At 29.3% G+C, this 72,089-nt stretch overlaps 1 protein-coding gene across 3 annotated transcripts; it reads left to right on the top strand.

Annotated features, from left to right (window-relative positions):
- The first annotated feature begins 24,673 nt into the window (after nt 1–24,673).
- Nucleotides 24,674–68,811, top strand: LOC129606998 (glutathione hydrolase 1 proenzyme-like). 3 transcript variants are annotated; one of them, XM_055517680.1, is made up of 7 exons: nt 24,674–24,947; nt 64,574–64,713; nt 64,805–64,946; nt 66,926–67,796; nt 67,862–68,052; nt 68,114–68,464; nt 68,523–68,664. In XM_055517680.1, exons 1-7 carry the CDS (start codon nt 24,760–24,762, stop codon nt 68,527–68,529), a joined length of 1,890 nt encoding a protein of 629 aa, XP_055373655.1. In that variant the 5' UTR covers nt 24,674–24,759; the 3' UTR covers nt 68,530–68,664. The 3 variants fall into 3 exon arrangements, with proteins under 3 accessions (XP_055373655.1, XP_055373653.1, XP_055373654.1); XM_055517678.1 differs by having other exon boundaries at nt 24,677–24,947; nt 68,114–68,468; nt 68,523–68,811; XM_055517679.1 differs by lacking the exon at nt 24,674–24,947 and adding an exon at nt 62,962–63,208 and having other exon boundaries at nt 68,114–68,468; nt 68,523–68,811.
- Nucleotides 68,812–72,089: the final 3,278 nt, after the last annotated feature.

Here is a 72,089-nt window from a genome sequence, read left to right as displayed (position 1 = left end):
CCAAGTACCGTGAACATACCGGCAATTTCTTAATATTTCAGCAGTAGTGGAAAGCAGCAAAACCATTCCTCAATAAAAGAGGTGCCAGAGATTTGGACATACACAAAAGTTTTGCCATAGAGGGGCTAGATGTGTAAAATGTGCTGATAATCATATGACAGCAGGGTGCAACAAGTAGGATAATTTTCAGCCCAAATGTTGGAACTGCTAGCTATCGAGGTTGTTTGGTTGCAAAGGAATTACAAAAAAATAGATTAAAAAAGAATAAAACCAAAGAAAATCTAGTTATATTTAATGAGCAAAGACCTCCAAAAATAGCCAGACTAAAGACACCTAGCAAGTTTGTTAAAGGGAGTATCGTACTCACAAGCGCCTCAAAGCAAAATCCCACAAAACAAGAAAAATAAGGAACCTGAGAACAAAACCCCACAAAAATAAAAAAAATGACACAGACATTACGCAAATAATGCATAGTATGTTGATTAGAATTGACGAGATGTCTAAAAGATTATCAAAACTATAATATGAATACACTGAGGTGTTTATGGGGACACCAAAGAAATTAAGAAAAGATGTACGTAAATAAGGTATGTATAGTAGCTTGGAATGCTAATGGTGTTCTTAATAAGAAACAAGAATTGGAGATTTTTCTCAAAACCAAAAATATAGATATTTGTTGGCTGTCGGAGGCTCATTTGACATATTATACGGGCCTTAAAATAAAAAGCTATGATTGCTATAAAGCGGTATATGCCAGAAATTAGTCACGGGGAGGTAGTGCAATACTAATAAAAGAAAGTATAGAACATAATGAAGAATTCAAGATAGAAACAGCTGAAATTCAGCTTATTTGAATAAAAATTAAATCGACTAAACAGGACTTTAGTGTTTGTGCTGTATACTGTCCGCCAAATTGCAGCATTAAGAAAAATACTTTTAAAGATCTCCTGTACAAACATGGATACAATAATATAATAGGAGGTGATTATAATGCCAAACATACAAATTGGGGTTCTAGAATCACCTCAACTAGAGGAAGAGAGCTAAGAAAAGCTATTCAGGAATTAGGTTGTTGCTATCACTCCACTGGCATTACTACTTATTGGCATACTGACACTAACAAGATTCCTGATGTTATTGACCTCTTCATAACCAAAAAAATATCAGAAAGCTTTCTAACCCTATAATTATAATTTTAATCTATAATTATGATTTTAATTCAGATCATATTAAAACTAAGAACAGCTAAAGAACTAAAAAACAAAACTAATTCTGCTGTTAAATTGTGTTCTGCTGTGCTATTAAAATTAAGTGAAAAAATAACTAAAACGTTACTTTAGCCTAGTTTGACAAATAGCACTATAGATTGGGCGAGCTTTACATACGAAATAATAAACAATATTGACGTAAATATTAATATACAATCAAGAGAACAATTAAATCTATAGTTAAAAGGATTTATTAAAATCATACAAAAAGCTGCATGGAACAATACAAAATGTCAAAGTACAAACCGACAGCAAATAGCTATCTTGGAGAAATGGCTGATTTAGTAGGTGAAAAGAGAAGAGCCAGACGTAGATAGCAACGTTCGTGTCACCCTGATGATAGAACTGTTTTAAATAGACTTTCCCAGGTGCTTAAAATAATCCAAGAATTTAAATTGGCAAAAATACGAAAATTATATAAGATGTAAGTTTGGTAGAATCTATCGCAAATGCAGTAGGCAGCATAGCTCCATTTACTCAATTAGAAATTGCGGAAGAGATAAGATCCTTGAATTTGAAAAAAATCGCCAGGTTTTGATCGTATTACTGTGGAACTACTAAGGGAGCTACCGGACGAGGCATTGGAGCATTTGACGAAAATCATGAATGCAGCTATTGATTTTGGGTATGTTCCTTGTGTTTGGAAAGTCGCGGATGTAATTATTGTGCCCAAACCCGGGAAATCCTTGAGGAAAATAAAGTCTTACAGGCCCTCTTCACTATTACCAATGACGTCTAAGCTTTTTGAGAAGCTGCTATTAAGGAGATAGAAGCAATAATAGAAAATAGGGGCCTAATACCGAACTATCAATTTGGTTTTAGAAGAAACTATTCTACAATAGACCAGGTCCATAGAATATCTGCTCTTCTATATTTCTAGACGAAGCACAGGCATTCGACAAGGTATGGCACAAACACCTTATATTTAAGTTGGAGCAAATGTAACCATCGCCATTTAAAGAAATTTTGAAATCTCACATAGCTGATAGATTATTTAGAATTAAACAAGACGCTGAATACTCCACGCTAAGAGAAATAAAGGCAGGTGTGCTTCAAGGCAATACATTGGGCTCAGCGTTGTATCTGCTTTACACGAGTGATTTGCTACAAATAGAAAATGCTACGGTGGCCATTTCGCTGACGATACTGCAATATTGGCAGTAGGAGCGAACATTGACGATTCGACAAAAAAATTACAGGAGACAAGCAACAAAATAAACTAGTGGACTAGGGATTGGAAAATGAAGTTGAATGAAGCAAAATTGGTTAACATTATCTTCACCAATCGGAAAATAGTGAATCCACCACAAATTAACTTAAATGGAACAAATGTAGCGATCCATAACTCAGCAAAATACCTAGGAATGACTTAAGATGTCAAGCTAAGGTAGAAAAAGCATACAAAGAAGAAACACATAGAATTAGAAAATAAATATAGAGAAAATTATTGGCTCCTAGGTCGTAAGTCCAATTTGGTAATTGATAATAAGATATTAATTTATAACCAAATCATTAAACTAATATGGCGATATGGCATTCAACTGTAGGGTTGTGCCAGGAAGACCCACATTAACAAAATCCAAACCTTCCAGAATAAAGTTTTACGGGGCATGGTAAATGCGCCAGGTTATATACTTAACAGTGACATCCACAGGGACTTAATAATTCCTTTGATTGTGGATGAAATAAGGACCTGTGCTACAAAGTATAGGACTCGTCTAGAATCGCTAGACAAAGGCGTTATGACAGAAAGACTTAAACGAACAAGAACTTCGATTTAACACGTAATACCAATTTCCTTATGGAAGCATTTAATTCCTGTACGGAAAAAGCAAGTTAGTGCGGAGGTAATAGTTGGTCTGTAGGACCAGTTTTATCCGTTCAGAGTTTAGGTGTATTTTAAGGGTAGGAGTCACGCTCTCCCACTGTCGGAAGGAAATGGCAGATAGCGCCGTTCTTCTTCGTCTTTCGAAATTTTTTCACCTAGTAGAAAAAAAAACATACTCTGTCACTCACTTTAAAAATAATCCAGGAGTGTACTTTGATAGCAAAGGAGAAGTACATTTCATTGACACAGAGTGGTAGTTCATCGTCTATTATGACTTGATCTCTTATTATCAAAATTTAAGAGATCTACAAAGAATATCTGATATTCTTTTAACGAATTGCTCATCTTTGTTTAAACTTAGTGAATGCCAGGTACTAAACCAACTTATTTCTAAGCGGGTTCCATCGTTAGAACAAAACAACGAGCAATATAAAGCTGGTGATGGATCGCTATCCGAACGAGTACGTCGATCACCATTCGATATTGTTGGAAAGCAGCCCTATATTCTTTTTGGTGTCCTAGACCAAAGAACTAGAAAACAAAGATTATTAAAAATATAAAATGAATACACTGAGGTGTTTATGGGGACACCAAAGAAAACAAAATTAATGATGCAAAATTAAGTAGTACGCAGGAGTTATTAAAAAATTATACTTCTATACTGGAGACCACATTCAATTTAGTGAAACTATCTGATGCCAGATTTAGAGAATTAAGTGTTAGTATTCAGAATGCTACAGAACCTGAACACTCTCTTTTCGCTGCCACTATTTCAGTTATCCTAATCATTGACGAACTAGAACAAGAACAAAACTCAACCAAAGATGTTGTGACATCAATACAACAAGAAATTACCCACCACATTATAATCTCTCTAAAAGTTTTAAGAAAACAATTGTCCATCTTAATTGATCATATTCGGCCTGGTAGCTCCATTACCAGTGGATAATATTATCTCACTTTATATTTGATATCATTAAATTTGATATCTCACTTTATATTTGATAATTTATCTCACTTTATTTCTGCTTCTACAAGCAGAATTGTTTCAAACTTTTCACGTTATCCCGATATCAACACTTCATGAAAATGATTTTTATCATTCGAAGATTTAGTTATCAACCTATCACCGGAATACATCATAGTTAATTTAGCTCGTGACTTATATTATTCAATTAAGGAAACTGAGTTTAAAAACTGCCTATCCTTTAACGTCAACAAATTTTATTGCCGGAAGTTACATTCTATATGCAACGAAAATTCTGAAATTGCTCAATGTGAAGTTCAACTACTCGATCACCAGACAAAAGTTGTATGATTTCAAAAATGAATCGGCAACAAATATGGATTCGTATGAAAACCATCAATAACTGGATTTACGTTATGGACAAAAGAAGAACGTTCAACTTAATTCGTAACAATCAGTTTAACATGAGAGCAAGCAGAAATCTTACAACTTCACAGCTGCCAATTGAAATGGTACTTTCATGTAATTATCTATTCGCAATTTACCACAACATCAAAATAAATACGAGTATGTATTTAAAATCTTCTTTTGGAATTGTCTGGCAGTTACCCGAATGTTGTGTGAAAAGTGTGCGAATGCGCCTAATTACAATAGCAACCGTCCTTGGCACAAAAGGAACAACTTGTGGAAGTTTTATGTGTTATTGTGTTATCGTGCAATCGGACGGACGGCCTAAAACAACGCAGAATTTTCCGCTGGACCAGAATATACATGCCCTTACGAGAGACGACTACTTTAAGTAATTACACACTCCATACCAAAGTGAATATACCCCTCACGAAGGTGCAAGGATAACGAGAAAAAACATAATTGAATTTTGTACGAAGCTTGAAATAAACTGTATTACTAGATCAACACTCGCATTATTGTAATAAACAATTACAAAATATCTTGTATTTTTAATGTCTTCGATTTTAGGTAAATCTTTCTTAAATATAGTTCTACGAAAGATTTTAGTAAGTATTGCTGGAATAATAGGCTCAGCAATCTTTAAGCGTCTTTGAAATTCTATGTTTTATTCTTACTGATTTATAAACAAGACTTCATATTATATACTTAATGACTTCATATATACTCAACTCACACATATATGTATAAGTACTTAATATTAATTTGCAATTTTAAGTTAAATCTTTCTTTCTTACTTGTATAGTTTAAACTAATAATGTTGTGAATGCACTTATTTCAATTTAGTATATCGGTTTCTATAAGATGCGTGCGGATATTCAAACAATTTTCATCAGCAGACAGGAAGTGTGGGAAAAGAGCACGCAATTATGTATGTGTGCAATCTTTAAAATAAAACAAAAAATAATTTAAAGAGGCGTTAACATAATGCTCAACTTTAAACATTAGTCGCGCGGGTTAAGAAAAATAATTATATTTTTTAATTGCATGGATATTACCATTAAAATTTCGGGAAGTGATAACTTGAAAGGGGGTGTAGGTGAAAAAGATTTTCTTCTAACACAATGAACTATTTGATAGTGTTTAAAAGTTGCTAAAATTTCAAACTACTATAACATAAATTCTAGAAGAAAAACTATATCAGAAATTTAATAAAAAAAAATGTATTTTGGATAACGGTAAGTTTTAATCACCATTTTGTTCTTTTAAAGTTCAAATATGATATGCCACGGTAGAAAACGCCAGTCACTATTTTTCAAATTTTGAAAAATGCTTATGGTTTTGCTGCAATAAATGGCATCTTTGGGGTTTTGAGGGTGCAAAATATTCTTCTACGGAAATAAGTTTCCAATAAAGATCTATCCACATAAAAAATTTCAGCTTTTTCTTCAGGTTTTTCGTTTATATTTGAGTAAATAACATAATCCTGATGTGTGGTAGGCAATTAAATCACATTTGCATAATATATCAAGATGAAAGAATTTGGATGATTCTTTTCAACCATGTGCAACTTAAAACATTTTTAGAACCATTTTAATTATTAAAAAAAAAATAAGTGCTTCTGAACTGTGTCAAACATTTTTATGGAACGATAGAAATATAGATATATTTTTTCTTATTTTACCCCGATTTTGTTATACATATGTACATACGCATGTACGTATGCCAAATAAGGATTTCATATATAAAAAAATCTAGCCATATCTTATATTCGTAGAATATACAATTAAATATTCATTAGAAGTGCCTCAAGTTTCCCTATATACTGTAACTTTTACTATTTAAAAACTTATTAAAAACGTGAAATTATCCCTTGATAAAAAATTTTAAAAGAGTCATTCAATGTTATATTAAGTGGGTCAATGATTATTGTTATAATTTGGATTCAAAGTTTGTCTATTCAAAACGCAAAACTAAAAACAATCATTGTTTACCATATTTGCAAATTTTCTTTTTTTTTGTATGAAACGTTGATAGGTATGTACATATATTTTTTATTCATATTCAAAAATATATTATTTTCACCATAAACATATTTCTTTCGTTATAAAAATTTCCAAATGAAGTGAATATGATTTTTTGCACCATGTTCATATGTAAGTACTTTCACGTTTATTAAAAGTATGAAAACATTATAATTATATTATGTAGATTTGTAGATTTTTAAAACGGGAGCAAGAGGGTACCGTAACCACGTACAAGGATCTATTGTGCGCCCTCCCCCCCCACTCTGAGTGGGGTGCAAATAATATTATGTAAGTATAATCTTTTAATTGAGTTCAATTTCAGAAACGAAATTTGTGGGAAAAAAATGTTTAATTTTTGTGAATTACATTTTAAACCCAAAAGAAAAAAAGATTTTTTTTAAATCCAAAAAAAAAGAGTTTGAAAATGGAGTAAATATTTTTTGAAATTTCCAAAACGAATAAAGGCCAACAATTTAGATCCATCTGAATGGTATTTACCAACCAATTCTTCTCTGCAGAATATTCGTTTTCGAGCTACAGCCTGTTGAAAAAAATGGTACCGGGTTTTTGCTGCATATAAATAAATGCTTAAAACTTCGGAACCATACATAGAGTTACCATTAGAAGCCTGTTTTAAACGCCATTGATTGTTCTTTATTTTTGATTGTTAATTTCTTAAAACTTTTCTTATTTTTTTTTGTTTTTTTCGATGCGCGATCTAAAAATTAACCCATATAAAATTTTCCTCTATCTCTCATAGTTGTTGCAGTAAAACGCGTTAAATTTATTTAAAAATATGCGAAAAATGCATGTTACCAAAGACAACTATTGTAATCGGACCAATTCGAACAATGGGTTCGGGGAGCTACCATACGATTCAAAGAGATTATTTTAAATATTTCAAAACTAACAAAGATGTTAATATCAAATTTCGTGAGAGTGTGGCAAACTATATTGTACTTATATTTTGAAAATTCGGGTAGCCGCATACAACTCTAAAAGCTAAATTTAAATATTTGGAAAAATAATAAAGTCAGGTTTTTGAAACTTGGCAGTTGTGTGTACAGATATAGTTCACATATATCCTTCAAGTTTTAGTAGAATAGCTTGACAGTAAATACCATACAACTCCAAAAGCTAACTTTAAATATTTGGAAAAATTAAACATATTCTTAAAGGTTCGGTGGAATGGCTTGACAGGTTCGGGTAGCTGCCACACAACTCCAACAGCTAATTTTAAATATTTGGAAAAATAATTTGTTAATCAATGACCAACCTTAATCACTAAGATAAAGTTTTACCAATTGATTTTCATTTTTATCAAAATGATGTGATATGATAGTGATATCATATATATGATAGTGATATCAAAATAGATATCACAATATCGATTTTGATTTTTAAATATGATTTCACCTAAAAAACTTCCTTTTCAGTTTTCCCAAAAAAATTTTTAAAAAAAGTGCTTATGAGTTTCAATCTGTCCATCTGTCCGTCCGCCCCTCCGCCTCTCCGTCTGTTTACAAAACTTCCACACCCTTGAAGTTAAAAAGCTGAAATTTTATATATGAATTGGTCTTTACCAGAAAGTTGTTTCCATAGAAAAAAATTTTTACCTATCTCCCTCTTGTAATAGTTATAGCTCCTCAAAGTTTTAAAAATTCCATTTTTTCACTATTTATCGTACCGAAACCACAAAGATTTGTTATTCATGCAAAAACGTAAAGTGAAAATTTTCTACCGCGGTGTAGCTTTGTTGACCTCCAAGAAAACAAATAGCCCTTAAAATAAAACTTTATCTAGAATCGTATCTTTTTTTTAAATTTTTGAAACCGTTTTTATTCTATACGATAAGTTACAGGGGTTGAAAATTTTAACATCTTTTAGATACTTATAAGTAGTTAATTTTGTTAGAAGAAAGTGTTTTTCAAACTCGGTTCGCTCTCGAGTTATCACCAAACGAAATTTCTAAATTTTCAAATTTCGGAGCTAAATATAAAATTTTCAGTTGGTTTTTAAAGCTTTCCTTCGGATATTACCTCAGTAAAAAAAAAAATTCTTCTAAATTCAGAACTCTATTATTTTGAGTGAACAAATTATTTTATACTCCAATATGTTCGCGATCATCATATTCTCAAAATTTTAGTTCAAAATTCCGTCCTAATACTGCTCTGCAAAGTCTTATAATTCTTTACATTTTGAAAATTTTCTGTGTGACCGTATGTAGTATCTTTATTATTATTGCTCAAAATTGAAACTTCCTCATCAATTCTACGTTGACAAACAAAGGTATGACAGATTCTTTAGTTCAGAAAATAGACTTTATTTTTATAGTGAATTTTAACCCATATATAGGTTGATTACTTTCGAAATGTATTTTTAAGCGATGTTTTTTTCTCCAAAGAAAATTTGTAATAAACTAAAAGTGTTTTTCCATTTCTTTGTTAGTTAATATGTATATATGTATATTTATAAATTTAAATAGTTGCTTCGGAAACTGAAAAAACATTCTTAATTGCTTGAAATTTCTCTAGACACTGTGTTCAACTGTTATTTCACTTCGTCAGTATTTCCATATTATCAATTAGTTTTATTGTGCTCTTAATATATACATATACTTGTTTATATTGTACAAATTTTGAATACTTTAGGTAGATCGTTAAACACAAAAATTAAATTGTCTGAAGATACTTTTTTGTTAGTTTTTATGTTTGAATATTATTAAGATAAAGAATTCTATTAAATCACAATTTTAGCAATTTCCTAAATTCGAAATCTCTTTTTTAATGAGATTTATTATACATTTTATGCAAAATACTCGACATTCTTCATTAACAACTTTTTCGTTTTTTTTAACTTGTAACATTTTAATATTTTTTAAAAACTTCAAAATATTGATTAAAATTGTTACTTTCCAAACAAAGTAACAATTCTAAGAGAACTTCATTTATTCTGCATGTGATCATAAGCTTTAAGCGTCATAGGTAATGCAACATTATTTCTTAATTTTGCTCTTCGAAATGATAATACAGTGGAACTCGCTTATAACGACGCCCAAGGGACCGACCAAATTCGGACTTTATAACCGGCAGTCGGTATAACCAATACAACAAAAAAAAAAATACTGACTGATACACTGAACGTGTAGACAGCACCCATAGCTAACAAAAAAAATTTATGTGCAAAACTATAACTACATAATGTACATTACATTGCTTGCTAATTTTTGCAGCATTGTTTTGTCGCTTTAACTGACAACTAAAGCAAAATACACAAAACAAACGAAAAATTGTGCATAAATGTATGTACATATACATAGGTGTATTGTAAAAATTTTTTATTTTTTTGTGTTTTTTTTCTTATTTTTTCCACTGTAATTTTGTTTTGTTTCCAAATTTTATATTTTAAGTTAAGTTATAGTTAAATGTACGTTAATATCTTATGAGTTTCTTCTTCAATTGAACCATAAACAGTCATTATTGGAGAATGGTAAATTTTAGGTACCTTCAAGTTGAGTAAATACAACCAATCATTAAATATTAAAATTAATTACTTTCTTGTTTTATGAGAAATGGTGCTTTAATAGTAAATTCTAAGGTGTATACTTTACAATTTGGTGCACCTTAGTATGATAGAACAGCTACAACAAATTTAATTTTGCATAAGTTTGTGCAATATATTTCAGTTTATCGGCTGATCGAAATAAAAATTATGGTTGCTTCCAAATTTCAAAAAGGCGTTAGTCACAAAAATTGTATATTTTTTGTTCGATAACTCAATAAAAAAGAAATAATAATATATGTATAATTAAATATAAAAGGAAATAATATTATATTAAATTTTCATTAAAAATCATAATCATTTTCATAAGAACATGCAGTTTCTTGCGTTTCAACAACTTAGCTCTATCCGGTAGGGCGAAAAATAAACTTAAATATTCCAAACTTATAACACTTTCTGATACTCGTTTTTTAGAGATCTGTAAGTACAAAGTAACCTCTAACTACGTAATTTCGATATACTTAAATTTTACTTTTCCCGCCTATTTTCGTTTAATGTAAGTTTTAAATGACGTTTAACGTCATTTTTTCCACAAAAAAAAAAAAAACTTTACGTAAAAACTTTGCACTAAAATTTATCTCCATTTTAAGAAAACTGTTATTAACTACATTATTTTCCTTGATCGACAACAACACTGTCGATTATAAATCAGGTGTAATTTTCCTTGGGTCAATTTTATTTGGCATACAAGTTTTGCATATTATTAAAAATAACTTCGTTTTTAACTAAACTTTTGCGATTCAACTTAGAAATTACAATTTAAAAAGAATTTAGTAATAAGAAGTTTTAGTATAGTTTATAGCTTTGAAATTTTTCTAATTGTTTTTTTAATTTTTCTTTTTTCTTTCCCTCCTGTTGAAGAGCATATGGCTTCGATTACACCTCTCCATCATTCTCTATTTTAGGTGATAGATCTTATTTGCGCCCAAGTCTTCCATTCTAATGCCCGCTTGGCTATGGAGTGACCTACCCATCTATAGTTTTTTTTCTTATTTGATTTTTTATAGGGTCCTGTTTGCATAAGTATCATAGGTCGCTGTTTCTAATTCTGTTGGGTATTATAGAGAATATTCGACGCAGGCACTCATTTGTGAATACCTGAATCCTGTTAATGTCTGTTTTACTCCAGGTTGTTTTATGAGCCAGGTTTAACCAGGCTCATAACTTTTAACTTTCCAGGTTATTCTGGAAAGTTAGGTGGACTTCCACATTTTCAATAATCTAGCGAATAATCTATATTCGCACTTGCCCCGCTATCCGAACTTATAATGCTCTCCAAATGCGTTAAGGTATTTACATCTCCTATGGTTTTGCCACTAATCTTAAATGCTTGGTTGTTTCTTGTATTGGTTCTGATGGTGTGCGTGAGGAGGCACACATCAGCCGCATACTCAAGATTACATTTCCAACTTCATTTATTTTCCTCATAATTTCATCTTTATTGTTTGAAAGTAACCTGGTTTTCTTGTATGGTTGTTTTGTGTTGTGTTGTTCAGCTGCAACCTGTGCCTCTGCAGCGATGTTATTGTAGTATCTTCTTTTGTCGTTTCTTACTTCTCTATTAACTTCTTTGCAAACTCATCCATGCCTTCTTGCACCGCACTGTTGTTCGTGTCTGCCAGAAGTTTTCTTCTCAAAGTTCCCATGTATCGTCGGATATCGACACCTTCCTTCCAAGACTTATAGTCTCAATAACTTCTTCATCCAATCTTTTATTTATATTTTGCATTCTCTCTTTTATTATAGTTTTTGGAGTCTCCATTATTGCTTTAAGTTCTGTAATATTTAAGAGTTTTTCGCCTTTTTGTTGAATTTCTCGATAGGGTCGATAATTTGAGTCTCATAAAAAATTGACCAAAAATCTCATAAAACTCTCATACCACACTCGAATACTCTTACAAATTTTTTTTTTTTTTTTTTTTGTTTTTATGCAACTCTCGTAAGGTTCTTACAATAAAGACTTAGCACTTGTAGTGTTACAGATTCTGCAACTCTCATAGCAGAATTACTTTCAGCAACCATAAAAAATTTTAATTTTCATAAAGTATTTTTTATAAGATGTCAACTGTTATAGAATTTTGTTCTTAAAAGAATTCCTTTACAAGTCTAGTTGTTAGGCACGGCCATTTTAGTATTGTTATTTTTCCTTATCTAAATTTTAACCCTAATGAGGCTGAGAATTCTTTTTTTGGAAAGAAGTCCGAAAAATATTTATTGTACAGAAATTATTAAATTAAAATTAAAGTTTAATTTGAATATAATAAAGCTTTAGTTGAAATTTATGCACATTAGTATATTTATTTTTTGCTTAACAATTCTTAAATTTTAAAATTTATGTAAAAAAAAAAGAAATAAGATATTATAGTAGAGTTAAAAGAAATGTAAAAAAAATTTTTGAAATTTAATTATTTTTAGTTGGCATTGCTTTTTTTCGAAGTACAATGTCTACTTTTATCAATAAAATTTTAATGCCAGCAACTTTTTGATTTATTTAATCATGGCAAGAAAATTATTTTAATTTCCCATATTTATAATTTTATAATATTAAATTTTTGAATACAAATATTTAGTGATTACATATTATAAACGTCGTAAGACTCAAAATCGATCTTAAGACTTAAGATCGTAATCAAAAAGACTTAAGCGAACAAGACCTTTCGATTTAACACGACAAACCAATTTCCTTATGGAAGGTATTTAATTCCTGTACGGAAAAGCCAAGTTAGCGCGTAGATAATAGTTGGTCTGTAGGACAAGTTTTATGCGTTCAGAGTTTAGGTGATTTTTTAGAGTTGGAGTCACGCTTACCCACTGTCGGAGGAAAAAGTCAAATAGCGCCGTCCTTCTTCGTCTTTCGAGATTTAAAAAAAAAAACAAATATCGTAAACGTAAACAGATGTACATTTTATTTCATTTTTGTTAAAAAAATAATTATTAAAAGCGGAATAGATATAATTTTTTATAAAGTTCGAAGTAAGACCGATATATTCATTCTACAATGTATTGCTTTCTCCTCCTTCTAGCTTGTGAGAGTTTTCGTAACTCTCATACTAGTTTTGGTATGAGAGTTTTATGGTTTAAAAACTCTTTTAATGAAAGCTTAACTATCATTACAAGAATTAATAATTCTAGTAATTGCGCTCTTTTGTTCTTATGAAGATCTTCCTAGGGTTTTTTAGTGTTCTACAAGACTGAAATTATAAGAGTAATATTCTTTAAGAATTCTCAATGTAGCCCTACAAGAGTCTTATGAGATAAAAATTTTTACTTGGGGTATGTGACCCGTTTGAACATCTATTGGTTTCATTGTTCTGACATCTAATAGTGAGGAGCCCCGTGTTTTGCTAATGCATATGTGATCTATCTGGTTTCTTGTTATACCATCTGGAGATGCAGTGTATTTGTGAACATCTTTGTGTGGGAAAAGTGTGCCGCCTATTGCTAGGTTATGTTCACTACATAAGTCTGTTTATCTTTCATCATTGTTCCTCAGCACACCAAGCTTATGCGTTCCTGTGGCTGAATATTTTTCTTCGATACTCCTTTGTCTAATTTTTGCTTTAAAATCACCCATATGTTTTAGAATATCTGCCCAAAATATCTTACATAGTGCTGCCGTTAATTGCTTATTCAACTTATTTTTCTTATTTTTGTTGACAATTTTTGTAGATGCGTACCTCTCAATGATTGAGATTTTCTTAAATTTTGAGTTTAGTCTAAGGGTGATCATTCTGTTGGATATGGATTCCCAGCTTATTACGTTTTTAACATTTCTTTGCTTATCATAAAGCGCACACAATGTCCACTTCTAGTGTTTCTTGAGTATATGAATTGTTTGCCTTTGTTCGTTACAATTTCTCTATTATCTTTCCAATTAATTTAACAACACCCGAGAACGCTGATTCTGTACCTCCTCATTTCATGTTCTACTTGCGCTAGTTTTGAGGTTCTCTTAGAGTACTTACATTCTATTGTCTTAATCTTATCTTCAAACGCATACCACAGTTCGTTACCGAGTTTCAATTTGTACGAGGCTAAATCTCAGTTTCTTGAATCGTATATTTCCACTGAGCAGAAGATTAGTCTGTTGTAGTATATTCTACTCGCTCACATGAAGCTCCCTCTCGTCTAGTAAAATAGATGCGCTATGTACATCCCTACCGAGTTTTTGATGTAAGTGTTTAACTACTCAAGTTGAGTTATGTACTCGTATCAATATTCTTTTTTTATTAGTTTAGTTATATTTTATATTGTATAATAAGGTAAAGTATTTATAATTTATTTTGTTATTAATCATTATTGATTATTTTTATGCTATACTAATATTGAATATTATTATATCCATCCGCTGGCTTTGTACCTGCTCCCCTCGATGCACGTGTTGATTGTGGGTTTTAATTTTTCCCATTGTTCTAAGATTTAAAAGGCTAAATATGTATTTAAAAGACGCTAGGGAACAACACACCCGTACTCGTTCCTACACTGGTTTTCGAACCATCAGCATACAACTTGATGGCATGCGATCCCACTGGGCAACATACAAATTTACGCCTCCAGGCTCTTCTGTTGTTCCTCGACAAGGCGATCTAGATTCCTTACCCCGATCATTTCAACTTTATTTTTTCCCTACCTCAAATAACATTTCGATAACAAAGTGCGAGGAGGTTTTTCTTTTCGATAACAAAGTGCGAGGTGATGCAGACACATGAAAATCTCTTCAACAATATCGGGTTCCTCCTAGCCACACCAAAAACAACCTTCCTTGCGCAAGCCAGAACTAAGCTGCTCCTAAATATTCTTATTAAGAATGGCATAATTTGCTCTAATTGCCTCCGCCGACGTCTTCGCTATGTTCTTGTCGAATGATATTACGCTTCGGCACTTAGCCCTGTGAATTTCTCTGCTGTAGGCTGTCAAGGCGCTTGCCTAGAATCCCTTGGTGCACTAATAAGGCAGTTCGATTCAAAGCCTTGACCTTTACCCCCAAGCTCTTCAATAGCCAATCCCATCGCTCCCAATTTATTCGCCTAAGGTTTCTGACGGAAAACTTCTCCATCAACCTACTCAGACTGAACCGGACGATCCGACGAAAGACACCCAAAATTCGGAACATAATATTCAATATCTCCTCTCTAACCCTAGTTGTAAAAGTTCGGCAATCCCATACATTATACAGGGTGATGCAGTAATCAGTGACATAACTCGTACCGTAATTTAGGATATCAAAAATGTGTATTTTTGGTCCGGAACTAAGTGTCAAATTTTGCAACAACGAATTTTTACAAAATTTTTACATTCTCAGGTTTTTAAGCTTATAACTTCTCGTCTGAAAAAGATAGAAGCTTCAAATAAACAGTTTTTGAAAGGGTTAGTATGAGGCTTGAAAAAATCTATTTTTTCCCTTCTTTAATTTTTTATTTGCTCGGAAACCGTTAAGATTTGGTACCTAGTTCTGAACAAAAATTTTACTAAATTTTGAAAAATTATCTCTAAATTATGGTTTACGTTATGTTACTGATTACTGAATCACCCTGTATATATCTAGGTTTTCTTTAATTAAAAATTTTAACGGATTCACGTCTAGGGTTAGTATTGCTACTTCCCATGCCTCACGGGGGCCATCCCCGAGAATGTACGGAACGCTGATGCGATCACGATCTCCATTACTTTGCTCCCAACATTAATACGGGCCCTAGCAGGTTAAAAAAAATTTATATTTTTTCTTATTACAATGCAGGCCCTGAGTAGATGTTCCTCATTACACCATACTACATGTGCATCTCTAATTGACAATTTCATACAAAATATTTTAAAACTAAGCGCAGATATTTAAATACTCGCTATTTTAATGAGAAGAATTACGATATATTTAATAAGAAGTAGTGTTACGTACCACTTTCTAATATACATATGTAATACTTAAAAAGAGAAATACTTTAATTGGGGTGAATAAATATTCTTTAACAATTTTATAAACTATAAATTCAAAATTCAGCAATTATGATATTTAAACTTAGGAAAAGATAAATTTAAATTTCATGTTAACATTAATAAAACTAAGTAAAAAATTCAAAAATAAAGTAACATAAGTAAAAACGTTTCATTCGGTATATACCGACCGAATTATACCCTGCATCTTATGCTGCAGTTTAGGGAAAACTTAATAACTACCACTTTATTGCTGAAAATATATAATGCTAGTTTATTTAATTGTTTATGTCTGGCAACATTTATGTGACATGTGTAAGTATTAGTTTTATATAATCATGTAGAGAGACTAGATGCGAATTATTAAATGTACCATTTATTTTGACTTCCGAATCATTAGATAACAAACTTATCATATAGTAATCAGTAATTTTAAATCAAAATTGTGTTTTTCACAAAAGTTAAGGGGAATATTAGATAAACAAATATGTATTTGAACTTACCAGAACTTGGTCTAGTGGATTTCAAAATAGAAAACATGAATCCCTTAAATTGTTGTTATCTAGTAGAATATCCACATTAAAATCTTCTAAAATAACTAGGTAAGCAGAATTTATCTCTCTCAACAAACGCGAAAACTAATAGAGAAAGCTATATATGTATATGGTAACCATGTAATCTATAGACACGAACAAATGTTAGAGTTTGATTTCTAGTGGGGTGTCAGAGACTCACTTCTGCGCTTTCCCCTTTTGAGTCGATAGAGGTACGCTTCCTTAGGCCTTTTTCTTTCTTTGGCCAGCTTCCTGGCCTCGTCAGATGATTTTCCCTGCTCCTGAATCGCTGGTGCAGAGCAGGTGTCAGGCTCGATGAATCCTTGCTTCCGCGAATCATCCAAGACCCCAGGTTGACCTCATTGAACTTAGATTCGTTTAGTTTTCAGGCCTCACTTCTAACCCTGTCGACAGGATATACGTCCAAGACAGCACAAAGTTGACGTCGACATCACCCTCAAAATCATTGACTCTACTTCTGCTGCTTCACTATGGCAAAGTGGAATCCGATCGAAATTTGTTTGTTTAACTGTTGTAGACATCTTTAAATTCATAAGTTTGCAATTATTATAATAAACAATACATATTCTGTGTTCACAAAATTTTACTTTTACTTTGTAAAACCCCATATAATTTTTATTTTGTAAATACAAATGAACTCGGATCAGAAAAACCGGATTAGTTAGTAAAATTATTTCCCGTTCCCTTAAATTTTTAACAATTTTACGTTCTATTAGTAGAATATCTTTGTACTTTAAAAGTGAAACCAATTTTCTGAATTTTACGGAAATTACGGAAAGGAATCAAGGCAGAAAAATCCAAAAAAACTTCTCTTCCAACTAGACTCGACTTTAGTTTAATAATGCATTTTAAAAGGTTGATAATTTTGCAAATGTATTGTTAAGCCATGTTTTTTACTGGGAAAATGTGTAATCCTGTACTAGATGTTGTTCCATTTTCGGTACTGTTGGCTAGTATGTTAGAAACTGAAAAAACAATCTTAGTTGCTTCAAATTCCTCTAATCTAGGTTTAACTGTATTTCACTTTTTAAGATAATTTTAGCAAAAGTCATACTAAGAAGACACATATTTATATACCACACTATTATGTTATTTATATACCACACTTTGCCAGTATTTCCATATTAATACTATCAATTTGTTTTACTGCGGTCTTAATATACTTCTTTTGGATATCATAAATTTATAATTTATTTATAATGCTGATCGTTGAACGCTAAAATTGAATTGTTTAAATTATGAAGTTACGTTTGTGTTAGTTTTTATGTTTGAATTGTTAAGACAAAGAATTCTTTTAAATCACCATTTTAGCAATGTTCCTAAATTTGAATTCTTCTTTTTTCAATGAGATTTTATAACATTTTATGCATTATATTTGACATTTTTTATCGATTTTAGTTCTCGCTTTTTTTAAGTTTTAATACACCTTTTTAAAAACTTCAAAACATCCACTAAAATTGTCACTTTCTGAGCAAAGTAACTGAATTTTGCAAATGTAGATACTTATATTAAATTTTCACTTTTTAAAAAAAATACATAATAAGTAAATTAAAAATTACATAATAAGTAAATGAACAAATACGTATACAATATTTACACACTCTGTTCTTAGGTGATGATTATAGCAGTGAGTTATAAAATGAGCCGCATAAAATGACATAAATTTCAAAACGGTGTATGAATATTGTTTTGGAATTTAGGTATACACTCATTCCTCGCTTTACGAAATTAATATGTTCTGGAAATATTGTCTGGAATTCCAAATTCACATTGAATAAAATAAAATAAAATAAAGTGTTATACCTATTTTTCACATATCTGCAGTTCGCATACCACATAGTAAACTTGAAGTTCCTCATTATTTCTTGTATTTTTATTCTTTTCATTTTCTTTCTGAAATTGCTAGGGAGTTTTATTAAAAAATTTAGCGTACCATATGAACTTATAGAGGCAAGTAACATTTTTACAAAAAAAATAATAATAAATCAGTTCGAATTTGTGTGGCGTTTAACAAACATTACTTTTTTAATACAAGCTAAACGGAAAGTATTGTAATAACGTACTTAAGAAATATTATCCAAATTGACGTGAAAAAGAATTTAATTTCGCACATATTATACGTACATATGTATGTATTTTTATCAACTTTTATTAAATATGTAAATATTTGTGAATAGAAAAAATATAAATTTCTATAATTTAAGTGAAAAGTAATGCAAAAAAATCATAGTAATTGCAATTATCTGCCGTTTTACTCCACTTAGTATGATTAGAATAAGTTGACTGAAAAATTATTTTCTTTAAATTTAAAATTGTGTCAAGCTTCGGTGTCGCTATTTAGGTTATGCACAATTAAGTTTTTTCTTATTGCTTAATAAGAAATCTAATATTTCATGTTAATTATTTATGAAATTAGACATTTAGAATCCATTTTTAATATTATAGTGGTTAAAATTGTAATGCGAATTAACTTATATACCTGTTAGAAACGCAGATTATTTAAATTTCTCTACAAATTTGTAGAGAAATTTAAAAAAATAATTGTAGAGAAATTTAAAAAATTTACAAATTTGTAGAGAAATTTAACGTTGTTTTGTAATTAATTTTGTATTGATGTGTGTTTCAGAAAATAATTTATTATTTTATTTTTCAGGTGCAATACTTTAATAATTTTTTATTAACTCTTTTCACTGCAACTTTTTGGTAAAATCAAAAAAATAATGGCTGTTTAAAAACAGTATAAAATTATAACCAGGAAACTCTATCGCTTTTCATGCATAATGGAAATCTTTGTGCATTGGCAATACACGCATATTTGCAAAAGAAGTAACTAAAAGACAAAATGCAACGAAATGTGTACTAATATACCACTAATCAAAAGTGGCTTTAGTAAATCGCCTGTAAAACAAGCTTCTAATGATAACTCTATATTGTGTGGTTCCGCAGTAAGAAGCATTTATTTATATGCATAAAAAGTCCGGTACCTTTTTTTGTCACAGGCTGTGGCTTGAAAACGAGTACATGCCCACACCCCCCACACATACAATTTTTGTCGGAAATTGATCACAGAATCATCCCTGAAATTATTTGCCACCTTATGCGAAACACCCTGTGTATGTATACTACTATACAATATATATATATATATATATATATATGGATATGCTTCTTAGATATATATGCTTATATATGGATATGATATATATATATATGTGTCGCTATTTTTTGAAGGAGTGACCTGAAATATAGTAGCAACGTGTTTTTGTTAACTTTTCCAATAGCATTACAAATACTTATAACGCTTCGGTATATCCTATGGATTTCATAAAACGAAAACCATTTGTATTTTACACTTTTTACTTTGATCTTTTCACTAATTCTGAGCTTTACGGGATTTGTTTTTTCCAAAATTTGTAAAAGGAGATTAATTATTTAGCGATTCAATTTGGTTTTCTTTGAGGTCAATCTACCGAAGGAGCTTTGTTCACATTCTGAACGGGAATTAGCTAACTTCATATCAGCACTTTTTATAGACATTAAACAGTTTGATCTTGATATCCCTTTGATAAATTTTATAGGGCTGGTTTCAGAAATTACTTTTATGATTGGTTTTGTTTTTATTTGTTACAAAGAAAACAAAAAGCCAAATTGTAGTTCGCGTTTAGAAAGTTTGTCCTCCAGGGTTTAATATTGAGACCCATTCTGTTCTTCGTATTTATAAATTCGTCGATCATCCAAGATTTCGATGGCTGTCCCACTGTGTTTACTAATAACAATGTCTTCACCTACACTAGCTCAAGTTCATTGAAGATTCTTCGATCTAGTTGTAAAAATTAACTATGTCTTGGACATAGTTCGTAATTGGTTTTGTGTTCTAAATTTGAGGATTAGTTGTAATACCAAATATATGAACTTTAACATTTATTAAGACTTTTCACATGATTGTACATAACATGTGGCAGATGTCCTATGGAAATTTATTTTAATCCTTTTAATTCGTTTAACTGTCATTCAGATTTTTTTAGAATTGTTTTTGATTTTATTATTTAGGTTTACCAAATATTTAAGGCTTATCTCAACGAAAAAATGAGTCGCCTTACTCATAGGCACATTGACCTTACTAATAGAAATCAAGGCATTTTGACATTCGTCTTTTACTTAAATTCTACCTAGAAAAGTTTGATATTTAATTTAACGTTTCTATAATACATTAATAATGTACATTCGTATTTTTATAATATTAATTTTCTTTTGTTCCTTAATGTTTTAAGTATTAGTTATACATATTTGATTCTTAATATTTTTATACTTTTCAGCATTGTACCGTATTTGTTTGTAAATTTTCTTTTTAAATTAGTTTTCAACTTATTCTTAATTAGTGATTTTCAGTTTAAGTTAAAAAGCAATGATTTTAATTTGCATACCTTTCTATATTATTAAATACTTAATGTTATTTATATTTTTTTATAATAATTGATGGATCATTCGCCATTTAATTGGAACTTCAATATTGGAACTTCAATATTATATTATATGAATATATTTTTATATAATGAAAAATTCAAAAAATTAAAAAAAACATAAATGATTAAAAAATGTATATCATTGCATACATATTATATTTATGTATAATGAAGTCGATTTTAGCTTTAGGAAATATGTACGTCACATTCATTCTTCCCGTAGTTGCAGAAAAAATTTTCAGCGTATGTATCAGTTAGTTTAAAGATTATTTTCTATAGTCTTTTCTATTTTTTAGCACTTTTCCAAAAATTTTCGAAAAATAGTGCTTATTAGTTTCACTCTTTCCGTCCGACCGTCCGTCCGGCTGTACGTGGTTCTGTATACAAAACTTCTACAGCCTTGAAGATAGAAACCTAAAATGTACATAGATGTTTACTAGAATCTAATTTTCGTAGAACATAATTTTTACCTATCTCCTCCCGTCTAAAAGTTATACCCCCTCAAAACCCTAAAAATGCCATTTTTCAACTGTTTACTGTAGTTGAACCATATGCATTTTTCATACATTCTTTTCTCTATAATCAAATTTTGTTAATCGTTTTTTTTAATGATTTTTTTTGATTACCGAATTCTCTATTGATTAGAATTCTCTACATCTCTCCACCTAAACAAAAAAGTTTTCTTATTTTTACTGTTTCGTAATCCTAGTATGAGGAATATTTTGTTTTCTTCAGTTTCGGATTGTACTCATACATAAATACTTAAACTCATACAATAATTATAATTGTATTTGTACCCTAAAATTTTGTGTTTGCAAAGAATCAAGAAATTTTCATATTTTTTCAAATTAAAAATAAAAAAATCCAAAATCAAACATATTAAAAATACTTTTGCCTTTATGTATGCATGTTAATTAAAATATACTCGTTTTCCAGCTACAGCTTGTTGAAAAAAAAATTTACCAGGTTTTTCCTGCGTAAAAATACATGCTTCTAACTTCGGAATTATGCGACGTAAAGTAAGCATCGGGGGCTGATTTTACAGGCGATTGATTGCGAACTTATCCTTGAAATTATTTGCCACCTTATACGAAACACCCTGTATTAAAAATATTTTTCCAAATATTAACGGAAAAATTCGGAAATCAAACAAACGGAAGTCTCGAAATCATTGCCCATTAATTTTTGTTGTCGCGTTGTCATGAGTTTTGAGAGGCTCTAATCTACACAGCATTCCCTATTTCCTAAAGTTTAAAATCCTTATAATATTATATTTGTTGTACATATGCATGTATGTACGAGATAGGTGCTTTAATTTTGATTACATGTTAAATACTTTTGTAAACAAAATCTATTTAAAACTTTGTTTATAAACGTAGCAAGCAAATACATATGTAGTTTTACAAAGTGAACAAAAAATCTTGAAAATACATACATACGTTACGTATGCTACATTTATTGCGTTTTAAAACAATTTCTATTATTTACAACTAGATGCCTGTATACATACTTATATGTCTTTAACTAGCGATAATGACTTCATATTTTTGGTTTAATTGAATATACCAACGATTTTGGTAAATTTAAAAACTTTTCGGTTTTTGTCATATGATGTGAAAACGTATAGTTTTTGATATAATATATTTGATTAAAATTATAGTAATCAATTTTATTTAAGAGTTTTTACTAGTGAGTTATAATACTTAAGATAAAGTTTATAAAAAATAATTAAACCCATATAGTTCTATGATTTACTGTTGTAGTGACTATACATAGTTGTAGCATAGTCATTACAACACTAAGTCATATCAAATGTATTTGGGAAAGTCGCAATGAGTCGATCATAGTATGAAATCGTCATAGTCATAAATCGTCTTACAGAAGCTTTTCTTTAAAATTTTAAAGAAAAGATTTAAAAAAAACGCATACAATCCTAACTCTTAACTGACATCGGTAGTCGTTTCACAAACGTCTTATCACGTTACGATACCTCAAAAGTATTTTTCTTTTAGTGGTTGATATAGAAGCGATAAAAAGCGAGAATTATGGCTAAAGTCATAAATGTCTTAGTTTTCTTTTGTGATTTTTTTTAACATTGTTTATGTAATTGTCCGTTCAAAAAAAGTTTAGATTATTATATTCATTAAAATACGTATGTTTGTTTGCTTCTAGCATTCGTATCTTACGTTCGGTTTAAATACATTTACAGTTCATCGACATGTCAATTGAACTGTTCGGCAAGAGTCTATCTATATAATTTTGTCTCTTTTAAAATAACTTTAAAAATTATGTCTCTTTTAAATTAACTTTACCGAGCAATTTTTTTTACTCGTGAGATGTTGTAGAATTTCCGATTAACTGAGATTCAATGAGAGTACATATCTAAAAACAATATGTATATTGCTATTACTATAAGTACATTACTTTCTTCAATATAGCAAAATATAACAAATTTAATATTTTCATTTTGAATTATAAAAGAGTGAAACTTAAAAAAAAAAACTATTTGTGAATTCATTTTGTTAATTTCGTATTATTTTTAATTGAAAGTTATGAAAAAAAATTATTTTTGATGAAGAATTTTGTTTTGAAAAATAAAACTTTCTGAAATAACCCAGAAAAACATATGTTTCGACAGCTGTAAGATTTTAAAAGTTTTTAAAACACTAAATTTTCCTTTAAAAAACTTGCAAAAACTTTAAACTTTGAGAAAATAAAGACCTCATCTTTTCTCTCATTTTTTTCAGGGAGTATTATCCCAGCTGCTTTATTATCCCAGCAGTTTTTAAAAACTTTCATATACCAGTTAGACCTAATGTTTATATCTATTGAAACCAGCAGCTCTGTAATTGCTTATTGCCGAAAGAGTAAGATAAAAAAAATTTGACCATCTGCAATTTTTACCTTGCCCATTCGCCGTTTTCTATAATAATAATCTGTTGACAATTATAGTTTTGAACGAACGATTTACGATTGTCGTTCGACAGTAAATAAAAAAATGCGATCGGCTTGGTATAATAAAAATACATACACATATGTACATACATATGTAATAAAAATATTTTAGCACCTATAAAATTTTAGCCATGGTAAAAGTTGTACTTTTACATTGTTTTTTAAATTAAAACCAAATCTCCATGTAGTCAATATATGTATGTATCTAATAAATTTTAAATTTATACCTTTTTACACGTATAAATAGATGATAGGGTTAATAGCCTTAGGAAAGTAATAAATATGAAACAAGTTTATTTCACGGTTACCAAAACATGCAATATTTTTAATAGAATTTTGTTTATTTTATTTTAATTTCTTAAACTATGTACATATTTTTTGATATTTCGAACAGTAAAAAGAATATGCAATCAAACAAATTAAAATATGAATTTATATACATATTTCGCGGAGATCAATATGGTCCCAAGATTCAGAAAAGGGGCATTTTTTTTATAAACGGAGCCTTTTTTATCGATAACTTGATAGTTAAACTACATAATTATGCTAGGTATAAAATATTGATTACAATTTTATTTTGTTTTGTCCATTAGGCATACTTTATGATTTTACTTGACATTTTCGATAAATTTTTATTTGCAAAATAAAATTAATATTAAGTTTACTTTTCAGATTTTTTATGTAATCTCTGTATTCTGCGTATTCTTCTGTAGAGAAAGAATTTGTTCATGGAATTATTTTGGTAAAATCTGAATTTATTTTTATAAAATCTGTGCAAGATGATAAAAGAAACAATCAATGAGCAGGAAAATTGTAATGTTCAAAACGACGAATTACCGCTAACATCGAAAAATATTGCTACAATGGAAGAAGCAGGAGAAAAATCAAATTCTCGAAACAAAGTTTTATTATTAGATCGCAATTTGAACAATTCTAATACAAATATTAACAACAGACGGATAAAAAAGTAAATATTTTTTGTATTATTTTATAATATTCAAACCACATCTTATTTTTCGTCTTTGCTGATAAAATTTACAATTAATTAAATATTGGACTATTAATTAAATAACTTTGTAGTTGTGCCACTTTTTACCGACCGCATTGTGTATACAATAGGTAGGTCATGTGATGGCAACAAATTTTGTAAATAGAGTTTTCGGAGGGAACGCACTTCTCCATTGTAGGGAAGTGGAAATAAACTATTTTTAGCAAGCTGTCGGTCTGTTCGGCTGAACCGATTTTGACGAAATTTTACATGTAAAAATATTCCGACTATGGCACTGATTGACCAACTTTTGGGATACATCAGGCTTCGGGAACTGCACTTTTTAGCGGGCCTGTTTTACATTTTTCATCATTATGAAGAAAATATTAAATAAAATGTTAAATAAACAGATTTACTTGAAATTTCATATATAAGCTTCGCTCGATCGTCCGCGAAACCTCCTAACTTTTAGAAGAAATCAAGCGCCAGCAACTGGACATTTACTACAGGCCAAATATACATTTTTGCGTATATAAAGAGAAATAATCACTCGATTTCATTGAAATTTAATATTTAAATTCATATTAAAATAAGGAACGTATAAATTTTTCAGAAAGATCAGGGCTCGGAAATGATCTGAGGCCGATTTTACATTTTGTACCATATTTACGGAACGAATTGATTTCTTGAAATTTGATATTTGAGTTCTGGTTGTTACCGAAACTAACTGGTGAGCATTTCAGAAAATTCGGGTAGCACAGAACGAAACTCTAAAAAGAGCCAAATTTACATTTTGCTTACTAACGCCCCAAAAATTGTAAAGAAGTATTTAACAGGCATCTTTATAATACTCGTATTCTGTAACACTTTCACTTAACTAGACAATACATACATCAGATTTTTTTAATATGAAATAATTTTTTAATATTTTAAAACGTTTAATTTCATATATTTTTTTTCATTTCATTTATTTATCCAAAACTTTCATAACAATAATATTAACAAAGTAATAAAATATTAAATGCCATTAACGACTATTCTACATGGTTTCGTTTCATTTTTGTATATGACATGGTACTTTAAAATAAATTTAAACTAAAATGTATGAAATCAAATCGAGTTCTTAGTTTTTTCTTAGAGCTAAAAATTAATTAATTTTTGAATAGATAAAAATTCATGTCATAAAAATTTTTACGCAAAATTATTTATGAATTTATTTATTATAAATTTTTTCATGGCTTATAAAAGCGTTGTAAAACGCTTTGGGATTTTATCAGGCCCTAAAACAAATTTTAATTTTTGTAAAGTAATATAATAAATTTCATTACCTGTCCGTTAAAAAATAAATCAATAAAAATTACAAGAAATGAAAAAAGAAAAATTCTTTTAAGAAAAAGTTATTTTAAGAAAATATGAAAGTTGGGTCGAATCAATGGTTTATAATGTAGCACATTTTCCTTCAACAAGTGAAAATAGTGGTTATAAAAATAATCTACATTATCAAAATTATTTTCACTCATATACGAATGTATTTTAAAAACTGCATGCATTTAGAACAAGTAATGTATTATTTGAAATAAAACAAATAAAATATTGAAAGAGCCGTTAACATAATCGCTGTCCTGGTAAGTATCAATCTCTTGAATATTTTCTTAAAAATGATCAAAAATGTAAAACATATCCCAAAAGTTAATCAATTCTACTTAATTGTATACACAATAAGGATGGTAAAAATCATCGTCCTTTTATGTTTCAAGTCATTTAGTACATCTAAAAATACCTAAAAATATTTTTATAAAAATAAACCTTAGAGTTTTATTTTGACGTTTGTAAAAAAAATTGCCAAAAGAACGAAGTTTACAATCAAAATAAATTTTATTGAAAAAATATTTCCTAAAATTTGTAGAAAATCAAGCGATGCAGACTTTTTTCATTGCTTTTTAAAAGGGTACTGACTCAAGAGGTGGAGAACTATCGATGGCACTATCGATTTTATCGATAGTTTTCAACTATCGAAACTAGCGATGGTTTTAAAGTCGATATAATACTATCGACTTTAATATACATAAATATCAATTCTTTGCAATTAATAAATTTTGAAAAATAGGCAAGAACGGAATATCGTTTTGAATTTTATGAATTTCATAACTCTATTTTCATACGCATACACATTAATTTATTACATCAGTAAAAATTGGAAATTTTTTCTTTCTGTTTATATGTTCTTTTATTTCATTTCAAGTATTTCTTGAAAACATGAAGTGGAGTTAGCAATGATTTTCATTATATTCTTAAGATTCATTCTTTTGAATGAACAACAGAAAAAACTTGCTACTAGCTTTGTCAAAGTTAAAGTTTAACACACAATATGTCGCTTCAATACCGGACTTAACTGAGCGTTTTCATAAGCAAGTTTTCCAAAAGGCATAAATGTTTCAATGTGTACAATTATTTTACTACTATTCTAAAATATTTCAACTTGCCAGTTTATTGGCAACGGACAAAGAAAGTGTTTTGCTTATCGATAAAATAAAGAATGAAAAATTAACAAAAGAAAAACGTTTATTAAATAATAAAATATTTAAAGTTAATATTATGCACATTATAATGCCTGTATAAGCCGCTGATAAGTCTAATAGCTGATATTTTTCAAACAATATTATTTATATATGTACTTGTTTTATTCATTCCATGTTTGGTTATGACCACACTATCATGTATTTACCATTATTATGTGTTTCTTTATAAACTTAATCGGGGCCTATACCGCAGCAAGTTGCGCTACGAAACTATCGATATATCGTAAATCGATATATCAAAAATATCGGTGGTGAAATATATCGATAGTTTTCCAACACTGTACTGAGTTAAATTATAAAAAAAAAAATTTTAAACTGAAAAATCTTCATAGGGTACTTGTAAATTCACCATTTATATCCAAAAAAATATTTTATATTTTAAATATGAAGATAGTAGAATCAAAACCCATACATTTGCAGATTAATAAGTTTTGAATAAAATGGAAAAAATGTTTTGTGGGTAATTCAGCACTCATATTTCAAATTATATTATTTATACTCGTTAACAAAATTAGCTTAAGCCTTTCTGTAAAGAAATATTAAAGATAAACAAGACATTTTGAACAAAAAACATAATTTAAATAAAGTTGGGTCAAACCATTTGTATGTATTTAGGATGAACGATTTATGCAGTCTTTGAAATAAAGCAAAAATTAATATAAAGTGGGGTTAACATAATGCTCGATTTTAAGGTTTAATTGTGTGAGTTAAGAAAAATAATTATATTTTTTAATGTAATGGAATTTACCGTTAGCTTTTTTCGTTTATAAAAATTTGAAAAAGCTTGCGGTTTCGGAAATATAATTTGTCAAAAATTCAAATTTTACAAATTTCAAGAGGCGATAACTTGAGGGGGGGTGGAGATGGGAAAAAATTTTCTTCTAATAAAATAAACTATTTGTTAATGTCTAAAAGCTCCTTAAATTTCAAGCTTCTACAGGCTGGGGTCTAGAAGAAAAACGATATCAAAAATTTGGCAAAAAAAGACTTTAGATAACGGTAAATTTGAACGGCCATTTTGTTTTTCTAAAGTTTAACTATAATATACCGCGCTAGAGGAAACAAGCCATTGCCTTTCTGCGTTTGCAAAATTTCAAAAATGCTTATGGTGTTATTGCGACAAATAGGTAAAAAGGCCATTTTTAGGGTTTTGGGGGGGTATAACTTCTAGAGTGAGGGAGATAGGTGAAAATTTTGTTCTACGGAAATAAGTTTCTAGTAAAGGCCTATGTACGTGTTAAATTAAGCTTTCTATCTTCAAGGGTGTAAAAGTTTTGTAAACAAAAAAAGTGTCCACGGACGGACGGACGGACGGACAGAGTGAAACTAATAAGCACATTTTTCAAAAATTTTTTGGAAAAGTGCTAAAAAGTAATACATTATAGTAATGTGTTTGTTTGTTTGGTGAGTGGGCGACAACGATCAGCATAATAAACATTTTGCTTTGTGATATAATTTTGTGTGTACGACGAGTGTTGATAGGTAGCAATCTCAGCAAAATAAAAATCTTGCTTTATGAGATAATTATATGTGTACGCATGAGTGTTGATCTTATTCATATTAAACAATATAAATTATGTGTGCATGTGTATTTTTGAATATTTTTATTTTTTGCGTATCTTGCTTCTATGTATATTATATGAGACGATTTCACCTATGTTTGTGTAGGATTGAATGTGTACAGCTGTATGAAATAATATTTTCTGTGTATAGGCATAATATACAAATTTATTCTAGTATGTATGTAAAAGGAAAAATTAATAATTGCAATTCTGATGATTCTTATCATTGAAAAAAATATTCTGTGTATTCGTACAATAAATAAAAACGAGAAAAAAAATAGAGTTGACCTTGTCAACTCTGTGATACCCGGACGAATTTGTTATTCTATGTGCAAATAAAGATGCATAACTGACTATGGGACAGTTGCCGTATTACTATATTAATTTATGCAAAATTTCAGTACTGTGTGTTTTTCAAAATACTGTGTGTGCCAAACTACTATTTAAGTTGTATGGCAGCTACCAGAAAAAATACCATAGCTTTTATAGTGTCTGAGATATAGCCAAATAACTTTTGAAGTTGTATGGCAGGTACCAGAAGGAGCCAAGCAATTTCAACGACTTTTATCAAACATATTGGTGCTACTAGTATATTCGTTTGTGTGAAATTTCAATACCTTAGCTTATATAGTTTCTGAAATATAACTTTTGAAGTTGTATGGCAGGTACCAAAAGGAGCCAAGTAATTTCAACTACATTTATAAGACACATTGGCCCTACTAATATATTCGTTTGTGCGAAATTTTTATACCACAACTTTTATAGTTTCTGAGATATAGCCAAATAAATTTTGAAGTTGCATGGCGAACCGATATCCCGATCGTGCCCAATTTAAATAGGGTTCTGGCACTTACTACAATAAATCATTTGTGAAAATTTGGTGAACTTAGCTCAATTAGTTTTTGAGCTATCGTTTGGACAGACGGACGGACAGAAAGCTAACTTAACTCATAATTTGACGCTGATCAAAAACATACACTTGAGTTTATATCTAAGACCGTTATTTCTTAGCGTTATAAACGGCAAGGCAAATTTAGTATACCCTTCGAACATACGCTCGTACAGGTATAATAAAAGAGTTGTGTAGAGTAAGAAAATGTATCAATAATTTTTATTCTACGAACATTACATTGTATGGTGCGAAAGGAAAATATATGAAGATCAATACTTAGTGTTTTGCATAACTGAACGTTTTTTTTCATGCATATTTTTGATATTATTAGAAATGAAATATTATGTTTGTATGTAGGTACATTTTATGAAGTTAAGTTCGCTGTAAATTGAATTAAATTTGTATTAAAAATTTTTTTTTTTTTAATTTATGGTTTTCTAAAGTTTTTAATGGCGCCCCTGCTTTTTGTCGCCCACTGCAAATGCATACTTTGCATATACATACGAACCGTCCGCCCCTGGCTAGGATTCCAAAATTATTTAAGCTTTATAATAGAGAAGAATCATTTGCAAATTCCCTGCAAAAGCAGCGTTATTTAGATTGCTAAATATAGTTCAAGTTTTTTTCCTGAGTTTATCTTAGCTGTCTTTCTATATCTTTTTTTATCATATAAGCATTTAAATTAAGCATTGATTCACGATTTATTTAGTTTTCAATTTCATAATTATTATGAGTTAATTCTAATGTTGCACAATTCATACAAATATTCCAATTGACTTTTCTATAAACATAAAACTATCGAACTTTTTCTTAATTATCAAAAATTTTACGTTTAATCACAATCAATTCATCAATCACAAATTGTAAGGCTTTTGAAAATGTTAATTTATCCTGTTGACCTTGTACATAATACCTAAATTTTCTGATTACTAATAATTGCTTAATTACTTTAACTGGTTAAAAACTAAAAATGGTAAAAACATTTGAAAGTTATGCACAAGTCATTTTATTAATTTGCTAAAGCCATAAAATGACTTGGGAATAAATTATATATTTTCAAAAGTCTTACCGATCTTTGAAATCTGCCAATTAACATCATGTTTCATGATAAAAATATATTATGTCAAATTTTAAATTTACAAATAATGTATGTATTTTGAAATAACATTTTATGGCTACGATTACTACAACCTAAGCAAACATGGGATTTTGTTCCAAAAAATTTTTTGTGTTGCAAATAAAGGTTTTTGATATATTTAGTTACATCAAAATGTAGGGTTTTGATTCTACTACGACTTTTTAATCTGTTTTTTTAGTGAAATAGCAAGGTTTAGTAAAATGTGTATTTTCACAAGAGCAATAAAACCTTATCATTAGTTTAATTTTTTTAAATTTTACAAATATATGGGTTTTGATTCTACTATCATCATATAATCAGTGCTAGAATTAATAAAAAATAGCTTCGATAAGTCAAAACTTTGAAATCTGCCAAAAAAGGATGTTGGGAAAAAAGCGCGTTCGAAAATCGTTGTGTGTCTAGTTTTCTAAAACATTGCTAAGATTTTGTTTATATGCTGCCAAAATATTATCAAGTTTGAAAAAAATCATAGTATAAAAATAAAAATTTGTTGCTATTAGTTACATTTTTGTATATACATACATATAACTAATATCATTTAACCAATAAATCTACAAAAATAAAATTTTTAATTATTAAAGAGCAGCCATGCAAAAAAATATCATTAAAATTTCAAGTAGAGGTTTCATTTAAGAACCTAAAACGGATCACTTAAATCCCTTTAATAGTTCATTTCTCTTATAATATACAAAAATAAAAATAAAAAAGTATTAAGCAAACAAAAAAGACCTACTTCTTTAATAGTTTTTTTTAAACTAAAAAATAGTTTCAATAGAAAATAAATTGAGGAAAAACATACGAATTATATCGAAGTTGATCCGATTGAAGCTGTTTGGAAAAATTTTTTAATGCGGTAGCTTTACTAGCGAAGTAACATAAAAAAAAATAATTATATTTTTTGATGGTTGTTAGCTTTTTATTTGCCGTTAGCTTTCCGCGTTTTTTTAAAATTTGGAAAGCTTGCACTTTCGGAAATGTAAGGTGCCAAAAATTGAAATTTTACAAATATCGAGAGACGATAACTCCAGAGGGAGTGATGGTTGTTCTAACGAAATTAATTTGTTATTGCCTAAAAACCGCTAAAATTTCAGACTCCTTTAACCTGTGATATAGAAGAAATTTGGAAAAAAAACACAGATTCTAGGTAACGGTAAACCTTGATAGCCATTTTGACTTTTTAATGTTCAAATATGGTATGCTGCGGCAGAAGAAGCCACTCCCTAATTTCCCGCGTTATGAAAATGATATTTTTTGGGTTTTGGGGGGCTATAAATTTTAGAGGAGGGAGATAGACAAAAATTTTCTTCTACGGAAATCAGTTTCTATTAAAATCTAGTTTCAAGGGTAGAGGTTTTTGTTTTCTCGATAAATAGTTTATATTTTTCCAAGGAGCTGTATATTTCTTAATAATTCTGAATTTGTTATTTTCAATACTTAACTATTCATCATTTAATAACTTTTAAATGTTTTGTTGATTAAGTGTTTATAATCTGTATATATAAAAGTATATGATGTATCAACAGGTTCAATTGAAACTTTTACTAAATTTTCTGAATATTTCTGCTGGAGTTTCTGTATGCCTTGAATTGCACTAAGAGAATCAGTGCAAACGAAAATATTGTTTTCCTTTATATTATCAATTGATTACTCTACAGATTTTTAAATTGCATACAATTCTGCTGAATATATACTGAAATTTTTGCAGTATGGAATTTTTGATTCACATTTTTATATTTAAATGTAGAACCAGTTCCTAATTTATTACAGTTGTTACTATTAAAAAATTTTTTATAATTTTAATATTTTGCGTCAAATTTTTTTAGTATTGAGATGGTGAAGCGATTTAATATTTCAATACAATGTTAATTTCCATATACATATTTTCATTACGCTAAAAAAGAAAATTTTGAATTTTGCTGCAGTTCATTAAATATCAGGATGGAATTTGAGGTTATGCATAAGATTATGCATAAGATTTTCAAAAAAAATTTATTTCTAAATTTGTTGCATAATGTGTTGTAATTTGTAAAAGAGGATAATTGATTTACATCCATGATTTAGTATTCGTTTATCTCAGCAAACAAAATTAGGGTTTATAACAAAGAAAAACCTGGAATGTAACTGGGAACCACTTCGGCTACAAATAGTTAAGATACTGAAATGTGACTGAAAATTTGTAATCATATGGTGTGTCACAGTTACCAAACTAAGCTTTTTCGGGATCACTTGGGCTTCCTACAGGCATTGTACCTATGGTGACCAAATAAAATATCTGCAATGTGCTTGAAATATAAGCCATAAATAAATAAAACATATATTGTGCCTGAAATTTGTCAAGCAAAGGTGTATTTTGGTCTTCTTTCTTCCCTGAACTCATTACGGACACGTTCTCGGTTCAAAGTTAGAAGCATTACAAGCACTCTCGGAAAAATGCCTTATAGAATTACTTGCTAGTGCCTGTAATGCGTCTGAAATAAAACGTGAACTGATTCGAATTTTAAACTATTATTAATTTATTTTACATTTTCAAAAATAACAAAAATATTTGATTCATTTCAAATTTTCAGAGTAATTTTAAATTTCAAAGAGTCATTTTTTTTATTCCTTTAGAGAGATTTCAAAAATTTAATAAAATTAATTTATATTTTTCATTTTCTATCTTGATATGCGTATGATCGACACCTGTATTCTATAATTTAGAACGCTATCAAGGTATTTAAGAATCTTTTTTTAATTGATCCATAATCTATAATTACCAAAATTATTGTTTCTAACAAAATTCTAAATTCTTAATAGAACTTTCTTATCTGATCCACATTTTGAATTGGTTAAGATTCTAAAAAAAAAATTATGTTTCTTGGTATTTGATTTAATCATTTGAATATGATCATTCCCATCAATTTGCAATTTAAATCCATACCTAAAAATTTCTTTTTTAATACAAAATTAATATGTAGGTGCATTAATAATTTGAATTTGTGGTTTATAAATTTTCTTTCTTTTCCTTGTAAAAATCATCACGCTAGTTTTACTATGTACTTGAAAATTTAAAACCATTTTGTTCGCAACAATGATGCAATTTATGGAAAGTATTTTGCATATGCTTTTGAATGTTTTTAACTGTTTCATGGAAAGATAAACAACTAAATCATCGGCAAAAAGAAGACTTTTAACAGGTAAGTCAAATTTCTTGAATATAGAGTTTACAACTAAGGTAAAAATAAGATAACACTTAAAATGAATCCTTGTGTTACACCATTTTCTAAAACTTCGTCACGTGATATAATAGTTAATTAAATTGTACATATCTTTCTTTCCTCCAAAAAATTTTAAATGAATTTAATATAGCCTTGTTTTACTAAAATTTCTAAAATTTTTCTACGCCACACAGTATCATACGCTTTTTTATGTCAACAAAAGTAGCCAATAAATATTTTTTTATGAAAAATTTTCCATTGTTCAGATTTTAATGTTACCAAGTTATCAACAGTAGATCTAAATTTGCGAAAGCCAGATTGGAACATACTGATATTTGATTTATTTTAAAGACACCATACTAATCTCTTTTACGAGTATTCATAATTTTTAATAAAACAATTTAATCTCTTTTATTTTAATAAAACAATTCCCGTTGCTTTGTTTTTTTTTTTATTATTATTATTTTTATTTGGTTCATTTTACCTCTGCTTACAATACATCATCATTTTAACAATTCTTTCAATATATTTATAGCAATAAAACAAATTTTTCAGAAAAGAAAAACAAAAAAAAGTCAAAAATAAAATTATTTATGCAAAACAAAATTTTAAACATTATTTTCAAAAATAAGAAAAATAATCTGATGTGGTTAGCACATAATCGACCGCAATGTGTATTGCCTAGTTAAGTGAAAATGTTAGAGAATATTGTAAAAATGTCTGTTAAATACTGCTTTCCAATTTTTAGGCTTATAGTTAACATACCTAGAAAAATGTAAATTTGGCTCTTAGTACAGTTTGACTTTGTGCCACCCAAATTCGATGAAGTACTCGCCAGTTAGTTTTGGTAACAACCAGAACTCAAATATCAAATTTCAAGAAATTCCACCAATTCGTTCCATAGATGAAAAATGGTGAAAAACGGAAAATCGGCCCGCAGATCAGTTTTCGAGCCCTGATTTTTCCAAAAAATTTTTATGTTCAATGTTTTAATACGAGGAATTTAAATATTAAATTTCAATGAAATCGGTCGTTTATTTCTCTTTATATACGCAAAAATGTATATTTGGCCCGTAGTAAACGTCCAGTTGCTGACATCTGATTTCTTTCAAAAGTTAGAAGGTTTTGCGGACGGTCGTGCTGAGCTTATATATGAAATTTCAAGTAAATCGGTTGAATATTTTCTTCAAATGTTCAAAAATTTAAAACAGGCCCGCTAAAAAGTGCAGTTCCCGAGGCCTGATATATCCCTGATATAAAAGTTGATCAATCCGTGGTGGAAATAAACTTACATATAAAATTTCATCACAATCGGTTCAGCTGAACTTGAGATACACGCGTACACACACAGACCGACAGCCCGACTGGTTGCTAAAAATAGTTTATTTACACTTCCCAACTATGGAGAATTGCATTCCCACCGAAAACTCGATATGTAAAATTTGTTGCCACCACATAACCTACCTATTATTTACACAATACGGTCGGTAAAAAGTTTAACAACATTATACTATGTATATTTATATATGCATTATACTATGTATATTTAATATTAATATATTATAATATCATTTATATTAATGTAATTGCTCATCTTAATTTAATAATTTTTTGATCTTATATAAATTCCAATTTTTTCTTATATACTTTAATATTATTAATTTCTTTAAGCTCCACCGCCATATGCATATTCTGTTCAAAGTTTATTCTATAAATATTTAGCTCAAAATTTGAGTTATTCCTGAGGGCATAACCATGTATTTCTTCGTTTAAAAGTTTGGTCACATAAATATTTTGGGCAAAGACCATTTTTGATTTAAAAAACTAACACTAACACATTAAATTCAATCCTTTGTTTTACAGTCAACCATTTCGCAGCCTCTAGCATAAATGTAACAGATGTAAACCTGTTCACTTTAAGAATACTACGCATCGCTCTATTATGCATCTAGTTATGAAGACTTATTTTCCTTTGACTACTGAGCAAAAACGAGAAAAAAAATAGAGCTGACCTTGTCAACTCTGTGATACCCGTACGAATTTGTTATCCTATGTGCGAATAACTAATGTGCCATAACTAACTATGGGGCAGACTATGACTTTAAGTTGCCGTATTACCATATTAATTTATGCAAAATTTCAGTACTATGTGTTTTTCAAAATACTGGTTGTGCCAAACTACTATTGAAGTTGTATGGCAACTACTAGAAAGAGCCAAGAAATTTTAGCGAATTTTATCAAGCACATCGGCCCTACTAATATATTCACTTGTGTGAAATCTCAATATCACAGCTTTTATAGTTTCTGAGATATAGCCAAATAACTTTTGAAGTTGTATGGCAGGTACCAGAAGGAGCCAAGTAATTTCAACGACTTTTATGAGACACATTGGCCCTACTAATATATTCGTTTGTGTGAAATTTCAATACCATAGCTTTAATAGTTTTTGAAATATAGTCAAATAACTTTTGAAGTTGTATGGCAGGTACCAGAAGGAGCCAAGTAATTTCAACGACTTTTATGAGACACATTGGCCCTACTAATATATTCGTTCATGTGAAATTTCAATACCATAGCTTTAATAGTTTTTGAAATATAGTCAAATAACTTTTGAAGTTGTATGGCAGGTACCAGAAGGAGCCAAGTAATTTCAACGACTTTTATGACACACATTGGCCCTACTAATATATTCGTTCATGTGAAATTTCAATACCACAACTTTTATAGTTTCTGAGATATAGCCAAATAAATTTTGAAGTTGTATGGCAGCTACCCGAACCGGTACCCCGATCACGTCCAATTTAAATAGGGTTCTGGCACTTACTACAGTAAATCATTTGTGAAAATTTGGTGAACTTAGCTCAATTAGTTTTGAGTTATCGTTCGGACGGACAGACAAAGGTAAATCAACTCAGAATTTGACGCTGATCAAAAACATACACTTGAGTCTATATCTAACACCGTTATTTCTTAGCATTACAAACGGTAAGGCAAATTTAGTATACCCTTCGAACATACGTTCGTACGGGTATAATAAAAATAATGAATTAGCTTCTAAATGAGGTTTTACTAGCGCATTATAAATTTTTAGAAGTCGTTACTAAAAATGTTAACTTGTCAAATATAATCTACAACAGTAATAAATATTCTTTGTCTTTTTAGCACTTTTCCAAAAAGTGTTTGAAAAAAAGTGCTTATTAGTTTCACTCCGTCAGTCCGTCCGTCCGTCCGTGGACATTTTTTTGTTTAAAAAACTTTTACACCCTTGAAGATAGAAAGCTGAAATTTAATACGCACATAGATTTTACTAGAAACTTATTTCCGTAGAACAAAATTTTTACCTATGTCCCCCCTTCTAGAAGTTATACCCCCCCCCCCCCCAAAACCCTAAAAATGCCATTTTTTACCTATTTAGAGCAGTGAAACCATAAGCATTTTTTAAATTTTGCAAACGCAGAAAGGCAGCCTTGCTTCCCCTAGCGCGGTATACTATAGTTAAATTTTAGAAAAACAAAATGGCCGTTCAAATTTACCGTTATTAAAAGTCCTTTTTTTCCAAATTTTTGATTTCGTTTTTCTTCTAGACCCCAGCATGTAGAAGCTTAAATTTTAGGACCTTTTAAACATTAACAAATAGTTCATTTTGCTAGAAGAAAACCTTTTTCCGTCTCCACCCCCTCTCAAGTAATAGCCTCTTGAAATTTGTAAAATTTTAATTGTTGACACCTTATTTTTCCGAAACCGCAAGCTTTTTCAAATTTCTATAAACGCAAAAAACGAACGGTAAATTCAGTGACATTAAAAAATATAATTATTGTTCTTAACTAACACAATTAAGACTTAAAATCAAGCATTATATTAACCCCACTTTATACTAATTTTGCTATATTTCAAAGACTGCATAAATCGTTCATCCTAAATATATGCAATCCTAGAAAGAGTATCGTATATGAATGAAAATATTTTTAATAGTGTTAGATATACATAGACTGCATTTAAAAGCAGAATTTTCACTTGTTGAAGGGAAAGTGCTACAATACAAACCATTGGTTTGACCCAACTTTATTTTCAGTAGCAGACATCAAATTTTCAATTTTCGATTCTTCCTTTGTTATATTTTCTTTATTTTTAATATTAATTTGCTAATTTAAAGATTGTGCATTTACATGTTTATCCAGTATTATTTTTGTTCATTTGAGCAAAAGATTTGTTAAATAGAATTGGATTTCTAGTTTTGTAACTTCCTATAGGTTCTCGCATCCCGAATTGTTTTTTTAATTTTAAATTTTATTAGTCTTTCCTTTTTTATAAAATGTTTACAATATTTATTGAAAGCATCATGCTTTTCATAACATCTAACACAACTTGTAATATTCGTACATTTTTAATTTTTTTAAAAATAAAATTCATTTCCACAATTTGAACATGTTTTATTTCCTTTGTAGAATGATTTAATATAACTAAATTTGAAGCATACTTAATACATCTTGTTGGTAAAGGTATATGGGACGCATGGAAATTTTTTCATATCCTACGTTGATATATTCTGGCAAATCAGTACAATCAAAACTTAATGTAAATGGTCTGTTCGGATCTTGACGTTTTCAATTTGTTTCATAAACCGAAAAATTGCAGCTATTTTCTGTTCTTTTAATTCAATCAAAATTTCTTCGTCTAATAAGGTAGTAAATAAAATCTAATAAGACTAAAAACTACCCCTTTGACTTTGTTAAGGCTGTTATATTCTCTGATAGTAACGTTAATTGAATTTCCGAAGAAATTAATTTTTTAGTTTGATCCAAATTTTTTATCCGTATTAAAGCCGTTCCATTTCTGAAAACAGACAAAATTCTATAACTTTTTTAAATAAAAATGCTAAGACTGTCTGCTTAGATTGACCTTCATCATTTTTCGTTCTTTGGACCTTGATTCAAGTTTGTTATATTACAGATATACTTAACATAGACATTTTACCGAAAGTATTGTGTATTCAATAGGTAGGTTATGTGATGGCAACAAATTTTTGGTGGGAATGCACGGCAAAATCAATTTTGATGAAATTTTACGTGACTGTGGCACGGATTGATCAACTTTTGGGATATATCAGGCCTCGGGAACTGCACTTTTAAGCGGGTCTGTTTTACATTTTTTACCATTTTGCAGAAAGTCTTCAACCGATTTACTTAAAATTTCATATATGAGCTTTGCTCGACCGACCGCGAAAACTCCTAACTTTAAGAAGAAATCAGGCATCAGCAACTGGACGTTTACTACAGACAAAATATACATTTTTGCATATATAAAGAGAAATAATCAACCAATTTCATTGAAATTTAATATTTAAATTCCTCGTATTAAAACAATGAACATATATAATTCTTTTGGAAAGATCAGGACTCGAAAACTGATCTGCGGGCCGATTTTACATTTTTCACCATAACTACTAAACGAAGTTTATTCTAATTATTTTGAGTTAAAAAAAAATTTTTTAATAAAAGAAAAATTAAAGATTGAAAATTGTAATACGCAAATACGTATTCCAGTAGGTACATACATATCTTTATTCTATGTATTAAAAAAATAACTTTAAAATTTATTTTATGTATGGAAAGAAAAAAGAAAAAATTATTAGCAAAAAAAAAAACATAATTTACAATTAATATACAAAATACGATGAATACGAAAATTCGATTCTTCTGCTGGCGCTACATCCCGTTGTGAGATTTGGCCTGCTTTACAATTTGCCTCCATTCTACTCTGTTTTCCGCTTTTCTTTCCCATTCGCGAACTGTTAGTGTTCGTAAATCACTTTCCAAGCCGTCCAACCACCTAGCCCGTGGTCTGCCCCTTCCTCTACTTAACAATGGCTTATACTCAAAGATTCGTTTTTGTTTGCGGTCCTCAGGCATCCGTGCTAAGTGGCCAGCCCATCTTATTCTTTGTGATTTGATGTGTGTGATAAAATTCGATTTATATTTTGAAATTTTCGTTATCAGAGTTTTCTATACATATAATTGTATTTGAAAAAATAATTGTATTCTAAAAGTATGAATTTAAAATATGAATATGAAAAATATGAAAACATGATCCAAATTTAAGTAAATATTGATGTTCCACTCCCAGATATCTAAAATTTTGATCTTTTTCAATAAAAGCTTCATTTTGAGCTGTTAGGCGAAAGCTTTACCAGTTATTTTTTGTGCTACTATTACCCCATCTATGAACTTTCTAAAAACTACTGTCCTAATTTATTAAATAAAAAATTAAAATAAAAATTAATTCTGTTCACTTTCCGTAATTGATTTTCAACTTTCAGTTTTGAACATATTTCACTACGTTCTAAAAATTTTCCCTTGTTAATCAGTTTACTTTAAAGCCGTTATGGTACGTTAATCTAGTAAACGGCTTCGTAAAATGTCTGCTAATTGTAAACAGATGAAACTTGATGAATAATTAATTAACTTCTATTCATTCTTTCCCTGAGGAAAAAATGTGATTCGGATGTGTGTAGTACATTTGTGAAATTGTGGGTTTTAGAAAATAGCGCCTTCAGAATGGAGAACAACTAACACATTTGCTGATCTTCCTGTTAAATTACATCCTTCAAAATTATTGAAAACATTTTCATTCACTTTCTTAAATAAACTTGGCTTAATTATGTATATTTAAATTACCTTCTATGTTTGTTTAAGTCACCTAATTTCGTTGTATATTTAAATTCATTTACACATATATAATTTACTTTTATTTCGAAAAATTAATTAAGTGTAAAATTAATTTTTATCTCTTTGTAATATTTATAAATTATTTGAAATTCTATATTTTTTATATTTTTATGAAAGTAGTCATAGTGCTAAGTTAAAGATTTAAAATTTAACATCAACAAGTATTCTAGTAAATTAAAATTTTATAAAATGTTTAGTTTTAAATGTATAAATTGATCTTAATAATAATAATAAAGAACATAAATAAATTAAATTGTTGTAATTTTTAAGTGAACAAAATAAAATAGTCTTCATGCAGTAAATCCAGCAGAAAACGTGCATTCTATTACTCATCTATTAAAACTTGATGTGTATAAAAATCCCTTGCCTTTTGTTCCTGCTAGGGAACACAAATCCATTTTCACTTTTACAATATGTTCTGTGAAGTTAAATCTTTAATCAAAATTTTATTTGTATGTACTTCCTGAGAAATTTTGATATTCTTATCTATTTTGATTGTTGTTTAATTTGCAAATCTAGAAAATATGTTTCTGGTCTTGTTCTAATCTTGAGTTGTAACTTAAATTGTTCGACAAGACCTTTTGAATTGTCTTCCCAATTCGCTGCCATCAACATATGGTGCTAGTATAAACTTTTTGCCATTGAGCTCACGAATGTAATGTATAAAATGTATAAAAACTAATAAGACACTTTTAAAATATAATTCTTCTAAAATTTGCCAAATCGCCCATTTTAATGAACAAGAAAGGACAAAACATGTTGTGATTATGCTTTAGAGTTATCAGACATAAAAAAGAAAAGTATATTATAAAGCATAACATGTTTGGTTGATGTGTTAATTCTATGATAAGAAAGATTTTGAGGACAAAGAAATATCTTGTCTGTATTAAAAAAACAATTAAATATCAATTAACAAATAAATGTGTAAACAAGATAATAAAATATTGTCATTAAGAAGAATCTATAAATAATGTTAACTTAGAATAAGAAGGTTAGTTATAAGTTATTGATTGTCAAGCGAACTGCCCTATTTTGTTGCGATTGTTAATAAACTAATTTTAATAAAATAAAAATAGTTTTTTTTTAATAAATTTCTAAACCGAAATACAAAATTGGCGCAGTCGGTAGGATCTCTTTCCGTCGATAGAGATTCAGCGGTACGAACCTAAATTAAAATAAATCGGTAATTAAAACGAATTAATCGGCATAATTGTTTAATAAGAATGACTAACGCAGAGTTCCAAAATTACTCGTAGATACAAACATCTTAGATACGTCTAAAGACATATAAGCACTAAAAATAAAAATATATACATATAAAATATTATAATAGTGTTAATCGATTAAAGGTGTGCAAAACAAATTAGTGACAAATTAAATCAAAATCTCTTACAATTTTAATTGGAGATTAAAAATATTAATAATCACGAAAAAAAACACAACAAAGTGAAATTAAAATAAAAATCTCTTACGATATTAATCGGAGAATAATAATTAATAAACTTTGAAAAATATTCAATAAAATAATGTAAAAAAAACTGCTCCATGAACAGACAGTTTAACAAAAATAAAGAATTTGACACCCACCGATAAAATAGCAGAACAACAAGCTTTACAGGCTCAAGTTCTGCCTTGTATCAAAAACAAAGAACTGGCAGAATTAACAACAGAAGTATAACTACCTCAATTGAGAAATATAGCAACCGAAAGGATCGAATTAATAAGGGAAGTTCGGTATAATATGTCAACCTTTATTAGACAAAATGACATCACGATTAATTCATTCATCTGTAACGTAGAGTACTTCTACAAACGAATTACAGGTCTTCAAGTAAATTCGGTAAGCGAACTTGCATCACAATTACAAGATATAAAGCATAAAAGTGATGAAATTAGTGTTTATTATAAGAATGAATGATCAATAGATTTAACCAATATATATTCAATTTTAATAAATACTGCTAAAGAAATACGCAAGGCTTAGATACTCGTAAAATTTATGAATTAAATGAGCTAGATCATATTATAGAAATAATGAGAAAAAGACGGTTTGAAGGCAGTTGTATTAGAAATGAATATAAAAAGAATTTACAAAGAAGTAGTAGTTTTAGAGAAAATAAAATCATAGAAATTCACCTAATGTTAGTTCGGGCCAAAATCGCCAAAATATCAACAGAACTTCAATAGGTATAATAACGGAATTGAAAGAAGTAATAGTTTTCACAATGATAATAAAAAAGTAATAATAATAATAAATAGTTTTAAAAAAAATAATAATTTTAATAATGAAAATATGGAAAGAAGATCAGGAAGTTTTAGTAAAAATTTATCATTAGGTAATAATAGAGGTAATCACCAAGAAGATCAGGTTGAACCCATGGATCTAGGGAACATTCAAACCTATGGGTCTTTTGAAAAGTCAGGACATTCTAGGGGAAATCCGGGCCAATATTGCCATAATCCTAGACAAAGACGGGAAGAACCAAACATATACAGACATTACCAAGAACGTCAAGTGAACGATAATTCAGACGAGGACGAAATAAATCAAGCAGAGTTTTATACGAACTAGCCTCGGAAGAATTACCAATTATAGAAATAAATATAAAAAAGAGAAAATTTTTGGCACTAATTGATACAGCAGCTACATTGAGTTTAATTGATGATAAAGTAATAAGTTTTAAAGAAATTAAAATACCTCCCATTCAGTTTTCAACTATTAGTGGCAGAGATTACATTAATGTGAAGTCACCTTCACCAGAAAAATTTCAACAGAAAATATCAGTTAATTGGTAACGATATATTAATAAAATTAAATACAATCATTGATTTAGAAAAAGGAATGATTATATTAAATAATAAAGAAACAACATTTTTAAATAATCCCTATTTAAATAACGAAATATGCATTTTAGAAACTATTGAAAAGGATATAATAAATACATTGCAATTAGGACACTTACAGTTAGAAATCAAGGAAGTCGAAATAATTATAAGAAGATTTGTTAATTTATTTTTTAAAGAAGGAGATAGATTAACAAGTACTACAGAAGTGCAACATGAAATCATTACAACTACAGATCAGCAAATTAATGCAAAATTATATAGGTATCCTCCATAACATGAAGGTTAGGAAACAAATTAGAGAGATGAAATTAGAAGGTATAATTAGAAAAAGTAATTCCAAATATTCAAGCCCATTACTTGGAGTTCCTAAAAAAAATGATAATTCAGGATTAAAGAAATTTAGAAATTGTATTGACTATAGAAAGCTTAATGAAATAACAATAGATGATAAATTTCCATTGCCTAATATAGATTCAAAACTTGTCAAACTAAGTAAAGCTCAACATTTTACAACACTAGATTTAGCTAAGGGATACCACCAAATATTAATTAGCAAAGAAGACAAAAGGAAAACTGCTTTTGTGATACCTTATAGTCTTTATGAGTATAAGAGGATGCCGTTTGGATTAAAGAATGCACCGGCAACATTCCAATAATTAATACGATCTTTAGCACTTCTCTCGAAGAACATGTTCAGACTATTAAGGAAATATTTAAAATTTTAGAAGAAAGGCAATTAAAAGTACAAATCGATAAGTGCAGTTTTATGAAAAGGGAAACAGAATTTTTAGGACACATTATAAGAAATGAAGGAATGAAACTTAACCTAGAAAAAATAAAAGTCATTGAAAAATTAGAGGTTCCGAGAACTCAAATGCAAATAAAGAGTTTTCTAGGGTTAACAGGGTATTACCGGAAATTTGTAAAAGATTATGCGAAAGTAGTCCAACCAATGACAATATATTTTAAAAAAGATACTAGAATAAATTTAAATGACCCAAATTATATATCAGCATTTGAACAATTAAAAACATTAATTATAAACCACCCGACTATAAGGTATCCAAATTTTGAAAAATCACTCGTACTCACAATAGATGCATCTAAATATGATCGGTATTGTCTCAAGAGGGACAGCCGGTATGTTTTGCTAATAGAACCTTAAACAATTCATGAGAGAAATTATTCCGCAACAGATAAAGCGTTTCTGGAAATAATGTGGTCAGCCAATAAAATATTTACATGCAAAATATAAGGGTAAAGACTTATCTCCGAAACACTGAGATGGTTTCTGAAACTGGGAGAATATAAGTTTGAGATAGAATACTTAAAAGGTAAAGAAAATAGAGTAGCAGATTTTTTTAGTAGAATCGAAAACAGTCATAATAATTTAGAAAATATGTTGGAAGCAAATGTTAAGAAAACTAATTCAGTATCAGGTACAATATGTAACACAGAGGGAGATGATAGTGAAGACTCGACCATGGCAACTGTCCACTCAGCAGAGGAGGAATTGTTAGATCATATAAAAATAAAAGAAGAGATAGTTAACAAATATAAAACCCAAATAATAATAACTCAGGATGTAGAAACAGAGACAGGGGCAGTTAAACAAATTTCATTTTACCATGTCAGGGAAAGTATACATTCAGTTATTCAGGAAACTTTATAATATTAAATACAAAATTTACTACCCAAATTTATTAGAAGTAATTCAAATAGTAATTAACCAATGCGAAGTATGTCAACAAGAAAAATATGATAGAAAACCCATAAAACCAAAATTTAATAAAACTGAAACACCAAGCGATTTGAATAAAATTATACATATAGATACCTTCACAATAATGAAACACGATTTTTTAACAGTTATAGACAAATTTTCTAAGTTTGGGACAGCATATTGTTTACCTAATAGAAATCAACTTACATTTATAGAACAAATAGAAAATAATTTTAGTAAAATAGGTAAACCTAAGAAGATCGTAGCAGAAAACGAGTTTAGGGCAGTACAAATACAAGAATTTTTAAGAGAAGAAAGTACGTATATAACATTTCATTTTACTAAACTAAACAGTCAATATTACTAAACCAAACTTTCAATATCAAACAGTGATATTGAAAGATTCCACGGATCTATATTAGAAAAATTTAGAGTACTAAAAATACTTAATAATAATATGTCAGTACAAAAATGATTACTGCAGGCAATAAGAAATTACAACGAAAGGTTTCATTCGTCAATACAAAATATACCTAAAGATGTACAAGATAGAAAGGTAGAATTTGAAAAAATCAGGGATAACCAAGAGGCAATACGAGTAAAACTAAGAAAAATGAAGAAACAAGGAAAATAAAAGGAAAATAAAAGAAGGAGTTTTATAAAAAAACTACACAGCAGTTAGACATAAACATAAACCTAGATTTAACAAATCTAAATTAAAGATATACATGTTACAAATATTAAGAGACCATTAAAATTTGCAGGCTATGGTTGTTACAAATGACGTTTATATGGTTGATATTGATGATACCAATTAATGGACGTTTAATTATATAGGATATTAAAGACGAAAAAGGCTTTACGACTATTTGATTATACAAAGCAAAAATAGTAACAAAAAAAATATAATCTTACATATAATTAATCTATTCGAAATTTTAAAAACTATAGACGATATGACGTATAATATAGAAAATGTAGAAATTAAACACGGACAACTTCTTAAAAACGAAGAGAATTAACGCAAAAGACTCATACTATTTTATTAATAAAAACAAGAAATAGAAGAGTTTTAACCAATATAGTAGGAAGTGCATCAAGGTGGTTATTTGGCACTATGAAAAGAATATCAGAAAAAAATAATAATAATATAATTAGTAGAATTAATAATTAAGTCAAAATTAATGATCAATTTAATAAGACAATTAAGAAATATAATTTTAGAAGATAGGAATACAATGTTGAAAAAAATTAGCAAAACATGAAAATTTAAAGCAAATTTTATTTAACGATCAATAATTAAAAATACAGATATTAAAAACTAAAATTGAGAGTATTCAAGAAAATTTAGCAAGACATGGTATATTATACCCAGGCATGTTGACTAGCAGGGAAACTGAAGAATTTGAAATAGATTTATAGAAACTACAATATAGTAAACTTGGTATAGCTAAATTTCAAGATAATAGTATTATATTTGCAATTAAAGTTCCAAAAGTTTTTGAAGAAGTTGAATTAAAAATAATTGTATCAATTCCAAACAAAATAAATATAGAAATCGATAATATACAAGAAATCATATTTGAAATTTATACGTAATGAAACATATGAAAAATTTAAAATGTTAAATGAAATGAGAAAAATCGAAACACTGTATTTTTAAAAATAATTGCAAAATGATAACTAATAAAATGTAACAAATATTAGTATTAGATGAAGAAACTATTTTAATAAAAAACGCAAATAATTTATCAATAAATCGAAATTGCGATAAAAGAAATATTGTAGGATTAGAAAATTCTTTGATTCATTATAATAATTGTACACTTAAAATATTAGAACAAGAATATTCAAATACAAAATATCGTCGGTTAAAAAGCAGAAAGCATTAAGTCAGGAAACTATGTTTTGAGTAAATTCAATTTGAAATAATCGTAAAATTGTAAAACTAATCAATAAGTGCAATGGGATTGGTCTCTTTAATTTCTGGATTTATAAACTGCATTCTGAATTTGCATGATTTTTTGCCACAACAAAGATTGTATTTTTCTGATTTAATTCATCTATGAAATCCGAATTCTCAAAAAATGTACTTAGTGCTTTCTGCTTTTTAACCAACGATATATGGTACATGAAAGATTTTACTATCCAAATTCTGAAAATAATAATTTTACTGATAAATTGACATTTGCAGATTTTATTGTAAAATTTGAAATTAATTTAGAAGAAATTAAAGAAGAGAAAATAAATAATATAAAGTTGGGTCAAACCAATGGTTTGTATTGTAGCACTTTTCCCTTCAACAAGTGAAAATTCTGCTTTTAAATACAGTCTATGTATACCTATCACACTATTAAAATTATTTTCATTCATATAAAAAACTATTTCTAGGATTGTATATATTTAGGATGAACCACTGCCACTGCCTTGTTGCGTTTGCAAAATTTCAAAAATGCTTGTGGTTTCATTGCAACAAATAGTTAAAAAAGGCCATTTTTAGGGTTTTGGGTGGGTATAACTTCTAGGGGGGAGATAGGTAAAAATTTTGTTCTACGGAAATAAGTTTCTAGTAACTTCTATCTTCAAGGGTGTAAAATTTTTGTAAACAGACACACGGACAGACGGACGGACGAACAGACGGACGGACGGACGGACGGACGGACGGACGGACGGTCGGAAGGACGGACGGACGGACACAGTGAAACTAATAAGCACTTTTTTCAAATTTTTTTTGGAAAAGTGCTAAAAACAGATTTTATAAAATTTAGTAGTTTTACAGTAATAATAAGTAAAATTTTTACAGTCATTATAACTGCAGTAGTAGTAAAAATATCTATAATCAAAAGAAGAATTAAAGAGAATTCCAATCTAAAGGAGGGAGAAGTAATGTATAGTAGTAATATACCTTCTAATAAAACTGATATACCTTCTAACAAAGAAGAACAAAACAAAACATGTTGTGATTATGCTTTAGCGTTGTCAGACATAGCAAGGAAGTATATTATAAAGCATAACCAAACATGTTTATAATAAAATTTTGTTATTAAGAAGAATCTATAAATAATGTTAACTTAGAATAAGAACGTTAGTTATGAGTTATTCATTGTCAAGCGAACTGCCCAATTTTGTCGCGATTGTTAATAAAGTAATTTCAATAAAATAAAAATCGTTTTTTTTTAATAAATTTTTAAACCAAAATACAAAATTTGCGTGCACACACCGACAGACAAACCGAAAGATCGCCAGAACTAAAAATCGCAAAAAAACAAAAAGGATTCATAACTTGAAGAAAATAGAGCAATCAAAAGTTAAAACGAGTATCTTAGCAATAAAATTAAGTCTATGAAGAACCATACAAAGTTTTTAGAGGACAAAATTAAGAAATTGGAGATGATCCTGATGAGCGGCGGAAGCTTGATTGCAAAAATTCTTTGTAATTGCTCGTCAAAATTTAAATTATTCCCATTTTAATCATTTAACTTAATTTGCCAGTACGTAATAATAATGAAGTTTTTCTTCGCCATTACTTTTCTTCACCTTAGGGCAGGTATGTCAAACTCATTTATTATCACGGGCCATTTTAGGGTTTCCGTACATTGTTTCTAAATTATACTCAAATTTTAATTTTTATTATCAACATAAAAATATAATACAACATACAAATAGGGATACAAATACATACGTATATACAAATATATAAACCAATCACACAAAAAAATATAAAATAATTTTTTTAAAAAAGTTTAGCAAAGTTTCTCTGTTACTAAATTTTCGAAATTTGCCTAAATTTAATAAATTTGCCTAATATTGATTGAACATGTTGATCTCTTAATCTTGATCTTTCAGCCGATTTAGTATTTTTAATATCGAAAACAATTGTTCACACAAATATGTGCTTCCGAACATGGGTAAAACATGCTTAATTGATTAATAGGTAATTATAAAAATTTATAATTACACTTCTCTAAATTTTTGTTTTAATACAGAATCGCACAGCATTTCGAATTCAGTTGTAAATTTGCATCAAGTGTTTCATATCAACAGAAAATGGAAAAGTATATAGGTTAAATTCATTTTTACATCTAATAAAATTTAAAAATCTTATCAATTAGAATAATTTATTCTAATTAGAGTATTTGGAAAATTTCACTCTGGTTTCAAAACTTTCTTACTGATCTAAATCTATATTTGTAGCAAGATTTTAAGAATTAAACTTCACAATTTTCTTCACAATTTTCAAAAGTCGTAATGGGCTGCAGGATCAGGATCTTTGGTTCTCGTGTTTGGCATGCCTGCCTTAGATATCAAAATTGAAAAAAAAATTGAGTTCTTATGCACTTCTCATTTAAAAAAACTGAAAGTTTACATTAAACTAAAATAAGTAGGATATTTGGTATAACAAAATTTAACTCATTTTATAAAGGGTATTTTTATCACTCAGGTTAATTTATAAATTATATTTATAAACAAATGTTTAATATATAAATATATATAAATAAATATTTATAAATATATACAGGGTGATTCAGTAAAGAGTACAATATTGCATATCATTGTTTAGGGCATCAAAAATGGGTAAAATATTTGTTTGGATCAAGTTGTTAAAACTCAACGGGGATACAGGAATTTTAAAGAATTTCCACTAAAATTTTACTAGCCCAAGCTTTTTTGCTCGTAACTTCCCTTGTAAAGAGGCTATAGAGGCTTCAAATTAACAGTTTCTAAAAAGACTAGTAAAAGGCTTGAAAGCAATATACTTTTTGATTTTGTATTCTGCGTACTTTCGGAGTGCCGAGCATTCGAGCTTTGGAAAAACATCAATTTTTTCCATTTGGTATTTTTCAATTTCCTGCATCCTCACAATTTTGTGTAAAAATTTTAGAAATTTTAATTTTTTTTGGTACAGAATTTTGACTCGTTACCAAATCATTTTCAAATTTTAAAAATTATTTTTTAATAAAAGAACATTAAATATAATTAATAAAAGAACATTAAATATTATATCACATTGAATATTTTTACCGATCGTATTGTGTATAAAATAGGTAGATTATGTGATGGCAATAAATTTTCGTGAGAATGCCTTCTCCATAGTATGGAAGTGCAAATAAAGTATTTTTAGCAACCTGTCGTTCTGTGTGTGCACGCGTGTATCTCAAGTTCTGCTGAACCGATTTTGATGAAATTTTATATGTAAGTTTATTTCGTCATGGCACGGATTGATCAAGTTTTGGGATATATCAGACCTCGGGAGCTGCACTTTTTAGCGGGTCTGTTTTACATTTTTGACCATTTTGAAGAAAATATTCAACCGATTTACTTGAAATTTCATATATAAGCTTTGCTCGACCGTTCGCGAAAATTCCTAACTTTTGGAAAAAATTAGGCATCAGCAACTGGACGTTTACTGCGGGCCAAATATACATTTTTGTGTATATAAAGAGAAATAATCAACTAATTTCGTAGAAATTTAATATTTAAATTCTTCGTATTAAAACAACGAACATATAAATTTTTTGGAAAGATCAGGGCTCGGAAACTGATCTGAGGGCCGATTTTACATTTTTCACTATATTTACGGAACGAATTGTTGGAATTTCTTGAAATTTAATATTTGAGTTCTGGTTGTTACAGAAACTAACTGGCGAGCATTTTAGGGAATTGTAGGTAGCACGAAGTGAAACTCTACTAAAAGCCAAATTTACATTTTTGTAGGTATGTTGACTATAAGCTTACTAATGTCCTAAAAATTGGAATGAAGTATTTAACAGAAATTTTTATAATATTCTGTAACACTTTCGCTTAACTAGATAATACACATTGCGGTCGGTTATGTGCTGACCACATCAGATTTTTTAATTTTCGTTGCATTTATTTACTTTAGTAAATTAAACAAATTCTTTTTACATATAAAACGTTTCTGCAATGAAAAATATGCGGGTAGTAGATTTGATGGAGCTACTTTATGTATTTTTAGGCATAGTTTTTGTTTTGTTTTTCTGTTACCAATTATTTCCTAATTGAAATATATGAATAGCAGCATTATGTGCTTTATCTTTAATAAAGGAACCGTGGAAGTACTTAATAAATACTGTATTGAAGAAGCGAAATTTACCTAAATTTTTTTTTGAAGATGGTGTTATTTATCGTACAATATTATTAATCTTATTATTCAAATTTTATTCCATTCAATCTTTGCTTTCATGTTAACGCTCCCACGAAATATTTTTCATTATTCTAATCTCAATTGTTACCTCCGATGTTGATAGTGATTTCGTATAAGAGTAATTTATAGGATTACAAGATTTGTCTGAAAAGCGGTTCATAGTTATAAAAATAATATGAATATGAGAAGAAATAAGTTGGATTCTTTGATAGCTTCCTGTAGTTGGGATCTTCGCATTACCGTTTTAACAGAAATTTGGTTAAAGGAAGAAATAATAAATTCCTTAATCTACCGGAGTATACTTCGTATTTTGTAAACACAATGATTGGTTACGATGAAACACCAATGTTTGTTGCACAATGTTTATTGCAATCAGTAACAGTATAGTATACGACGAGGAATTCATTGTTCGTGTTTTCTAGTGGTTCATTCAACCAAACGTAAGCTTAAAAGAATTGCCTGCTATAAATTCATTATACTGACGATGATGACTTCATTAATAAAATTAATAAACTATAAGACCTTCTTACAGAAGATCATTGATAATTTGAGACTTTGATATAAATATATTAGATAAAAATAACAGAATAGTGTGTGATTGTACTGATGCCTTACTTACTGATAATGAATTCCACATCTGCAATAAAAAAACAGAGGAATTTGCTACGAAAGTGGGGATAACTAAAGCAATTATAGACCACATCAAAATACAAAATCCTAGAACAGAGTCACTGGTTTAAACTTAGATCTTTTTTAACTACAAGAAGTTGTTTAAAGATAATGATTGGCGATATTTAGAGCAACATAATTCATTAAGTTAGGTTTTACGTGAAATAGGTAAGCTAGTTAGTAAACAAAGACATGTCTCTTCTTTTAAAAACCGCAAAGATGCCGAAAAGGGAATCGAGGCTATTACGGATTCGCGGAATATTAGTAACATTATGAATAATATTTTTGTACAGCGACAAGTAAGTTTAACATACCTGATGGAGCGATTGATTACGTTTATCTAAACAAATATACACTCGAAATATGCGTAACAATATTCATCTTGATTTAATTAATTCAGAAGCAAATTTCGCCATTAATTTGCTACAACTGCCATTTGTTAATAAAAGTTTCTTGGAATATATTTTTTCTGACTATCTAAAAGGGTTGTTGCTACAACAATCTACAAAAATGGAGATTCTACATATCCTTCAAACTACAAGCCGATTTTGGTATCGCGGACCCTATGCTACACAGGGTGTTTCGCATAAGATGGCAAATAATTTCAGAGTAGATTCCTTGATCAATTTCCAACAAAAAATTGTATGGGTGGGAGAGTCTGCAGATATATTAGTTTTCGAGGTGTACTGTATAGATATTGCATGTTAGTTAAAAAAGGTACTAGATTTTCCTGCATATAAATAAATGCTTATAACTTCGGAACCATGTGACATAGAGTCACCAGCTTGTTGTACAAATAATTGTTTTATTTTTATTTTTTGTCTTACAATGAATCAGATTGGGACCTAAGGGCCTGATCGTCTATCTCTCTTTTTTACTTGGAAAGTGAACAGAAAGTGAGTAACTATCATCTACTTGTATAATGTAATTTTCGAGCGAGAAGAATTATTCCGATTTCGTATCTCTTTTTTTTATATTGTATGCAAAAGTTTTTCACTTTGTTTTTGAAAGTGAAACATTCAGTCGATAATTTGAGAAAAAATGAAAAAATCCAATTAAAAAAATGAGTAATCTCATTCGAAAAGTAAAACATTCATTAGAAAATACTTATGTTTCTGATTTTAAAGTGAATAAAAAGTGAGTTAAAAAAAGGAGATATACGACCAGGCAGATGGTTTTTGAGGTAAAATTCGTCAAAATCAAAATTTCTAATTTATTTTTTAAACTCAAAATTTTCAAAAATGTGTGTTATTTTTTTTGCTTTTTTTCGATTCTCTAAAATGAGAGCTAAAAGTTAACACATATATAATATTTACCTCTATTTCTCATTGTTTAACGTGTTTAAAAAAACATGCGAAAAAATTTCATACCGCCTAAATATAATAATACGTTATATTATTGAAGTTTAAATGATTTATTTGAACTTATTAAGAGATAATTTAGAGTTGTAGCATTGATTAACAAGATTTTATTAGATAATAATATAAATTTATTAAAAACTTTTTCCAAAGCTGTTTTTTGCAGATAGCTCAGATTTATTTGTAAAATTATTTTCGAAAATTACTTACATAGAAAAATACAATTAATTTAAAAAATCTGATGGGATCGACACATAAACCGACCGCAATGTGTATATTCTAGTTAAGTGAAAGTGCTACAGAATATTATAAAAATGTCTGTTAAATATGTACGATTTATATATGTAAATATGTTAAATGTACGATTTCATATTAACAACTGTACCATATATGTAATGTCATATATGTACATACATATATGACATTTAGAAACAATCTAGCTATGTATTACAATATTAAAATTACTTTTTTTAATAAACGGAAATCTTTTAAAACAAATTATGCAGTCTTTAAAATAAAGCAAAAAAAAATTAAAAAAGAGGCGTTAAAATAAAGCACGATTTTGAGGGTTAATTGAATGAATTAAACAAAAAAATAGAGTTCACCGTTTCAATGTACGAATTTGTTATCCTATGTATGAGTAAATATGCCATAGCTGACTATGGGAGAGACTATGACTTTAAGTTGCCGTATTACTATATTTATCCAAAATTTCAGTAATGTGTTTTCAACATTTTTTACGATATGGCCAAAATACTATTGAAGTTGTGCGGTAGCTACCACATGAAGTTAAGAAAGTCCAACGATTTTTATCACACATAACAGTCCTAGTATGTAATACACTTGTTTTCACGAAATTTCTATATTATAACTCCAATAATTTCTGAGATAGCCAAATAACTTTTGAAGTTGTGTGGAAACTACCGAAAGTAGTCGATTTTATAGTTTCTGACGGACAGGCAAAGCTAAATAGACTCAGGATTCGACGGTGACCAAAAACATGTAGTTGAGTCTATATGTCAGACCATTAATTCTTAGTGTTGCAAACGGTAAGGCAAATTTAGTGTACCCATCGAATATGCGTTCGTACGGGTATAAAAAAATAATCATTAAATATTTTTAGCACTTTTCCAAAAATTTTTTGAAAAAAAGTGCTTATTAGTTTCACTCCGTCCGTCCGTCCGTCCGTCTGTCCGTCCGTCCGTCCGTCCGTCCGTCCGTCCGTGTGTCTGTTTACAAAACTTCTACACCCTTGAAGATAGAAAGCTGAAATTATATGTACATAGATCTTTACTAGAAACTTATTTCTGTAGAACAAAATTTTTACCTATCTCCTCCCCTCTAGAAGTTATACCCCCCCAAAACCCTAAAAATGGCCTTTTTTAACTATTTGTTGCAATGAAACCATAAGCATTTTTGAAATTTTGCAAACGCAGAAAAGCAGCGGCTTGCTTCCCCTAGCGCGGCAAACTATATTTGAACTTTAGAAAAACAAAATGGCCGTTCAAATTTACCGTTATCTAAAGTCCTTTTTTTGCAAATTTTTGATGTCGTTTTTTTTCCAAACTACAGCCTGTAGAAGCTTGAAATTTTAGGAGCTTTTAGACATTATCAAATAGTTCATTTCGCTAGAAGAAAATTTTTTTCCATCTCCACTCCCTCTCAAGTTATCGCCTCTTGAAATTTGTAAAATTTGAATTTTTGACACCTTATATTTCCGTAACCGCAAGCTTTTTCAAATTTCTATTAACGCAAAAAGTTAACGGTAAACTCCATGAAATTAAAAAATATAATTATTTTTCTTAACTCACAAAATTAAACCTTAAAATCGAGCATTATGTTAACCCCACTTTATATTAATTTTTGTTTTATTTCAAAGACTGCATAAATCATTCATCCTAAATATATGCAACCCTAGAAATAGTTTTGTATATGAATGAAAATAATTTTAATAGTGTGATAGGTACATAGACTACATAGACTGTATTTAAAAGCAAAGTTTTCATTTGTTTAAGGGAAAAGTGCTACAATACAAACCATTGGTTTGACCCAACTTTATTTAATGCCATTGCATTAAAAAATATCTGCTTATTAAAAAATAAATGCTTTCTACTTTTTATAGAGATTTGAACAAGCCTGCAGTTTCGGACATATATTTTGCAAATTTCAAGAGACATATATTTTGCAAATTTTAAGAGAATATTTCTATATTGGGAGGGGGTAGAGATGGAAAGCAATCAGTGTCCTCAAACACAAACCGCCTAACTCGAGTTTAGACAAAAATGAGATATGTTTACCAGCGAATTCTCCGTTTTGAGTTTCATATGCTCACAAAATTTGGTGGTTCTACGACTGTTGTAGCCGGAGTTATTGTCGAATTCAGGCATGACCTAACTCGAAATGGTAGCTATGTGCACTTGCACTAATCGCCTAAATTGAGTTAATAGCAGAAAACATATTTTTTAAATTTTTGACAAACCACTTATATCGAGATAGGCTATTGTTGCAAATCAAAATAAGTGACTTTTTTACCGACCGTATTGTGTATACAATAGGTAGGTTATGTGATGGCAACAAATTTTGCATATCGAGTTTTCGGTGGGAATGCACTTCTCCATAGTAGGGAAGTGTAAATAAACTATTTTTAGCAACTTGTCGGTCTGTCGGTCTGTGTGTGCACGCGTGTATCTCAAGTTCGGTTGAACCGATTTTGATGAAATTTTATATGTAAGTTTATTTCCACCATGGCACGGATTGATCAACTTTTGGGATATATCAGGCCTCGGGAACTGCACTTTTTAGCGGGCCTGTTTTACATTTTTGAACATTTTAAAGAAAGTATTCAACCGATTTTCTTGAAATTTAATATTTGAATTCCTCGTATTAAAATAATGAACATATAAATTTTCTGGAAAGATCAGGGCTCGAAAACTGATTTGCGGGCCGATTTTACATTTTTCACCATTTTGAAGAAAATATTCAACCGATTTATTTGAAATTTCATTTATGAGCTTTGCTCGACCGTCCGCGAAAATTTCTTACTTTTGGAAGAAATCAGGCATCAGCAACTGGGCGTTTACTACGGGCCAAATATACATTTTTGTGTATATAAAGAGAAATAATCAACCGTTTTCATTGAAATTTAATATTTGAATTCCTCGTATTAAAACAATTAATATATAAATTTTTTGGAAAGATCAGAGCTCGAAAACTGATTTGCGGGCCGATTTTACATTTTTCACCATATCTACGGAACGAATTGATGGAATTTCTTGAAATTTGATATTTGAGTTCTGGTTATTACCAAAACTAACTGGTGGGCATTTCAGAGAATTCGGGTAGCACAAAACGCAACTGTACTAAGAGCCGAATTTACATTTTTCTAGGTATGTTAACTATAAGCTTACCAATGTCCTAAAAATTGGAAAGAAGTATTTAACAGACATTTTTTTAATATTCTGTAACACTTTCACTCAACTAGACAATACACAATGCGGTCGGTTATGTGCTGACCACATCAGATTTTTTTTTTCATGTATGAATTTTTATAACCGCTTATCTCGCGTTAAGCTTTTGTTGCAAAATTAATTTTGAGTTTTTTTAAATACTAACTCGACATAAGCGATTTGTGTAAAATAATAATTGTTGGTTGTTTAAACTCATCTCGAGTTAGACGATTATTGCAAATACAATTATATTCTATAAGGCTTCTTATGTTGAGTTAGGTTTTTATAACGCGTGCAAATAAAAACAAAACATCAAAATTAAGCGTTTAGTGTTCCAAATCATACATGATCAGTATAGAATACTTTTTAGTGTTTTATAATAAAAAATATTTTATAACGCTTAACATATTATTTTATGTGATATATAGTGTAGGTACTTTATGTTCATGGTTTAAAACTTGTTCACTATAGTTAAAATTAAATCTTACATTCGGCGACTAGTAAGATTGTTGTATTTTTTAACCCAAAATATAAAACATCTGCACAAGTTACCTGAATTTTTAATGCTCTAATTACCCAAAAATCCCATGTTTAAGATTTGAATTTTTTTATTTAACAAATAATCTTGTAGGTTATTTCGTAATTTACCTTCGACAAATGTTTTTTTCAATTGACGGAGTTTCCATGTTAAAATGACACATGGCTAGCTACCTGATGGCAGTTTATTTTGCTTTTGTGGTCTAATTGTATAATTAAACAAAGTGTTGTTTTATTATGCCCTTGTAAAACACATGTTATTAGGAAGATTAAATTTTTGTGTTTAACAAGAGTTTTTATTCTAATTATTGTATTACAAAGCAATATTATTATTATAAACTAGTACAACACATTTTATTAGAAAATTCAAATCATTATAATTTTCAATGAATAAAATTGGTACATCTGGGAATAACAATATTTCGTTATACTTTTTAGCACTTTGCCAAAAAATTTTTGAAAAAAGTGCTTATTAGTTTCACTCTGTCCGTCAGTCCGTCCGTCCGTCCGTCCATCCGTCCGTCCGTCCGTCCGTTCGTCCGTCCGTCTGTCCGTGTGTCTGTTTACAAAACTTCTACACCCTTGAAGATAGAAAGCTGAAATTTCGAATGTACATAGATTTTTACTAGAAACTTATCTCCGTAGAACAAAATATTTACCTATCTCCCCCCTCTAGAAGTTATACCCCCCGAAAATCCTAAAAATGGCCTTTTTTAACTATTTGTTGCAATGAAACCATAAGCATTTTTGAAATTTTGCAAACGCATAAAGACACCGGCTTGCTTCCCCTAGCGCGGTATACTATGGTTAAACTTTAGAAAAACAAAATGGCCGTTCAAATTTACCGTTATCTAAAGTCTTTTTTTTCAAATTTTTGATGTCATTTTTCTTCTAGACCCCAACCTGTAGAAGTTTGAAATTTTAGCGGCTTTTAGACATTAACAAATAGTTCATTTCATTAGAAGAAAATTTTTTTCCATCTCCACCCCCTCTCAAGTTATGGCCTCTTGAAATTTGTATAATTTGAATTTTTGACACCTTATATATCCGAAACCGCAAGCTTTTTGAAATTTCTATAAACGCAAAAAGCTAACGGTAAATTCCATAGAAATAGTTTCGTATATGAATGAAAATAATTTTAATAGTGTGGTGAATAGACTAAATACATAGATTGTATTTCAAAGCAGAATTTTCACTTGTTGAAGGGAAAATTGCTACAATACAAACCATTGGTTTGACCCAACTTTGTTATTACTCATTTCCGTGAGATTTCTTCGATTTTCAAATATTTATTATATTTTTGTTATTTCGAAGGAAGTATTTTTTACATAGACAGTTATTTATTATTGTTTTTAAATGTGCTTATGTTAGAAATTGTTAAATAATGTAAAAATTATCCAATATAAACTTTATCTACGCTTAATAAATGTACGTATTAGAAGCAAACTTAATGGACTCAAAGTGCTTTAAAATATGGAAGTTAGCGATCCTGGTCCTATAGTAAATAAACAAGCATCAACAGATCTTACTTTGAAAACCGAAGTTAATACAGTTTTGAAAACCGCAATTGACTTTGGCCGTGGTGACTGTATTAATGATCCTGATTTTAAAATTGACAACATTCAAAAGCAAGTTTTCGAGTCCTATTGGGCATGTGAACATATCTGTAGAGATAAAAAAATATGAAAGGGTTTCTACTTTTATTCTTTTAAGAAAAATCTTATTCTTATGATAGGAGAGCAAATTCCGAACCAATTTACTTTGCCACAACTTTTTACGGAGATCTATATACTTTTTACGACAGAACTTGCAGAAAAACTGACGAACAAACCATTTTCTATACGTAATTAATAATAGGTCTCCAAGATTTAATTTTCACATGTTGTTTTACAAATCTTACAAAACGATTAAGACTGGAGATTTAGCAGATACTAATCCATATTTAGTTGGAGAAACCGAGAGAGAATAAAAAACATTGTCACCTTTCTTAAATTTAATGAAACAATTATTTTTAAATTTTTAGAAATAATTTTTACTTGAAGTTTATTCATTTTTTACCTCAATTTATGTTTTTTATGACAATGATTTGATAAAAAAGTGAAAAATCAAATAACGTAGAAATAATGCATATATTTCTTCCCTTTTCAATATAACTTAAGTCACCTAAAACCATATCTTCAGTTTTGCAACAACAGCTTAAGTCGACTTAAATTTGACAAAAATGCAAAAGTAATTTTTCCCAAATCGCCTAAGTCGAGATATGCTTTGCAAAGTTTCATAATTTCATACTTTTTTCATAATTATGAGAATACTATTAGTTGTTTTACTTCAGATTATGAGTCAATCGCTTCCTTTTTTATTTATCTTTCGATCAAAAAAAAATTGGTTCAAAAACTTCATAACTTTTTTCAAAATTTAATTTAAAGTTTTAAATGTATTTATCTCGAAATCACTAAAACAGACTTAAGTCGTTTGTGCTTGAAGCCACTACAATTTTCTTCTAAAAAAAAAAAATTATTAGTTTCTAAGAGCAGCTGAAATTTAAACTTTTACAACCTGGGATCTAGAAGAAATACGACATAAAAAAATTTGGAAAAAATGGATTTTAGATAACAGTAAATTTTAACAGCCATTTTGTTTCTTTAAAATTCAATTGTGCTATGCCGCGGTAGAAGAAGCCAGCAACTATTTTTCTGCGTTTGTAAAATTTAAAAAATTCTTATGGTTTCACTGCAATAAATAGTTAAAAAAATGGAATTTTTGTGGTTTTGGTGGGAAATTTTCACAATTTTTAGAGTTTGGGAAGTAGGTAAAAATGTTCTTCTACGGAAATAAGTTTCTAGTAAAGATTTATGTACATATAAAATTTCAACTTTCAATCATCACGGAACGGGCGGACGGACAGAGTTAGAATAAGAAAAAGAACTTTTTGTCAAAAAATGTTGGCAAATGTGCTAAAGATATCATCGATTTTACCGACAATTACTTAATTAGCTGTAACTCTAAAATTTTGACGTTTGGCATAATATTATATATTTTATATATATATATATTTTATAAAACAAAAGTTAGTTTTAAATAAAATTTAAAGCAGTTTTGCCTGTGCAGTTTGTTTCGATACTTTACATTTCTATTCTGAGTTATTCTGAATTCTACAAATGTGTGACGCAAAATTTTTTTTATCTTCTATGTTTTGTTGGATATCACCAGCTAAATACATATTTTTCAAAAATTAAAAAACCTACCGTTTATTTTAGTATTTCTTTTTGAAATAGAATTTTTGTTTTGTAAAACTTTATATGAGTTATCTATTTAAACTTTAAAATTATATTGCTGCGTGTACATTTTATTTCAGAATAGGTGGCAAAATTCACAAAAAAATTTTGTTATATGGCAAAATGATTCAGTAAAACCTTAAATAACTCATTAACCCTGCAACCTAGCCTGCAATACCACAAAATTTGATAGATTCATAGATGATCTTAAGAACTTTGTCTTTTGACAGATATTCCTTAAAATCATCTATGAATCTATTATATAAAAATAACTGCGATTTCCCAAAATTTTATTTTTTAGTGTACAATGTTGTACATAATTTTTGAATATTTTATTAAATTTTTAAAATATAAAATATTATGAGTGGATGATACCAACAGGGAAAACCGCCATAAAAACAATGATTCTTTACGTTATAGGTGGTGTTGAAAAAACAATTAGAAAAAAATCTAAATAAACTAAAATATTGAATTTCAATAAAAATTATTTTAAGAATTAATTAGGAAACAATGGTTTTATTTTAATTTCATATGTTTTAATATTTTTTTAAAGAATTTTATGTAGTAGCCTCAATTCCAAATTTTGACATATTTGACTAAAATAATGAATAGTCAATAGTCAGAAATATCTAAATTCCAAAATTTAAAATTTTTTTAACTAGGATAGATAGAAAATTCCATTAGAAAGCAAAAAAGTTTAGAATGCCAGTCTAATTATGTATGTACATTGTGCATACATACATACATGCATAATATATTATATAACTGTTTATCTCAAATATCGAAATAGTTGTTTAAAATAAATATCTCTCTTTTTAATAAACGTTCTAATAACTTCCTTTAGATTAAAATAATTAGTAATCATATCTAGTGTTGCTCCTGTGTAAATATTAGAGTTCATTTTGAAATTGGGAAATCATGCGCATGTCAAGAAGAACTTCTGCATAAATCAATAATCAATATGCCTAATAAAAAATTCAGGTATATGTACCAGGGCTGTCGTTTGGGGTCCGAACCTTTTGCTCCACTATTCGGTAAAAAGCTAATAACAAGTGTTTATACCTAAGCATATTTTTTAATTCGCATGTTTTACGTGAAGTTTTTTTTTTCGTTCTTGGTATGTATTTTGTGTTTGAATATGATTTACTATTGGAAAAGTAATATTTTCTGCGATATATGTACACCTAAAATTTTGTAAACCTGTACATTCAAGCAGTAAAATCAGAAAGAAAATAACCTCAAAAAGCGTTTGTCTTTTTCAATATCATAATTTGACAAGTTTCTATAATACGGTCAAATAAAACATTCAACCCCACGCAAAAACCTATTAAACATAATAAAACACGAGTCAAAAAAAAGACTTTCTTTTCTGTATCAACTTTCCCATATTTTGCTGCAGCTCCTCAAGTTTCTAAAAAAAAGAAAAAAATTTGACTTATAAAAATACGTTTTGGTATATGATTCTTGTTTTGCAGTGAAATAGCTACTATGAAAGAAACTTTAACTGAAGATTTAGCACCTTTGCATCCATATTCATTTCTTGAATCACATTTACATTCATAATGTCTTAACGACTTAAATAACCCTTTAGATATCATCTTAACGGTTAAATATGTTGTGTCTAAAAGAGACACGTCATATTTAACCATCAAGTATGAAGTTTCAGATATAGACTGGTCATCATTAAATATTATATTACAAGAATAATCTGCACTGAATTAAGTATAATCAGAATATATTAAGTACAATCAGAAAAGCATAAAGAGTATTTTAAAGCACTAAAATGTTGGTCTCCCTTTAAATCACAAAAGTTTCGTTTTTTTGCAAAACCGGCTACTTTATGAAATTGAAAACGGCAGCTCTGGTACGTACATATGTATGTAGGTAACAACTAAGTTTAAAAGAATTTTAAATTTGTATTAAGATTGAAAGAGTTTTCATTTTAAAATTAGTAGGAAAGCATTATTAAAAATCAGCATAATACGTCGCAATGCCTTTACTAAGAAAAGCTGCCAAGAGCAAAAAAGGGCCATATGTAACAGTATGCAAAATACAAAATTCTACAAGAAAAGGATTTTCTCAAGTCTTAGAGAAGATTTTCCTCGATATATTGAATTAATGCTATCGTAAGTAATTTACAGCATTTATTCTGATGAATTAAGTCAATAACTAACGCCAATAGAAACATAATGGCTCATTGCCTAAAAAATTATGCAATTCAATAAAATCAAAACAAAGCCAGCAAAATATCAATTTGGAATGTTAAGTAGAATTACATTTCAGAAGAAAGTTACAATTGATCCATTTTATAGTAAATTGTGTGTAATTACAAACTTATTATTTAAGAGCTTCATTCATTTCTGTCACATTTCCAAAAAAAATTGTTTGGTGATCGATTGGAATATTTGTTCGATTGAATTTTGTTGAATTGTGCAAAATACAATGCAATTTTATGTCAAATAAGTTGTGTATATTTTAGATAGATGTATGAAGTTTCAAATATGAATTGGTTATCAGTGAATATTAAATTACAAAGAGTTCCGCATCGAATTAAGTATAATCAGAATATGTATAAGCATAGACTTAATTTTAAAGTATTAGAGTATTGGGCTCCTTTTTAATTACAAGAGCTCGGTTTTGTTTGCAAAATCAGTTACATTGTGATTTTATAATCTTGGCAGTTCAAAAGTAGTTAAGCTAAAAGAGCGGCCTTTTTCATTTTGTTTGATATACAGCATGTACATATGTATGTAGATAAATTTATTTATCTAACCCTTTTAGTTTTAATATTAAAAATAAGAAAAAATAAATTAACAAGATTTGAATCACTGGCGATTGTTGAATAAAATACTAACTATCTCATTACTATTATCAAAAACTAAAAACATGGTCATTTTAAAAAGTGTGATTCAACGAGTTAGCACCTTCAAAGTAATATAACAAAAACATTTAGTTTCTCGAATTGGAAGGTGAATATTTCAGTACATGAAGTTTAAATTAAAATTATATCAGGTACTGAAATTTAAATTACAACCTGGCAATAAATACAATTATACATTATAACTGCATTAAATGGTTACAAAATTTTAAGTAGCTTTTCTCTATCTAGAAAAATGAAACATTTTGGACGTTCAAAGATTTTTAAATGCATTTTAAAAGTGTCATTATGCCAGAAATGCAATTGATATAATTTTTAAAATTCTTATTGCAAAACTAAGATCTATTATAGCAACATCCTGACACTGTTGGTGATGAGTAAGAATATTTGATACTCATATATACGAGTATGTGTTACATATCTATACATATACCATTTTTGAATTCTTGCAAGGTAATTCAACGTTGACAGTACGAATAATGAACACGTGAAAAAAAACCAAACGCAAACAATGAATTTTTCTTTTTATAAAAGAAAAACTTATCGTTTGCTTCTTTTTGTTCGTGCAGAGTCTGGAAAATTATAAATATTTGTTTTATTTTTCTTGTTACAGGTGGTTTCCCAACTTTTCCAAAGGCCACAGAATTCTAGGAATATGTTTCATTATTATTATTTTGTTATTTACTGCTGGCTACTTAGGTTTAACTCTTGGACTCGGTGCTTATAGTCCAAGTGAGACAGATTCTGAAGAAGGTAAACATACATACGTACCTACACATAGTACTAAATTAAGTTAATTTTGGGACAATGATTATTTAATTTTATCTTAATATTCTGTTCTAAGTTTTTAAAACAGTTTCAATACCCAATGTTGAGCCGTTCATACCAAATCCACAAGTAACCCAAGGTCCTTCAGCTTCAACACTTCATATGTTTGCAAATGGCGGAGTTTGTTCAGACAGCGCACTTTGTAGTGCTATTGGAAAGTAGTTAATTATTTTTTTATTTTATTTTTTTGTATGCCTTTAGGAGACAGAATTAAAGTTTAATTCAGTCATCTTATTAAAAAAAATTAGCTCTGTTCGCTCACGAGATTTTTTTTACCAAAAATTTTAAAAAATGTAGTTTTTTGACAATCACATTATTGTCAAGAATAAAAATTTAATAGAGTTACTTTCAAGTTTTGTCTCATAAAGGTACCTACATACAGTGAGCGACATAATTAATCGTACGCATGATAAAAGCGCCCGATTTTGTATTTCTAAAACGTATACGAAAATGAAATTTTGTAGGAACACTTGATTGAATATATGTTTGAGTTTAGCTACAAAAAATTGTGAGAAATGCGAATGAGTAATCCTCAAATTTGCACATTAGTTTTTTTCCTACTTATTTTTGCGACATATTTAATCGTACGATAAATTTAAGGTTATTTTTCTGATGAAAATTTTAGAATTTTATAAAAATTTTGAGTTGTTATCATTCTTAGAGGCATTTTTGAATGCAATGCGTTTATTTTTGTAGAAATTTTAATGGTCAGTATTTAATATTAGTTCGATATGGTTAACGATAAAGAATCCAGTATTGAGTTCAGAGAACTCGCAATAAAATACCACTCGGAAGGGTTTTCTTTGGGTGAAATAGCTAAAATCGAAAAGGGAGTAAATCAACTGTTAAAAATTTTAAGAAAACTGGTTCTGTTCGATACAGGAAAAAAACTGGGAGGCCTAGGAAATTGGAGAAACGTGAAGAAAGACAAGTTTTAAAAAAAATAAGGCAAAATCCTAAGTTAATTGGTATCAAAATAGCTAAATCAATTTCAGAAAGCTATAAGAAAGATGTTTATAGTCGTACAATTCAAAGAATACGAGTATTAAACAGAAGTGGTTTTCGTGCCTAAGAATATTCCAAGAAAAAAACCGTTTATATCAGATACTAATAAGAAAAAGCGAATGGAATTTGCTAAAAGTCATATTAATTCAGATTTATCTCGTTGGAAAAGGGTAATTTTTTCTGACGAGAGTAAATTTAATATTTTTGGACATGATGGGCCATCTAAAATTTAGAGAAAACAAGAGGACGCACTCAATACAAAAAATTTAGTATCCACTGTAAAACATGGTGGAGGCAATGTTATGGTTTGAGGATGTATATCTTGATACGGAGTTGGAAGTCTTGAATTTATTGATTGCAAAATGGATAAATTTCATTATTTAAATATTCTTAAGGGTAATTTAAAAGAATCGGCTCGAAAAATGTGTTATAAAAATGAATGGATTTTTCAACAGGAGAATGATCCTAAACGTACCTCAGGTATTGTAAAGGAGTGGCTTCTCTTTAATGTACCAAAGCAACTTCATTCCCCTCCAGAATAACCGGACCACAACGCTATAGAGCACATTTGAAATTTTTCAGAAAATCAACTTGGCAAACACAAGATAACTTCCAAGGTTACCCTCAAAACTGCCATTAAACGAGAATGGGAGAATATACCAATTAAATATTTACAAACTTTGATTGAATCAAAGCCAAATAGATTGCAAGAGGTTCAAAAATGATGTGGTGGCAACACTAAATACTAAACAAGGAATTAGAATTGAAAGTCATTATAAATAATTTGGTTAAAATTATGTGTACGATTAAATATGTCGCGTTTTTAAATGAATTTTTTATGTTTTTTGTTATAATTCAAATTTTTTTTATAATTTTTGCAAAAATTTCAATTGAATTAATAAATTTATTTGTTTTAATTTTGTTTCTATTTAAAAATTGGGTTAGTTTATTTAATTTCGTTTTTTATTAAGGTTTTTTCATTCGTACGATTAATTATGTCGCTGACTGTATGTATATATAATAAAGTTTGGGTTATAAAAAACCATAAATATACTCAGTTTTAAATTTTTATAACTTTGGAGAATATTTTATTGATTAAGGTTTTGTTTTTTATTTTCGATATAATATGTAGGCTGATACTGCAAAAGGGGGGTAATGTAGTGGACGCAGCTATTTCAGCACTTCTTTGCAATGGTTTAACAACATTGCAAAGCATGGGCATAGGAGGAGGATTCCTAATGAATTTATACATTAAAAGTGATAAAAAAGCTTGGACCATTGATGCCCGAGAAGTAGCTCCTCTTCAATCTGAAAAGAATATGTTTATTAATCTGTCTTCAAATTCCGCGATACAAGGGCCACTCTCAATTGCTGTTCCCGGTGAAATAGCTGGTTATGGAGAAGCACTAAAGCATTTCGGAACAATGAAATGGAAAGATTTGATTGAACCCTCAATAAAGATATGTGAAACTGGATTTAAGTTAACCAAACATATGTACGATTCTTTACACATTAACCCAATTATCAAAAATGATACTCACTTGAGAAAAATGTTTGTAAATAACAAAACCAACAGCTTTTATCCGATAGGAACAGTTGTATACCCATCCAAAGAATTATGTCAAACATATAAAATTTTAGCTCAAGAAGGGCCTGAGTCTTTTTATAAAGGAACGCTGGCTGATCTAATAGCTGATGATTTGAAGGATTTAGGTAGCATTATCGTGAGAAGTGATTTAAATGTGTACCATGTCGATATGGTTCAATCAATTCCTGTCCGCTTGACTTCAGATTCCATAATGTATGTGATTCCACCAGCTGGAAGCGGGGCTTTAGTATCGCATATCTTAAATATTTTGAGGGGGTATAACATGTCTAGAGAAAGCATTTCAAAAGATTCTGCTAGCATTTTGACCTATCACCGTATTATAGAAGCATTTAAATTCGCCTATGCAAAAAGAGCTTCTTTAGGTGATTTGAGATTCAATCCCGAAGCTGCATATGTAATAGAGATTGTGGTTACTGATTCGATCAAATAAATAATTTTTATTTTATCTATTTTTTACAGCTAGTAAGTAATTTAACTTCAAACATGTACGCCAACGAGGTTCGAAATTTAATTTTTGACAATAAAACTTTTGATGATGGTAAATATTATGGAGCAGAATTTGACCTGAAGCCGGATAAAGGAACTTCCCATTTGTCATTTCTCGGACCTAATGGAGATGCTGTTTCAGTTACAAGCACTATTAATTTTTAGTTAAATATTGTTTAAAGTTTTAAAAATCTTATTTTTGTTTCATTAGTTAAATGCTTTCAGTTTCGGATGTGGCCTCACTGGAAAACGAACTGGAATTATTTTTAATAGCGGCATGGATGATTTTTCGCAACCAAACAAACTAAGCTTTTTTGAGCTTCCACCATCTGAAACAAATTTTATTGTGCCAAGAAAGAGAGCGTTATCATCGATGAGTCCAACTATTATAACGAATGGGAAAGGTGATGTTTTTTTAGTGATTGGAGCAGCTGGTGGGGCAAAAATTCCAAGTGCCGTAGCTCAAATAATAGTGAGAGTTCTATGGTTCGAACAAGACATTAAACAAGCTATCGATGCTCCCCGCATACATCATCAGCTATATCCAAATGTAGTCGAATATGAACTTGGAGTACTGCAAGTAGGTTTATTTTTGAATTGAATTATGAAAATTGAAAGATATCTCTTATTTAAGAGCGTAATCGATGGTTTAGAAAAATTAGGTCACAAGACAAAAAGGTATCGTGATCGTGGATCTATAGCATGCGGAATTTATAAAAACGAAACAGCCCTTTACGTGAATGCTGATTACAGGAAGGAAAGTGGTGCAACAGGATTTTAGTTTTATATAAAACATTTCTAGCGTGAAATAATATTTTCCTTGTTTTACAGTTGAGTAGGAATATTTTCGTTTGAATATATGCAAATATTATAATATTAAATGTAATTATTATGATATTAAACATTTTATTTTTATCATTTTACCATGGGTTTTTCATATTGCTCTTCCTCGGTTTAACATTATCGTTATCTCCGTGGTATAATTTGGAGTTGCCCTAAGGAATGCCAGGAGTACAATATGGAAGACAACGTATTAAGATCTCGCGTGGATTGCTTGGCGTTTGTTGATATCTATGATCAATTTAAGGAACTTTCTGAACTCCTTTATGGGTGTCATCTTCATCGCGTTAGGAGTGAGATTTTTGTTAATTCTAGAAATTTTTTTGAATTAGTTAACAGTAAGTGTGTTTCCTATGGTTATCCTTCATCTTGGCAATTTCTTGGTTAGACCTCAAGTGACCTTGATCACTTATCGGACTTTTTTGCTTATGATTTTTCTGGCGCTTTTGTGGGTAGTGGGGACTTTTCTGTTGATGAATCTTATTTTGAGTCGATGTTGGTGAAATTTTCGGGCTCTTATAGTTTTGATGTAGGTGAGATAGTTATTGATGAGTTTGACGTCCTGCAACATTTGTTATCTTTTGGTCATGATTATTCTTCTGGTCCTGATAGGGTTCCTGCTATTGTTTTGCAAAAGTGTGCTTGGAGTCTTGCTAGTCCACTCAGTTTTCTTTACCATTTGTCGCTTCATAGTGGAGGGTTTGCAGACGTTTGAAAGAATTCTTTTGTTATTCCGGTTCCTAAGCGGGGCCCGCATAATCTAATTAGTAATTATAGGCCCATTGCTAAGCTGTCTACTATTCCCAAGTTCTTCGAGAAAATCCTATATGATTATTTTTACTCTTATTGTGGACCATATATTATTCCTAATCACCATGGTTTTCAGAGGGAGAGGTCTTTCGTAACTAACTTGGTTGAATTTGTTTTTGAAACTGTACAGTTTCTGGAGTTGGGTGATTAACTCGATGTAATTTTTACTGATATTAATAAGGCATTTGTTAGAATCCCGCATGATATCATTATTTTAAAGCTGAGCAGTATGGGCCTTTTTCCTCGTAGTTTTTCGTGAGTTTCCACTTATTTGTTTGGAAGAGTTTGTCAGGTACTGTTTCGTTCCTGTTTCTCGGGTTCTTCTTTTGCTGCTCTGGAATTCCCTCATTTTGGTCTTGTTTTCTTTATTCTGGTAACTAAATGGCCTTGATGGGTTCACATTATGATGTAACAGGAATGGTTCATAGCTCAATATAGGCAAGTTTCTTAATGGGAAAGTTCTGGACAGGATTGAAATTTCAAATTGTCATTTAAGTAATACGTGGGATTGTCGGGTTGATTTTAAGATCTATTTAAATTTGCTGGTTAATAGGGTGACTTCTACTCTTGGTTTTTTGATGAGATGGTGTAGAGAATTTAATGATCTTTTTGTAGCGAACATCTTTATGTTGCTTTTGTGAGGCCAGTTTTAGAATATGCGTGTCAGGTTTGGCTTCCTCTTCGGTACGTTGATATACATCATATTTCCTTCCTTTTGTTGGCTGCCCCCTCATCAGAATACGCTTCAGTTTTTGGATGTAAGGTCGCTCCGTTGTCGTAGGTTAGTTTCCAATATACTTTTCATTCAACAACTCGTGGTGGGAGGTGTGGTTGCCACGGTTTTTTTGGGTCGGATTTCTTACAGGAAGAGTCCCAATAACTTGAATAACGTGCCGTGTCATAGTGCGGACTATGGGATGCATGTGATGGTGACATATATGTTGTGAGAAGTTAAATTGTATTCGTCTGTTTAGTTCGAATTGTACAAGCGTATGTAAGAGGGTGTTTAAGGCCAGACTTTACGGTAGCATTGATTTTATTTAATTTATTCTTATTTTGTATGACGCTTTCTATTGACTCGCTGTGCAGTAGTTGCATAGTTTGAGTTTGCCAGTTTATATCTTAATTTACCAATTAATCTTAAATTCTTGCCACTAATATTATCTTGTTCTTCCTATTTCCCTTTCCCCTTCCTTTCCATACATAAATGATGACGATTTTAGTTATAGTTGCTGATAGTCACGTTTATTGGCTGAGTGATGTTTATTATTCTGTATCAGATGCTTGTATTAAGTAATCGTCTGGTATAAAAATTATCCACCATTACATCTGATATATTCTGATCCTATTTCTGCAAGCTATAATGGATAATTCAATGAATAATTGGAATTTTAAAATTCTTGCCCATTTAACGATGTTGCAGAACTCAATCCGTTAAGTTGAAAGTCATGCAACATCTTGGGTTATATAAAAAAACCACCTTAACAAATAAGAATATAAAATATTAAAAAACATATAAATATATGCCAAAAATATCAACTTACTATTTTAATTTTACATTTATGGCTTTCACAACTCCTCAAAGAGACTACGAGTTTGTCAGGATGCCATTAGAATTGAAGAACGCTTCTTCAACATTCCAAAGAATGATTAACAATTTTTCACGCGATCTTATCAATGTTAACTGTGTTAATAATCGTGACGATATATGTATTAATTTTCAATACTTCTTTTCAAGAACACGAAAACGCTTTAACAAAATTTTTGAGAGTCTTATATGTATGTTTTAAACTAAAAATTTAAATTGATAAATTTCTATTTTTTTCAAAGGAGTCGGAATATTTGAAGCATCTTCTCACTGCTGAAGGAATCAAACTCAATCCGAAAAGAATTAAAATAAAACGTTTTCTAGGCATTAAGGGGTACTATGGTAAATTTATGTGATTATGCGAAAATTAGTCAAACCTTAACTTATTGCTTAGCAAAGAACAATAAGGTAGATACGAGTATTAGGTTTGTCTGGAATTAAACTTTAAAATTAACGAGAAACAATGTAGAAATTTTTCTTAAAAAGAAAAAAAATTCTCACTTAAAAAAAATAAACCAGACAGAAAACTTGAAAAATATTTTAAAAACAAATATATTATAGTTATACCAAAAACCGAATATTTTGATTTTGGATTTCACACTTTTAATTTAGAAAAAATGATTTATGAATCCATTTTGGTTATATTATTTTTAATTGAAAAGTTTTGAAAAAAAAACTTATTGTTGATATTAAAATATCCTAATTTTAACCAAAAGGTTAAGTTGACAATTGGAACTATCTTATATCTTTTGCAAGTAAAATATTAAAAGATCATGAAACACGCTATAACTACATCGAGAAAGAACTGCTAGTTACGAAATATTTTAGGCTCCTGCATTTGTTGTGTTAAATTTACAATGAAAACAGGCCATTTATATTGTATTCAAATTTAATTTTAAATTTGTATGGCATATTTGGTTAAACTCATGACCTGCTCCAAATTACAAAGATGCAGAATAAAAT

Source organism: Condylostylus longicornis, unplaced genomic scaffold (genome assembly GCF_029603195.1).
Source record: "Condylostylus longicornis isolate FDR11 unplaced genomic scaffold, ASM2960319v2 ptg000024l, whole genome shotgun sequence".
NCBI classification, from domain to species: Eukaryota; Metazoa; Arthropoda; class Insecta; order Diptera; family Dolichopodidae; genus Condylostylus; species Condylostylus longicornis.
The sequence above is the reverse complement of the archived record's forward strand: the minus strand, read 5'-3'. Positions and strand labels throughout refer to the sequence as shown.

Coding starts and splice junctions, on each gene's coding strand:
- LOC129606998 (XM_055517678.1), top strand. CDS start 24,760: ATGATAAAAGAAACAATCAATGAGCAGGAAAATTGTAATGTTCAAAAC. Junction 67,797..67,861: donor TCAATCCCGAAGCTGCATAT/GTAATAGAGATT, acceptor TATTTTTTACAG/CTAGTAAGTAATTTAACTTC. Junction 68,053..68,113: donor ACAAGCACTATTAATTTTTA/GTTAAATATTGT, acceptor AAATGCTTTCAG/TTTCGGATGTGGCCTCACTG.